Below are 72,089 nucleotides of genomic sequence, written 5' to 3'. Positions count from 1 at the left end.
ATGAATGAAAAGGTAGAAAGACCTCAGATGATCATGGAAACAAAGAGAAAGATCCCCAAGAGGGAAATTCAGAAAATTCATTACACTCACTCAAATTTTAATTTTTGTCATTCACTTAAATTTTTATAATTGGAAAATATAATACACAAAGATGAATAGAAGTCCATAAAAAATACATTTGCTGTAAATGGTAATTATAAAGCCATTTAAGTCATGAACAAGAAGGTAGTTGGCACCCTAGAGACCCACCCCTGTGTGCCCTTCCCCATTACCACCCCTCTTATCTCACCATGTACCTTGCAGTTGAGGCAGCATGGGTTTCATGGGTGTAAGACCTGAGCAATCCACAGAGCCCCATACTCAAATGGGTCTCAGGGTTGGAATCTAAGGCTCTGCTCTTACCATCTTTAAATTCTTAGTAACTTTTTAAACTTGTGTTTTATAAGTAGAGTCCAATGGCATTTATGCATGACAGAGGAGATACATGCAAGAAAAGAAAAACCTGTACATTTGAGTATCTTTAATGATACTTTTCTCTTTCTTTTTTTGACAAAGGGTCCTATAATATTCATTTTGCATTGGGCACCATAAATTATGTGGCTGTCTTAGACTGTAAGAATACTGCACACCTTAAAAGGAAAAAGAGAAAAAGAGAGAAATAAAATAAAATAAAAATAATTTAAATAGCAAATAAAATAAAAATAATTTTAATAAAATAATAAAATAATAAAATAATTTAAATAGCAAAATTAATTTAAATAGCAAATAAATAAATAAATAAATAATTTAAAACGAAATAAATATTATTTATTTTAATAAATATAAATAATTTATTATAATAAAAATATAAAAATAAAATAATTTAAATAGCAAAATTAAATTAAATTTAAAAAAACAAAGAAATACCAAAAATTGAAAGAAAGAAAGAAAGAAAGAAAGAAAGAAAGAAAGAAAGAACAAATTTAAAAAGCTAACTGGCAATTCTTGGCACAAAACCTCTAGGTATTTTCTATGTGACCCAGCTGGAGGTCAGCCTGTAGCTGTTCTCACAGTAAAGGAAGGAATACAGCACATCACTCAGTAACTGGCCTTGTTCACTGAACAAACACTGAGAGCCAACCATATGAAAAGCACTGTGACAGACTAATGAAACCTGACTCCTACTCTCAAGGAATCTAGAGTTTCCTGGGCCAAATGAAACACATGCTCCTCCTTGACTCTAGTATTGCTTGACTCCAATCATTTATCTTCACTGTAGCAAGGGTAATCCTTCTAAAACGTAGATTTGAATATGACACTTGTCTCCTTAAAATCCTTCAGTGGCTTCCTGCTACCCTCAGAATAAAATTTAAACTCACTGGACTTGGTGATTCACTTTATACCCTTCCTGCAGTAATGATTAAACAATATGACTCAGAAGTGGCCAACAATAAGAAAATGTACTATCATATAACCGGAAGTCCCGGGCAGGGAAGCTTTGGACCTCTGGTTAATTCATCAGCCCACTGATCTCACCATGAATGCAGATCTCTCCATCGGGATAGTCTTGTCTTTCCAGCATATTGATTTGTCTTCTGGAGTTGGTTTTCCTTTTGAACTAGGATATATCCACAGGGTAAAAGAGGGAGTTACATTTGCCTCTAAGCGCCTCTCTCAATGAGCATTCTTTCCCGTCTTGTCAGCAAGAACTGCAGTCTTGACAATGTTAAACCAACCCTTGGAAAGCTAATGGGATTATCATGATTAGCCTAGACCTCAGTCTATGGAGGGACTTTCAGTTCTCTCAATCACATGCCGCCTAGTAGCTCACAACGTAGAGATGCCCATAGCAAAGAAGGATGGCTTCAGAAGGAAGGCAATCAGCAGTGCCCACCCACCAGGCCTGTGAGGCTCTTCATCATCTGGCCCTGCTTATGTATCTGGCCTTCTCTATTACCACATCTCTCTCACATTCTATTCTTTAGCTACACTAAATTTCTCAACCTAGCAGAGTGATTCTGTTTTGGGTAGCCACTCGTGCTGTTCCTTTTAACTGGAACCCTCTTTTCACAGAAGCAGCTGCCTCCTGCCCCCCAACACGCACATAGGCGCACACGCGCATACACACACACACACACACACACACACACACAGATTTTCACCTGGTTAACTCTTGCTCATTCTGTTGAGCAGTGATGGTTTAGGCCAGGAGTGGAAAGCTGGTGGCACCTGGTCTATTAACATATTTTGTTTGTTTCCCTTAGTATTTTTATATTTTTGGATTCAGTCTAGACATTGAAAAATAAAAATCCAGCTTTTTCCCTTCCCTTAAAAATTGGGAAGAGAGGGGCACCTGCGTGGCTCAGTGGGTTAAAGCCTCTGCCTTCAGCTCAGGTCATAATCCCAGGGTCCTGGGATCAAGCCCCGCATCAGGCTCTCTGCTCAACAGGGAGCCTGCTTCCTCCTCTCTCTCTGCCTGTCTCTCTGCCTACTTGTGGTCTCTATCAAATAAATAAATAAAATCTTTAAGAAAAAAATTGGGAAGAGACTCTAGCACCACATAGCTCCAGAACTCCATTCACTCACGCTGAGGGCAGTGGCACATTGTAAATGGGGCACGTTCCCTCAAGTTCACGTAGCTCCCACCTGGCTGGATTAACTCATCTCTATAGCCTGCCTGGCCCTGTAGGCATTGAAGGTGGCCAAACCTGGTTTAGACTTCCCCTGATGGCCAGCTCCCAATTTGGATTGGGTTTCTCCTTGGCTATTTACAAAGCACCCTTCCCTCCCCTACTCAAAACACTTATCACATTATCGTAGCCACCCCTTTTCCGGTCAGCTCCCTCAATACTCCCTTAGATTATAAAGTCCTTGAGGGTTATAAGTCTTGTTCATGAATCTGTCCCTATCACCTAGCCCAGGGCCTGGCATGTAGCAGGTACTTAGTGCATGTACAGACGAAAGTGAAAAGTACAATGTGTGTTGTTCGTCTCAGAAGAGCATTTAGGCTCTATTTGTTTAACCTACAATTACATGTTCATTGAAGCAATATCAATTAACTGCCCATTATAGGCCTGATAGAGAGCTAGATGTTGAGGGGAAAAGGCAAATAAGTCAGGCTTAGCTCTCAGTGAGGCCATCGTCTAATGGGGAGACCAAAAAAAAAAAAACCAACAAAAAAGGCAATGTTTACAGTGGAGGTGATCAATAGGATCAGAGAAGAATGTGGAGAGGCATGGAGGATAGGTGACTGATTTATCTTGGGTGGTAAAGAGAACCTATGTCTGGGTCCCAGCAGGAAACAGAATTCATTCCAGATGGCTCAAGCAAAGAGTTTGGGGAAGGGACCAGACACAGAGTTGTGGGCAAGTTAAGGAACCAGGAAGGGCTGTTGTAGTTACACTGGGAAGCCATTCCCTCTCTTGGGGATAGAGGACTAGAAGAAGAAATGATGCTGTTGGAGCCTATAAGAGCTGGAATTGGGGGACCTGGCCAAAATTAGAGACCTGGTACCAATGTATGAGGTAAACAAGGAAAGAACTGCCCCAACCTCTCTCTCTTTCTCTCTTTCTGCCTTCCCATTTCCTACCAGTCTCTCCCATTGGCTCAAACCAACTAGAAACCCACCAAGTAGGGTGTCAGAGTGATTTATTGTATAGAGGTCAGCCTCCTGGGGCACAAAACAGGGTAGAGGAGGGGAAAGATGGGACCTGGAGGATGGCAGGTAAACAGAGGACAGCTAATGCAAGAGTCTTTCTAAGGAAAGGTCATGCTGGAGCTGAGGCTGAAGTTGGGAGGAAAAAATACTGCTTTCAAGATTTTTTGTTTCACTTAATTTAGGGTTTTTTTTGTTGTTGTTGGTGGTGGTTTGGATTATCTGTTGGTTATTTTATATATATATAACAACAGTTGTGTACTATTCTGCCTCCCCCTCAGAAATCCAGGGGGTGGGTTCCCAGCCATGGCTAGACCAGTAGTCACACCTGGTGACCACATCAAAAGGGCTCAGGGTGTTGCTTTTTACACTTAACGTTCAGTGAGAAGACAAAGGCATTTAAAGATCTTGAAGGTAGTAGGAAAGGTACGTTTTAAAAGGCTTTAATGGGAGCTTATGCTAAAGTGTTCTGACCTGGCAAACTGATTGATTTCCAATTTTCTGTTGGTTTGTGCTGTCAATACCAGACAGTCGCATGGAGGATAGTCTCTGTATTTTGTCATCTTTACATTTATGGAGATTTTTAAAAAATTAGTTTTTTAATCCTTTGCCAGGTACATTTCAAAAGGATATTCTTAAAATCACTCCAATGGGATACCTATGTCCCTGTAGTCAGGGTGGGGCCGTGGAAAATCCATCAGAAAAGGCGAGAGTAACCTGTGCTCTACCAAAAGGCTTTTGACCCTGGGCAAATGGTTGAGTCTCTTTGTGGCCTGACTGCTCAGTTAATAAATGAAGATAAACATCTCTGCCTCACTTGCTTCATCTGGAGCCAACGGGGAAAGAATGAGAACGTACGTGTTCAGGTGCTTAAAGAAGCACAGAGCATCACCCTAGGGAACAGGACCATTCATCTGCCTGTTTGCCAGGCATACAGTGGTATAATGTGATTTGGTTCCTGGGGAGGAGGGCAGTGGGATGGGGCTGTTGTTGCAAGGAGCATCTGCTGCAAGTACCACACAGCCTGTTAGATTGGGAGAGGGAGGTGAGCTGCTGGCATACTCTCCAGCTAGTGATATCATAATCTTCTGGGTCTGAGACACTCTGAACTCTGCTTATCCACAAAATACAGCACATGTGAGGAGACCTCTGGACTACAGACAACCCGAGCTGTAGTGCTTTCCTTCCATTCCAATTTTGGTGCCCTGAGGTAGAAATATATGGGTGGAGCTCTCAAACTCCAGCAACCTGAGGGTATTGTCAAGGGGCTGTGGGTCTGCTGAACCCCTAGCCTATTATTTCCTCTTCTTTCCCCCAACACACATGCAAAGTCTTTCTAGATTCTTGGCTGGGTTCTGCGGTTCCTCATATGTGTGTCTTTTGGAAACTTTCACCTCTGGAGTCCGTTTTCTCAGCCCATTTCCCTGGTCACTTTTCCCAATCCCATCCCTCTGCCTGCTGTGGGGCCAGCAACATGGTGTGGCCCTTGCTCAGCTTTGAATTTTGTCATGACTTGGCCTTCCTTGTTAATGAATCCCATGTAGTCACACCTCTGATTGCCAATGTGCACACACCTCCTTTATTCTACATGATCCTGGCCATACCACTGGGTAAGGCAAGGGCTCTCCATCTAATTGTGACTAATTAAACAAAATTAATCCTTAAATAAAAAGACTTAGAGCTTTAAGGGATCCTTGTGCTACAGCTCTCCTTCATCTTCCATTGCAATACAGTTATTTCCCTTCCCCTGCCACTTGAGACTTCCTTTTAAATCTTTAGGGGCCAGGGGCGCCTGGGTGGCTCAGTGGGTTAAAGCCTCTGCTTTCGGCTAGGGTCATGATCCCAGGGTCCTGGGATCGAGCCCTGCATCGGGCTCTCCGCTCAGCGGGGAACCTGCTTCCTCCTCTCTCTCTGCCTGCTTCTCTGCCTGCTTGTGATCTCTGTGTGTCAAATAAATAAATAAAAAAAATTTTTATTTAAAAAAAAAAAAAAATTCTTTAGGGGCCAAGTTCAAAATCATCCTCTCCCAGTTATGCTGACTGGATATCAAAATTGGGAGTTCTCAGGCCCTCAGTGGGTACTTTGTCCCCAACCTGTCTGCTCCCAGGAAAGCCCTTTCCTTCCCACCCCATATGTGTTCAAGGATCTCAGTTCTGGGGTTGCCATGACACCCAGACCCCTATAAACCTCTCATTCCACTTGGGGAGCCTTGAGACATTGCATTGGACAAATACACTGTTCTTTAAACTTACCCTGTAGATTTAACCCCAAACCAAGAAAAATATGGAGTTTTGAGCTCAAACGTATTAAAGGGATTTATGCATGACTAAAAATAGAGAAAAATTCATTACATTCTTTTCTTATAAGAAGCTGGATTTACTTTGCCAAATGTGTCTCAGAAAGTGCATGATTGTTTTTTGGTTTTGTTTTTGGGTTTTGTGTGTGTGTGTGTGTGTGTGTGTGTGTGCCAATAGTTGTATTTGCTGCCATTCCCAGCAGGGCAGACTGTCCATTAAATAATCACAATATAAGGGCATCCTCAATAAAATACAATTTTAGCTCAGGAGGACATGGGATGCCTTGCTTTAAAGAATAGAGATGCTCCTCAAAGTGACTTTTTGGTAAAGCAACTAAGAAATACCAGAAATGCACCAGAAGGGAAATAAAAAATGTGGCTCAGACTCCAGACAAGGAGGGAATGGGGGGGGGGGTGCTGGCGGAAGGCAGGAGCAGCAGCCTGGGGGATGGGCACAGCTTGGCCTCAGCCTGGCTGTGGAAGGAAGTCTGCTACTCTGTCGCTGGAACTGTCTGTGGCCCCAGGAAGCCAGAGACCACACCTGCCCAAGGGGGTCACTGCCAGCGAGGCCAGGAGCTATTGGCTCCTTTCCCGTCCTCCCTCTCTGTCTGCTTTGCACCATTATCAGCCCAAGGCAGAAACAGTGAGAGATGGGAGTACGCCCTGCAGATGATCCTAGAGCCAATCGGAAAACAGCCTTTGCTTCATGGACAATTTACGGCAGCTGTCTGAAGCACAGTTGCTTCTGTGATGCAAGGTACAATGGGTACAACTCTGAGGAAGGCATTTTATGTACTAGAGACATTCTGTGCCTAGTTTGAAAAGCACACAAATTGCTTATATAACCCAGATGTCAGCTGGGGCCTCGCTAACCTTGGAGTTGAGGTAACCTTAGCTTCCCAAATCCTCAGCAGCCTGCTGCTGACTTCTGAACACCCCCAGATTTCCTCTCAGTCTGGATCTTAAATGCCTCATCTCTTACGTTCTCAGTCTTCATGTGGGGTCAGATGGGAGCTCCCTGTGGGTCCCCCACTAGAATCCACTTACGCAGAAACAGCACGAGCTGCCGAGAGGGCCTGACTGGAGGTGGAGGTTGGGATACAGTTGGGGAGCTCTATCATACACTTCACTGCTCACAATTTCAAAACCTCCCCTCACAAGATGTCCTTTGGAGGTAATGAAAATGTTTTGGAACCAGATACAGGCAATGGTTGCACAACACTGTGTACTAAATGCTACTTTAAAGCAGTTCATGGTATGTTCTGTGAATGTCATCCTACTGTAAAGCAAAAACCCAACACCTCCCCTCCGGGCCTCCCCTCCAGTACAGTCCAGACTCCCTCGCCTCAGTCCTCTGCCCTCTCCCAGGCTGGCCACCGTGCCCCTACACCCAGGTCTGGGGTGCCCACACTTGCTTACACAAAAGCCTCCAGGGTTCCAACTTTATGGGGCCTGGCCAGAAACTGATCCACCTTCTGCAAAGGTCAGTCAGAGGAAAAGTGTGATATTTCTCTCTGTTCCAGGGACTCAGGTGAGGAGGGATAGGGAGTAAGGGACATGTATAGGGAAGTTACGATTTTAAGGAGCCAGTGGAAACTGTGTCATCCTATCCCCTGTATAACTGGGCCCCCATGAATAGGTAGGTTTCCCCGGCCCTCCATCACTCAAGTTTTTAGAGAGTAGACATAGATCATCTACAGCCCAGTGGTCAGGTACGGGGGCTCTGGAACTGGACCATACTGATCAGTAAACCACTTTGCCTCTTCCTTGCTCCATGGCCTTGGCTGACCTCTCAGCCTCTGTGTACTTTAGTCCCTTCACCTCTAAATGGGGATCATAACAATATTTGCTTCATCCGGCCATTGAAAGTGCTAGGTCATGAGAAGGGGCTAGCCTGCAGTGAGTGACAATGACAGTAAATGTTCGAGATCACGGTTCATGCCACCTCAGAGTATGGCCAGCAGACTTAGCTGTGTGGCGCTTTGGCTTGGTGTTCCTATAGTATTCCAAGCATATCCACATTTACTCTTAGCATTCCAGGGAACCTACCTATTGTGGGCTTAGAAATCAGAGTTTCTGGGGCTGTAAAGATGCCTGGAGAATAGGTGGCTTGAGGTCTCCGTGCCTAGGCAAAAGTGTGTCACAACTTGACTGGAATTTGCAATCTTATATTTATATTAATTACAGTTTACAAAACACTTCCACAATAATTTTCTCACTTGTTTTCACAACCATCACAGGAAGCAGATTTCATCCCCATCTTTAGAGATGAGAAAGCTGAGACTGGAAGAGGTTAGGTGACTTGCCTATTGTCACACAATGAAGAATAGAGCCAAGAGTCAAAAGCAGGGGTTATGATTCCTCTGTGATCTCCCAGACAGGAACTCTGTCCACAATAACACGGTCTTCCTCAGCCGAGCACTGCAGCATGGGCAGCACTGGGCTGATGGCTGGTGGGGATAAAAGAAAGAGGCACATATATCCTACCCCCAGGAGCTTAGTTTATAGGGGGACCATCAAAGTGCTACAGTTCCCTGCCCAAATGGCCACCAACATGTATTCCTGAAATCTCCCTGTCATTTTCTAATGAATTATTTTGTTTTCTTCAAAGGCCTGTTGTGATGCTAAGCTGTGCCCTCTGGTGAGCACAAACATGTCTGCAGTGAGAAAGAGGCCATGGCTGACACTCAGTGGGATGACAGAGGGAGCCCAGTGGAGAGGACCCTCCGTCCTTGGCAGAGTCAGGAGACCAGTCTCTCTGAGCTTCAGCTCAGTTTCCTCATCTGTCAAATGGGGATCATCAGGGTACCTACCTCATGGAGTTATTTTGAAAGTTAAATGAGAAGGTCTATGAAAGATACTTGGCGTGGTGACCAGAATTATCACCATCCCCTCAAGCAAGCTCTGTTCCACATTGACCACCGTCAGTAATAGGAAATTCGACATAAAGTGATCCTATGTGTTTTGTGCAATGGTTGCATCCTCGGGATTAACTGCTCAGACCTGGACGTCCTTTATTTTTTCATATGCATCTGCACACAAACTAGAAACCTACAGAGCACTAAAAACACCATCATAATGAATAGCAGATAAAAAAATTATACTGAGAGTGTTTTTCAACCTTAGCTACAGAAGAAATTTGGGTGAGAAGAATTCAATCCTAAGACTCTTTTTTTTTTTTTTTTTTTACAACTATTCTTTTACATAAATGTCAGATTAGGGAATAGACTTTAATTGTACTTTTTTTTCCCTTTGGAATTATAGTTTTTAATAAGTCTGCTTGACCTCTGTTTCACATACATGTATAGGAAGTTTTATAAAAGCTACTGAAATACAATAAAATGATTAAGAAAGTAGAATAGCATACCTCTTTTAAGAAAGATTTTGAAGAATACCTAAGGAACGACAATCTCCCACGCTCATCATTTTGTTTATTACCCATACATGTTTTCTGAAAAACAACAACAAAGAAAAACAAAAAACACAAAAAACACCTGAAATAAGAAGATAGCCATTAGTGGGTGCCCCTCAAACTCTGCAGGTAAACGATGTTTACATGCAGTGGTGAGTTAGATCCGCCACCATTTTCAATAAAACTGATTAACGACTAAGTGTGAGCAAAATAGGGAAGTGAGTAATCAGGTGGAATTTATGTTATTCTAAAGCTGGAATAAAAGTCTATGGCATGGAAAAAAAAAGCCTTTGGGGGCTTGGCCAAGTCCCTAAATAATCAGGAGGCTGAGCAGAGTGGTTGCTCTCAGGCCTCAGCGTCCAGTCGCACAGACAGAGTCTATTAAAAATTAACAAAATAGTTTGAGATTACTATTTTAAGCATTATGATTTGGTAATTGGCAAATACCTAGCAGAACAGATGACTGGTTTGAATTCTTAATAGCCAGTTGTAAAGGAAATGGACCACGACAGGCTCTCAGACACAGACGTGGCAGTCAGTGCAAAGACCGAGGACTGGGGTCCATGTAAGTGTAAGGATCAGCAATTCCCCAGGGAGCAAACAGGAAAAGCCAAGTATTACTTCTCATCAATTGTTGAGCATTTTCTAGCGAATTAAGGATAAGTCTGGATGGAACTGGGGGGTGGGGATGGGGGTGTCCGCATTGGAGTGGGTCTTAGGAATGGCGGAAGCCCGCTAATAGGAGGAGGCTCACTGTTTTAGGTATTATTCAATAGTTTGATGATGGGAGGGAGGGCGTTTAGACCACTGTATTTTTTTCAAAGGTTTTATTTATTTGACAGAGAAAGAGAGCCCAAGTAGGCAGAGCGGCAGACAGAGGGAGAAGGAGAAGCAGGCTCCCTGCTGAGCAGAGAGACCAATGAGGAGCTCTATCCCAGGACCCTGGAATCATGACCTGAGCCAAAGGCAGAACGATACTTAACCAACTGAGCCACCCAGGCACCCCTAGACCACTGTATTAATCATGGTTGGTTTGTTTATTTGTTTTCTGTATATCCTGATGCTTTGATTCCTTGGGACCTGAATGAGTCTGGAGAGAACACCCTTCCTCAGGGTGAGACAATTCGGGGGCCTGTGAGCAAGCCTTTCATTTGAAAACTAACATACACAGAGCCCTCGCCCCAACCACCTCCTCTTATAGGCTCTTACATGCAGGACCACTGTTCCCTCGCCCAAAGAATAATTCTTGGGCCAAGTACCAGACAACTAGGGTACAGCCCCTATGGTCAAGAACCCCTTGAAATTATTCAGACAACGAATCCAAAACTTGCTTATGGTGTTTACCCTGCCTCACTTGTTCCTTCCTACAGGAACAACAATAAAGTCTCTTGCTCACCTGCATTTGTCCCTCACTCTCTCTTCCTCCTGACTCACATGGGCTTTCCCATGTGACCTTGCATAGCATGGCATGCCCCCCCTCCTCTCAGGAACACTAATGAACTATCTTTTCAGATAACATATTGGCCTCACCATACTTGAATAATAATAAAATCTACATTTTAGAACAGTCCTGTCAAATATTTCTGGCATCAAAGGAGCCCCACAAAATGTCACACACCCAGAAAAGGCAAGGCTCAGAAAGTGAGTTTGAGCTCCATGAGGTAGGGCCTTCACATGCCTGCAAGAGCAATGATTCCATGGGCAGTGGGGAACCTCAGCCAACTCCTGAGTGAAGGGGAATGATCGCAGCTATAGCTGAGAGAGCTCCATCTGGCCTCAGACTGTAGGAGGCACTGTGGAGGCAGGGGGACAGGTGAGGACGCTGGAGCCACTGGCTAGGCAAGAGGGCTGGGCCCAGAGCCACTGGGGAGGGAAAAAAAGGCACCACATGTCAAAAAAGGCAAGACTAGCCAACCAATGAAACACGGTGAGTAGAAGAAGAACAAATGACCCAGAGCTTCCAAATGCTGGGCTCTCAAAAGACAGAGAGGTAACAAAAGCAGAAGGAGGAGTGATGAAAAGATGTGAAGTTTGGAAGTAGGAGATAACTGACTTTTTAAAAGATTTTATTCATTCACTTATTTGAGAGAGAGAGTGAGTGGAGGAGCAGGGGGAGAAGTAGAGGGGCAAAAGAAGGAGGGGAGAAGAATCTCAAGCAGACTCCATGCTGAGCACGGAGCTTGACGCGGGGCTCCACGCGGGCCTCGAGGTCACTACCCTGAGATCAGGACCTGAGCCGAAATCAAGAGTCAGATGCTGAATGGACTGAGCCACCCAGGGTGCCTAGATAATTGGCTTCTTCACTCCTGATTTTCAAACAGGGTGCTAGTAATCATCATGGGAGCCTTCATTCAAAAAGTATATATTTGCTGTGCGCCTCCCCACCCTGTCCTAATTGCTGAGAAGTAAGGAGCGGACAAACAGGGTGGGCACAGAGCTTATACTCAAGCAGGGAACACGTTTCAAATCACATCATTTTTTCTTTAAAGAGCATCATAACTCAGGCCTTGCAAGCCAAAGACTCTCCCACAAACCCTTCTCCAGGCACTTGCTGTTCATTTCATCCCTGAAGACAAAAGCATTTCCATCGTCCATGTCATTCTCTCAGAAATGAAGATGGCTTCAGGGCTTTTAGCAGAGGAGTGGGAGTCAGTTAGGACTAACTTAGAAATCTGTATTTATTTATTTTTCCTTTCGGTTAATCAAGTAAGTGTTAAGAAAAAGAGAGGGAGTCACGTGGGTACCAGGTGCATGTAAGGGAGTATCCTCAGAGGGAGAGCAAGTCCTCTGCTGTCCCTTCCTAGCCTGGGGCCATCTCACCTGACCGGAGGACCTCCCTCTTTCACATGGTACACACTGTTGCTTTTGTTTTCCTTCTGCCTATGGAATAATCATTTTGTTTCTGATTCCTTCTCTGACCCAGAGCCTAGTAGTCATAGATCAACCACAGCAATACCGCAGGTCAGGAACAAAGAGAAGTGCACCAATGGGCAAAACCACACAAAACACACTGACAATAGCAGGAGAGCTCTTCCAACTGTCCATCTCACCTCTGTCTTCTGACTCCTTCTATCGCCTGCAGATAAAAACTGCTGTACTCCCGTCTGTCTTAGTTAGCATGGGCGGCTATAACTAACAGCAGCTTAAACAACAGACATTTATTTCTCACAGTTTGGGAAGCTCGCAAGTCCAAGATCAAAGTGGCCTGCCGGCCAGTTTGCTTCCTGCTGAAAACCCATTTCCTGGCTTGCAGATGGCTGCCTTCTGGTTGTGTCCTCACAGGGGGGGAGAAGGAGATCACCTCTCTGCTTTGTCATCTTATAAAGCACTAATCTCATCAAGAGGGCTTCACTCTCATGACCTACTCACCTTCCAAAGGTCTGACCTCCTAATATCATCCCAGAGGAGATGAGGGCTTTGACATGAATTTTGGAAAGACATAAACATTCAGTCCATAGCACCTTCGCTGGCCAAAATGACATAAATGGGTCTTCCAGGTTCTCTCATTAGAAATGAATTTGGGTAGATTAGAGATGAAAAAAAAAAAAAAAAGCCAAGGAGAACGTAAAAGGTTTTCATCACCTAATAATGCCAATTTTATCATCACTTAGCATAACTCCTTTCTGACAATTTTATCATCACTTACAATAACTTCCATTAGGGTAATAAGGCATTAAGTAGATGTTGATTGCAAGTAATCTGGTTACATTCACTAATTATATGGAGACTGATTTTTTCCCCCCTGTTTAAAATGTAATTTTATAACATCACTATTTCCTAAAAACAAGACATATCAAAGTAAGGAGACACACAGGCTGTAGTGATAGAAAATGAGATTTTTGTGTATTTGGCAAATGCCTGATGATAGGATGAACAGAAATGAAGGGTTCCTCTTTGGAAAAAAAAAAAAATATAAATGGCTCGCTCTAGTTTACTCTCACCTTCTTTCCCTTGGGGTCAAATTAATACATTCACTATGGATAAGCCGTTTTATACAGCTGAACATGTTGACGCTCAAATGCCATTTCATGGAGTGGGGATCTTCCCTGAACACAGAATCTTTATAGAGATTAAGAATAAATTGCCAGACTCTGAATTTTATGAGTCTTCCATAGCTGTGGAGTGCTAGTTTAAGTAAGAGGTAGAGAGGCTTTGGATATGTTGTATTATTATTTAGGACTGCTATAAAGTTTTGTAAGGCTGTCCATTATAACTCTGGCTTTCAGTGGGCTATCCTAACTCAACAGAAATACTGATGCTACTATTACTTCTACTGCTACTGCTACTCCTACTCCTGCTACAACTACTAGCCAATTGCTACTTCAATATTGGCATGTATGAACTAGATTAAATTGTTTCCAATCGATAAGGCATTCTTTGGTTATTTTCAGGTTTATAACATTAATGTCCTGAGCATCCTAATAAGAGCAGAATTGTCAGAGCCATGCTTTGGTTCTTCTGGAACTGAACATGATTTTCTTCACAGACATTGTTTTTAACTTAATTTTCAATAATATGTTCAGGTCTTTTTAGCTTAGAGTAAGAAATAACTCAGATTTCAATTAAAAATGGCAATGATAGTTTACACTGTGCAGTGTTTTCAACTATTTAAAAACAATTTCATTTTCTTACTCTCTCTTTAGGACATCAGGAGACCATGTGCTATTAGGCTTTGTAGATTAGACAGCTATTTGTCCTATTTCACAGATAAAAAAGTGAGGGTTAGAGAGACCATACGGCTTGTTCAAGGTCATGCAATGTCTGCAATAAGATTAGAACGATCCAGGTGTCCTAAGCAACAACGTTTCAACCGTAGCATGAAATGACTCTGATGCAAAGTGTACATCATTCTATTCACTAACTTTTAAAAAATATATACACTTTCATCACAATGTCTCTGAGAACCAGTCTCACATAAGCACACAACTTTTAGTGCTAGATCTGGTCAGTCCGGGCCCATGCAAAGGTCCCAGCTCATTGTACAGTGCCTATTTTTTTACACAGTTAGCATCTGATGAAGGTGAAAACATGTCTCAGACAGGCGAACTGCACTCCCCAATGTCCAGGGAGTGGGACTGTACCCCCACCCTCCCAGGGTCTTGAAGGCCATTTACTCACTGAGTCTGAGCTAAGAGGCACTTTTCGAGGAGTTCAGTCACTCTGGTTTTCTTCCCTAAAAGCAGTTAAAGGTGGGCATAAGTTCTGTCTCTCAGAAGGTTCCCAAAAAGCAAGTAAAAAATTCAGAATAATTCAAAATCTAAAGTACACTAAGATCTGAGCTCATGTATTCTGATTACGAACTGCTACCCCAACAACATATTCATTCCCACCAACATGCTGTTCATACACTTGATATTTTATTTGGGGAAGAAAAGGTCAAGAAAATTTAGGTCGAAAAAGTTCTAGTCCAAGAAACAAAATATAAGAGTTTTTCTTGTATTGCAGTCTCTCCCATCTACATACACACCTTACAATTAGAATCATAGAATCCTAAGTTCCCAGCCAGATCCAGAGCCAAAGGAAACAAAATTTCTTTATATATTGCTGGGAAGAATGCTCTCAAGCTGAATTTTAAGATGCTTTCTGTCATAATATTCTCCTCCTTTAGACTATAATTCTCATTTCTTAAACTATAGACAGGAACTGCTTGGCTTCCTTAAAGGGCAAAATCACTGAGATTATTTATTTATTTATTTATTTAGCCACATGTTGTCTTTGGTGGTTTAAAAGTTGTGGCCCCCACCATCACCCCATCCTATTTACTGTCTGTCTTTTCCAAGGGTTCTAATGAACTGATACGGACCCTGCAGTCCTAACACCGACAATCTTCACCTCAGCAAGAACATGGGTCTAATTATTCCAAATTCTGCTAAAATAAAGCCCAAATATTCAATTTCCCATGTGTTCCTCTTAATTAAAAATGAAATGAAAGAGAAAAAGAAACCATCAAAATTATATAAATAAAAGCAGATGGAATGCTGTATTGGAAGCTCTCTTCTATAATAACATTCCCTTTAATAAAACTCATTGGTTAATTTGGTTGATAAAAGCAGCATTAAAATTAAATAAGAATTAACATACACTCGGGTAAATATTTGTAGTTTCCTTCATGTGTTACCATGATAAAGGTAATTTAGCTTAAAAGCAGTCATCATCTTTCTTCATAACTGATAAAGCATTACTAATTGTGTGTGTTAATATGGTACAATATGGAATTGAATAGAGATTTTATCTTAATAACATCTCCATTAAATTAAAGACAGTGTTGTATGACAGGAAAGATAAGTCTGTTTATTCTGAACTAGCACATCAAAAGAACAACTGTGGGGAGCTGTGCGGTAGCTCACATTTTCTATACAATTCAAGCTGGCAATGTTACATTTATAGTCACTGTTATAAACATGGCTTTTTGTGTTTTGTTTTGTTTTGTGAGGAATAATCTATAGATAATGTTTCATTGAGAAGAGTGATACATTAATTATGGTGCAAAACATACCGATCTTTCCCTCCCTGTGTCTGATAGGATATTTCTATAAACAAGATGCTGGATGGAAAATGATCCAACTCCAGTGCAATGAAATAATCATCCTTTTCGGCTATTGCTCCAATCCTCAGCCTCTGTCAGCATGACATGAGTGGCCAGGGTTTGCCATGAAGAGAACTGTCAAGCTCGTAAGGAGTGGATAATAATGAATTAACTTTAAGAATGCTGGTGTTCTTGGTTCCAGTTCTTTCCTCCAGACCCTGAGAGGGCTGTCACTGATATGGCTGGAAGGCGCAGGACTGCACCCCTGCCCCAAGGTATGCTCAGCTGTACCCCTGCCAGGCTGGAAGGGCAGGCTGCCCTGGAGAGCACTAGCCAGCTAGAGGTACCAGGCCGGAGAGGCCCAGCATCCTTTTCCACATGGGCCTGGGCAGCTTCGCCCTGATAAACACATCCTTGCCACATCACTGGCTGCCGTGGAAGGCCAGCGGACATTTTGAATGTCGATTGTTTTGTCTGTTAATGTGTTTGTCTTCCAAAGTACCTGCCACAGACTGCCTGCTCAGAGGCTATGAATTTGCGTGAGACACTGCACTGTGCTGTGTGGACACGCTCCCATGTCACCTTGTTGCTTCCAGCCCCCAACACCTGTGCAGAGCCTTGGAAGACACAGCTCTGTGCTGCTGACTCTGAGCACACACACGTCATACAGACAAGTCGGCATGAGTGTGAACAGTATCAAGTACTGGCTAAGAAAGTAAGCAGTTTGGGCATAATTACAAACCTCTTCCAAAATATGTTGTTCAAAAAATCAGTCTGCAAAGTAGATGCCAACTCTATTTTTATACCAACCAGGCTGCATTCTTAAAGCCCAGCAAAAAAGAAAATCATAATTTAACATAAAGTGGAAGATGTAATAAATAATGAACTGCACAAACAGCTTAGCATCATAAGGAGACAGATGGAAAACTTCTCTCCCGAGATCACTGCTTCCAAAATTAGAGAAAAGGGCTTCTGGACGTGTTCAGGGTGGATAGCTCAAGCCGGAATTTCAATGAGGTGAGGATACTTCTTAGTATAAATGCAAGATTTTCATATCTCCCTTTCAGAAAACACACAAATTATGGCATTCATCTACTTCTCCCAGAACATGAAAGGCAAAACAGTGAATCTCAGGCTTTTCCAGAATGTTGGATTCAATTAAACACGGGAAGATGCTGCTGGGCTTTGTTTCCTACAGAAGTGTTACGATGCCATCATCTGTCCAGGAAAAGAAAGGAACACCCATCCATGTGTAAAAGTTATCAGAAAACTGGAGCATTGGGAATAAAGGAATTATTTCCATGAGAAAAGCACAGCCAGCCATTGGCTCATAATGGGCTAAAAGGCCAATGACCCCTTCTCAGACACTCCTGAGCCCTGGTGTCCAGGACCCACAGCTGCGCCTGAGTCAGCATGGTGCGGATCAAAGAGCAGGGGTGAGGCTGGGGCAATGATGACCAGCTATTTCTGCTCTGCCTCACCTGCAAGTGCCACAAATGCCTTTCGTTTTCATTGCCTTCCTAGGGACCATGCACATATGGACCCACCAATGCATAGGTAATCTTGGGGAAGCTCATTTACCACAGATCCTGTTCTATCTAGCTCTCCTGAGCCCCTCCTACCCTAGATACCATCTTCACTGAAGTTATGTGATGCTTCTTCTTTTTGAAAAGTGCTTAAGTGCCTATGGCATTCTGTCTACTGATCAGGAAACCCCACAGCTGGGCTCAGCTCCCTTTGTCCTGATTTCAATGACCAGGGGGATTCTTCTTTACTTTCCCTTCTCAGCTGTCTCAAATGACCTCAGCTGGTATCATCACCATCTTGCCAGGAAGGCTTTCCTATTAGAATGGTTCTAAGAAGTCTTCAGGAGCAAAATTTGCATAAATAGTGTGAACAAAAATACTCTGATTGGCGTTTGAGGGTCATCCATAGCAAGTCTGGCAGAGGATGGCTTTCCCTGGGCGACCTGAACCAGTAGGTGGCCTGAACCTTCCCCACAATTACAGACCACTGCATTAAAAAGCCCAATTCCGTAAAACCCAACTGACTCTTCACAAAAATCATGCCTTTAAAAAAAATGAACGCATGCTCTCTTCTCCTTGAAACACTGAAAATAATGGGGTGTTCAAGTTTCACCACAATGCCTCAGATGAACTTTTCAACCTATGACCCTTAAACACAAATGAATAGTAGCATGGACAGTCAAGGTGAACTCAAGTTCAAAATGTTAGCAAACAGGAAATCAGGATAAGATTAATTTACCTCCTAATTACAGGAAAGGATAGGAAATGATGAAATCAAAGGCCTGTTTTTCAAAATCACAGCAGCTTGCTTCTTCAAAACCAGCAAGAGAGTGAGAAACTCCAGTAAGATGGGGCTACGGTCCTATGTAATGCAACCATCTAATGATGGACATGTAATCTCGTACCTCCAGTCACTTTTGTCATAAGCCAGTGGTTAGAAATAGGTCATAGGTCCTGCTCAGTCTCAAGGGGAGAGGATCATACAAGACAATAACATAAGAAGTAAGGATCATGGGGGGCACCTTATGTGTCTGTCTGCCATAACATACCATTAACAAATTCAGGACATTTAACATTGATACTATCCTTCTCCATGTATCAGCACCTGCTATCAGTTTGTCCCATTAGCAGTGATATGAATTCTGATCATTTGGTGAAGAAAGTATCTACTAGATTTCTCATCTGTAGTAAGTTTACCAATGTTCCCTCTGTAATTATTAAGTCATAGGCTGCTATTCATCAAGTTTTCACCCAATAATTTTAACAAAATTGATTCTTTGCCTGCATCAATAATTACCATGATTTTTGCAAAATGGTGGTTTTGTAAATTCCATCATTTTTTCCACTTTTATTAGCTGGCATTATTCTGCTGTAGGAAAGGACTTCCCCTCTTCCTGTATGTATGTGGATATATATGTACATTTGTATGTGGGTATGTGTATCAGGTATGGACTCATGGATTCCAATTATTTTATTGGTTTAAAATTTATTACTGTCCTTATTTATTCTGATGCTCAAACTGTCCCACATTTCATCAGCAGGAACACTTTCAAGATGGCTCCTGTCTCCTGAGTCCTTTTAACATATCCCCTTACTTGTTGGCACAAAAAGATGATCCAGGTCCATGTGTACCTCCCTGCCTCAGCCCTGGAATCAGTCATTTTTCCAAGGATCTCTGGTTCTTTGGATCAGAGAATGACATTTAGGAACCAAGATCAGTGTGCCTGAGAGGGTTTCAAGCGAAGATGTAGGCAACAGAACGTGGAAAGGCCCCTGCAGTGGATGGGACAATGGATAGCAGCTCTACCATAGCTTCTTTAGAGGCTGAGAGGCCAGCTGTGGGCAGTATTTCTCCAGGATGCCCAAAGTGTTTAATACCAACTAGGCCCTTAATAGTTCCTCTATAAGTACCTACTTGGTTGATTCATTTCATTCACTGACATATTTATTGTTCAATAATAAACCAAAGTTAGCCTATTAGATGCCTTTTCATGAGCTTTTCAAATAGGTAAAATAAAATGCATGAGCAGCTTGGAGATCATACAAGCCACTCCTCCATTTGATTAATGACATCCCTTGGACCTCAGTGAGGGGCATGCCATCTCAAGGTCACTGACACACTTGGCCAGCAGCAGAGGCAGGCCTGGATTCCAGCCCTCCCGGCTCAGAGTCCTCCACATCATATACCTTTCACCAGGACCATTTGTAATAAGATACCAAAAAGATTAACAGAAGAGGTTTTCCAAAGCCTTCTCTGGTGTGGCTTGGCCTGGGCGCCATATGTTCTGCCCAGGCTCACACTGGCATGCTCCCCCAGTACCATGGCTCACAGATTTTACTACAAGCCTTTTGGCTCTGTGTTGCCAGATGGGGCTCTAGGTTAGCAGTCATACCCTGCTATAGGCTCCACAAGTTCTGAGCATGCACACTGCTGACTCTAAGCCAATCTGTAAAAGTTTCGTGATCATTACGCCTATCTGCAGGGCACTAGGTTCTTGAGGCTGCCTTGATTCACTGAGGGGCAAAATCCCCATCTTTGCCCTGAAGTCCTCAGTGTCTATTTCACAGTAAGGTAAGCAGGCTTACTCCTTGCTAATTAAAAAAATAATAAATACAATTTCCTAAAGAGCTATTTGCAAATATAGCTGGGGGTTACTGAGACCTTGCTCTGTGCCCAGTCTCTTGCATACTTCCTCTATAACCCTGCAAAGAAGGTAAAATCATCTTCCATTTTTCAGTGGAAAAACATGGGGCAAAAGGGAGAAGCAGTCTCACCTAAAATCTCACTCAGGGTGTGGAAGCGAGAGAGCTGAGAGCTGCCCCCTGACCCACAGTCTCTGAAGCCGGAATCTCCTCTGCAGTGAGGCAAAGGACCCTTACAGACCAAAAAGCTGAGGGGAGGGGCGTTGTGCCCTGTGTTCTCAGGGCAGGGACATTCTCCTGGCCCTGGACCTGGCCCTGCCCCACTTGTCCTTTCACAGGCCTCTCTCCTCCACCACCAGCCAGTGCTGGGAGGGCTCCTCAGGCAGGGCCCTGAGCTCCCTGCTGGCCAACAGAGGCGTCTTCACTGGCTTCTTGCCTCCCTAAAAGGACTTCGTTCCAGTTCTCAGCTTTTAAATCCCAGAAAATCTTCTGGCAGAGCTAGCTCATAAATGTCCCTAACTTGGCTGGAGGCAACAGCCAGCCACACTAGAGGTTTGCCCCTGCACACTTTGCTTTGGAGTTCTGCCTGGGGCGGCTTTCTCAGGGAGGGCTTTAGAGTGTAGACATGAGCTGTGCACTGTAGCAGATGTTTTCTGGCATCTTTCCTGGGAAGTACCTCTGGGATGGTACTTAGGGGGAAAATAGAAATTACAACTCAGGACTCAACTCAGGGACGTTCATCTGAAACACTGTGAAAGAACAATAATTTCTACTTGTGGCACCAACATTCAAATAAGAATATTTCAGTGATTCAAAATAGAGCAAACACTACTGTTTCCAATAGTAGTGATGAGATTCTGAAGTTAGACCTGGATTCCAATGCCAGTTCTACTCATTACTAGAGCTAGGACCTTGGGCAGTTATTTAACCCAATGAGAAACTAAATGCATGTTATCCCCTCCCAAGGGTTAGTCTATTCTAAATTAGTGAGGCTTAAGATTTTTGCAGTTGTAATTTTGCATCATTGGCTTGAGAGGGCATCCTCAAACTGCGTAAGGTCCAAAGATGTGGATTCATTTGTTCTTTTCTATGGACTAATTACCTGTTGGAAGGGACAGTCCTTCCTCCCTAAGGAATAAGTGCTAATAGTGGAATTGAAAGCATTCAGGAGGAAGGAGCCCAAGGCAGAGCCCCAGACTCTTTAGAATGGAAACACCACTGACCTACTGGCCTTCAGGCCTTTGCTCCAGCTCCTCTCTTTCTGTCCACCTGTCTGGGTCTCTTGAAACCATGTAGGTGAGAATGCTTGGAATGGGAAAGTGCTGTTCAAATGTCAGAGGTAAATAAATCCTGCCTTTTCCAGACCTTGTTCTTTAGCACAGCAGATTCCCACCTGGCACACACTGGAATCAAGGGAGAGATTTAAAGAAATACAAATATCTGGGCTCTGCCCCAGGCCAATTAAATCAGGGTTCCTGGGAGTGAGGCTCAGGCACTGGCACTCTTTTTAGTTTCCTCAGATGATACTGCTGTAGGAACCACTGCCCTAGAAAGCCATCCTGGGCCTCCAAGGTCTTGTGCTTCTAGAATATTAATCCTGAAATACTAATCTTTGCAATTCATTCAATGCTAATTGCTTTCCCATACAGTCTTTTGGCATTTTGTTTCTCCCTCCCAGGGTAGGTGGTGAATACCCTATCTACCCCCAACAGTACTCCTCTGGCTCTGGAGATTTAAGCCAATTGTGTGCAGCAGCAGGTAGCTAACTGCGTACTGTGCACCCAGGTACAGCTAATCCCACTGGAAGATAGAAAAATAGTAGTCACTTGTTCAGCCCTTTATGTGCTAGCAACTTCCATGTCAGGAGCCCCATAAGAAATCTGTCAGGGAAAGAGTTTTTTTGTTTTTGTTTTTGTTTTTTTTTAAAGATTTTATTTATTTGACAGACAAATCACAAGTAGGCAGAGAGGCAGGCAGAGGGAGAGGAAGGGAAGCAGGCTCCCTGCTGAGCAGAGAGCCCGACGCGGGGCTCGATCCCAGGACCCTGAGATCATGACCTGAGCCAAAGGCAGAGGCTTTAACCCACTGAGCCACCCAGGCGCCCCAGGGAAAGAGTTTTTAAGCCCCCTTTTTACTGGCAAGGGTGGGGGTGAGACTCAGAGAGGGACAGCATCTTGCCCGAGGTCACAGAGCTACCCAGTGCTGGACCCAGATGCCTACACTGGTCTGTGTGCCCCAAAGCACGTGCTTTTCTCTGAGCATGCTGCCCTGACTATGGTCTTGTTGAAGTAAGGACTGATGAGAGAGAAGATGTTTGGGTGCAAGGCTGCAAGCCAGCTCATGAAGCGACTAAGAGAACTGTAAAACTGACATTTGAATTTTTCACTGCTCGAGTTCCTGATATGATTCATACTCATTTTGTGTGGCCAGGCTCAGACCTGAATGACTAGCTCAGCTATAAAATTTGGGTGCTTTCCTGAGTTCCTGCTGAAATAAATTAATAATAAGGTGACCTATAAATATTTAATAGTCGATTAGAGGTTTTTCCTTTTTTGGATCGGAATCAACATCCTCTGATAATTGCATTTGAATGTTGCAAATAATCTTTGACCCTCATGCTTTTCAATATAACCTGTGTAAATTACCTCTTCAGAAAAATCTATGTGGAGTAAAAGGCCTGGCAGGAAATATGAACAGCAGAACTATTCAAACCTGGAGGTCATTTCATTCCGATGATGTGAGGACATCCTGCTGGGCCGAAAAGAGGTAAGCTGTGGGTGCTGACATTCTTTTAAATGAGGGTTGAATCTGTGAAAGATTTATGTCCAGTCTGGTCCCTGTCATTTTTCTTTATGCCCAGAAAGGCAAACGCCAAATCCCACACTGCCCTTAGTCCTACACTCAGAACTTTTTGCCTTTTTGTACCTGTTGCTGAAGCCAACAACACAAGGTCCACTTTCTCAAGCAGTTGTTCTCCCTCAATGGCTGGAAGGATAATCCAAATCCAATCCACTAAAGTTCTCATGACCTCCAGCTCTCATCCCCTTCCATAATTCTTCACAACTAAATAGTATAACCTCTTCCATGTGCAAGGGACCATTCAGCTGGGGAAACATCTAGCCCTTCCTCCAAGGTCATATTCTGCCACTGAAGGTGCATAGATGTCCCAGTTGATCCCTGTCATTTTCCTTTATGCCCACAAAGCAAGCTCCAAATTCCACCCTGGCCTCAGTCATTTGTACCTGGTGCTGGAGCCAAGACCCCAAAGGCCACCATTAAGGTCCTCCCATGTAATGGTCATGCAGATGTTTGAAGGCAGTGACTTTCTACAGACTCAAAGCTACAATGTGCCAGATGTTGTCTTGTGGGCTTCTCTAAGGTCGCTGTTATGACTATTAGTCACTGAAAAAATTTCTATATACCAGCCCCTCTACTTAGAAAGTTCCTGTGTATTTCACCCTCACAACATACCCATGAAGTAGAATCTACAAAATCTTTATTCCCATTTTACAGATAAAGAGATTTAGAGATGCTCAGAGAAATGAAGCAAGTTGCCCCATGTCCCTATGCAACTGGTAGTTGAGGCTGAATGAAAACTCAGGCCAATCTGACCTGCTGCTCACCAGAGTTAGAAGAGCTCACTATGAAAGCTGGGTCTTGGGTCCCATCTACAAAAGGGAGACCAGGTGCAGAGAACTAAACACTCTTTCTGGAGCTGGCATTAGAGGAACCCTGTCTCAGCCATCCAGGGTGTCACACAGGCTGCTAACATGCAGAGTCCTCTCCATAATTTTATGTACTGCCTCAGTGTAAGGGCTTGGCCATCATCCCCCTGACATCTTTACACTCCAGGCTTTCCTAAGCAGAAGAAGGTCTTCAGGGAATCCCCCAGATATTACACCAGCTGGTCTAAATCTTCCTCATTTTACTAATGAAGAAATTGAGGAAATGAAGTCACATAGCCAAGGTTACTTTACATGATTTGTTCTTTTCCACTCCTTGGAAGTCTAACTCTTTTAAGGTGTACGTTTTTAAAACAAACAAACAAAACACCCAGGGGCGCCTGGGTGGCTCAGTGGGTTAAAGCCTCTGCCTTCAGCTCAGGTCATGATCCCAGGGTTCTGGGATCGAGCCCGGCTTTGGGCTCTCTGTGCAGCGGGGAGCCTGCTTTCCCCTCTCTCTGCCTGCTCCTCTGCCTACTTGTGATCTCTGTCTGTCAAATAAATAAATAAAATCTTAAAAAAAAAAAGAAAAAAACCACCCAGATGCTTCAATAAAAACACAATGCCACACACATCCCTTTGTTTTCCAGAATGGCTTTTCTCTAACTTGAATGTTTTAATAAAGGCAGACAGGAAACCCCAAGATCACAGAAAACCTAATTAGCAGGCATGGAGGTGACATCCTTCCCCTCCTCCATCTGGTGTTGTCATCACCTGAGTCCTAACTAGGGTGGTGGAAGATTCCAGGTTTCACCTCGAAGCTCCAATGTACAGAGGAGCAGAGATTCCAAACTGCATTGCTAAATGACCACAGTGCCCAGATCATCCCTTAATAGCACCCCTAAATTCAATGCACTCCTCTCTAGGTTCAATGGCCCCCTTGAGGCCCCCTAAGGAGCCCTCTTGCCAGCCAAAGGAATAGGATGGAGATGACCAGGGACTCTTGCGATGAGGGTATGGTTTGTAGTTGCTCACGAAGGGTTGGGAGGTTCTGTTTTATCTGAGTGCCCTACACTAGGGACTGTGTGTCTCTCAGGGCTGCTGCTTATCAGGAGGAGGACCTGGGACCGGCATGCACTTCCTTCTCTTATTTCTCCCATCCTAATTCACTGCACCCCACTCCCTATAACAAATGCATCCTCTTGCTCAGCCACCAAACCCCGGTGTAGCAGAAGCACACACAATTCTGATTCTAGCAGCTTCAATATCAACTGAGCCCTTAGGTAGGCAATGACCTACATAGTGTTTAATATGGAAATATAAGAAAGTTTATCTTAAAAAAATCCCTGACCCACTTTCAGGCCACCAACACAGGTACTCCTGGGTAAGGCAGATTCCTGTTGACTCTGAACAGCACAAAATGCTAGTATCATTAACATTTCTCCTTGGGCTGATAGTAATTCAATCAAAGCCCCTCCCAGCAAAGGCCGCTTCTGAAACACACCTTAATTCACTTGTCAGAACATGGCTGCTGCATCTAGGTCCTGAATTAACAAATTCCAAACACAGGCTCATGGCACAACAATTTTATACATCCTCTACAGGATGTGGCCTTTTGGGGCAAAAAATGGCTGAAACATTCTAGTGATGAATTTATAAAAGGAGTGCTGTCATTTTTCTTCCCTTCATTTTCCAGTCAATCTAAGAAACTCCCTTAAAATTATTATTAAAGAATTATTAAATTGTATTAAAGAGTACTAGCTATAATTTAATCTTTAGGGGAAATGTAAACAGAGTAGATTCTTTCCACATCAGTGTAGTTGCAAGAGCACATGATCTCAAGTTCAGAGACCTGGGCTTAAGTCCTGACTCTGCCATTTAGTGGCAGGGTGGCATTGGGTGGCCATTACATTTTATGTTCTACTTTCCTCCCCTGTAAGTGGGAATCACATTCATGCTTACTTCACTGACTTATTTATAAAGACCAAATAAGATCATGCACATACTTTATCAACCATAAAACTTTATCTAAGGATAAGGGATCTTCCTTTATTTTTTATTCACTAGTAGAAAGGTCAAAATCAACACTGAGAATCAAGTTTATTTTTATCCTTCTTTTCTTCCCAGTTTATCTTTTGGTCCTCAGAGATAACCAATCTCTTCCCATTTTCATCTCTGCATACAGCATAAAGTGAATCATAAATTCATTCATACTAAGGTATAAACGTCTTTTGCAAAAACATTTTTCTTAGTCACAGGAACCAAGACTTTATAGTGCTAAAATTCTCTGAGAGACTGGGGCGAGGGGGTAGGGAGGCATACTGGATTCCCCAAATTCTATCAATAGGTAACTACCTGCTTATGGATATTTTAAGGACATCCCTATGGGTCATAAGGGTATGATCTGAAAATTTTTCACAAGAACACAGAGTAACTTTCACCAACCTTTGAACCAGTTCCACCTCACAAGTGCTGAGAATATCACCTTACTGGGACTACTCGCAGCTGTGGTCTTGACTGAGGCTCCTTACCCTAACGTCAACATCCAAATTCTGAGAAAACAGTGGGAAACTTTTCTTTTTGATGTTACCACAAACAGAATTATTTTTGGAATTTTAGTTTTAGGTTGTCTATCACAAGTGTATAGAAATAACAACTAATTTTTACAGATTGATCTTTTATCCTGCAACCTTACTCATTATATTACGTCTCATGGTCTTTTAGTGGACTCCTTATACAAGATCATATCACCTACAAAGAGACATGTTTTACTTCTTTCTTTCCAATCTGACGCCTTTTATTTCTTTTTCTTGACCAACTACCTTGACTAGAACCTCTAGGACAATGTTGAATAGAAGTAGTATAAGTGGGCATCCTTTTCTTTCTTCCTGATTTTATGGGGGAAATCATTCAGTCTTTTACCATCAAGTATGAGGGGGTTTCTCATGGATGCCCTTCATCAAGTTGAAAAAATTCCCCTCTTATTCTAATTTGTCAATTGTTTGTACAATAAAAGGGTGTTGAATTTTGTCCAATTTATTCCTCACCTCCACTGATCTATCATGTGGTTTTTGTCATTTATTTTATTAATACAGTGTCTGACATGATCAAATTTCAGATGGTAAATCAACCTTGGATTCCTGTGACAAGCCATGGTATATAATTCTTTTTATATGTTGCCTGATTTGATCAGCTAGTGTTCTGTTGAAGATTTTTGCATCTGTATTCATTAGACATACTGATCTGTAATTTTCTTGTGATACTTCAGTCTGTTTAATGTTAAGATTATAAAGAACTCATAAAATGAACTGGAAAGTGTTCCTCTTCTGCTTTTTGAAAGAGTTTATTAAGAATTGGCATTAATTTGGGGTGCCTGGGTGGCTCAGTGAGTTAAGCCTCTGCCTTTGGCTCAGGTCCTGGGATCAAGCCCCACATCGGGCTTTCTGCTCAGCAGGGAGAGAGTTTACTTTACCCTCTCTCTCTGCTTGCCCCTCTGCCTACTTGCAATCTTTCTCTGTCAAATAAATAAATAAAATCTTAAAAAAAAAAAAAAAGAATTGGCATTAATTCTTCTTCAAATGTTTGGTAGAATTTACCAGGGAAGCCATCTGGGCATGAGCCATTCTCAGTGGGTAGCTTTCTCTTTACTAATTCAATCCTTCTACTTTTATAGGTCTGAATATTCAGATTTTCCTGGTTTTTTGGTTTTTTTTTTTTTTTGGTTTTTTTTCTGGTAATTGGGGAGCTCTTTTAAAAAATCAAGTCACCCCTCAGAGACCCCACAGAGTTGATTCTTAAAACTGAGTCCTCTTCCTTCTTCAAAGTAACTAGATTGTAGTCTCCTTGACCTTTTTCTAAGACTTGCCTCAGGGCCTTTGCATTTGTTGTACCCTCTGCCCAGAATACTTTCTTCCAGACATCTGCCTGGCTGTTCCCCGACTTCTTTCTGTCTCATTAGTCAGACATTCTCTAAACACTCTGTAAAACAGCATAGATTCCACCTACCCAACCGCTCCCCCTAAATTCCCCTTACACTGTTTACTTGTCTTCATAGTACTTTGGCCCTGCTGACTTTGATCCTGCTGACATATCACATGCTTATCTTCGAGTCTCTCTTAGCTACCTGCAGGGAAATGTAAGCTCCTTGAAAGTAATCCCTTTGCCTGACTGGTATACTGCTATAAAAACGGCGACTAACACATAGAAGACACCCTTTTAACATCTTCTGTATGAATAAAATAATTAATTTATAATAGAATTCATTAAAAAAAAACTTGTGTCCAACAGCAGAAAAATGATTAAGTAAATTACAGTTTCACTTCTCAATGGAATTTTAGATAATCAATAAAATTGATGGAATCACTCATAGGTATTACTCAAAGACATGAACAATTTTCAGAAAGACTCCAAATTGTTAACAGACACACAGGGGAAAAGTATCACCCACCTTGCAAGCAAGGAAAAGTAATTTAAAAGAACTACGGGATACCATTTTCCCGTTACTAAATTAACACATGTTTCTCTTTAAACGAACACCACCAGACTCTGGAAAGGCTTTCTGGTGCTGCGCTCTCTTCTAGGGAATATAAATTTAAAGAACACCTTTGGGGAAAAAAATTGCACAAAAAAATGTGTACTATTACATCAAGATGTTCATTCTTTTTCATCTGGTAATTCTGCTGGGAATATCACATAAGAACATGATAAATATTATGGAAATGTATGTATTTACCAGATAATATACATCAGCTAATATGTCAGATAATATATCAGATATATATGTATCAGATAATCTGCATGTCTCATAGTTAGGAAAATGATGATGTATCTACTCTATTGAACATTATAAAGCTGCTAAAATTAAGCTTGTTAAAGGTTTTATTGACTTGGAGAAATGTTGACAAAATCATATGGTACTAAATTTTAAAATGTCAGCCCTGGAGAAGACACTAGATTATCTAGATAAGGAGTAAAATCATCCACAAAGATCCTATAGGAGCCTGGAGAATTTCTACTTTTGCTCAAAATTATTGATGTGTTTTCTATTTGTGCCTTTTCTATTTGTGCCTATTTCTATTTGATGTTTTCTATTTGTGCCTCCAAAAGTTTAATTGTGTATTCACACAATGTTTTGGCTGAGCTCTTTTCAGTTACAAATAAAAGATAAAGATTCCACTATGCACTCCCTACTGCTATCCTTCTTCATTAGTACTACATATAATTATTTAAGTTAATCATGTCAGAGGTTTTATGTTTAATTTTTAAACTATAAAGTATTATTAGCATTTTAGTAAGTAATATTTCACATCTATAAATGAATTTTAAAATATATAAACTGATTTTTTTTATAATGCATCCATTCTTCTCATTAAAGCAAACAACCACAGAAAAGTATTACCTATAGGAAAAGCCTCACTTAGAACAAGTTCTGTCTTCTTAGGGTTGGTAATGATTCCTGTGTGTATGGATTGTTGGAATCAATGGTATTTGGAAGAGGAGAAGTGACAAAGACAGGTTTCATCATATGTTCTCATTTCCTACCACTTAAAATCCAGTAGGAATTGAAGGGACAAGAGAGTTTCCAGGTAGCCAGAAGGAATCCCAAAATCATAAATACTAAACATGAGGCTTTGTTCTCTGTTGCACACATGTGCACCTATACACAGATCCCAGCTTCAGTTCACCTAAAAAACTGAATGGTTCACTGATTTTTAAAAAATAATTTTAAAATTTTGACATAATTTTAGATTTACATTTAGAATACCACAGAGACACAAAAAGATGGAAAAACATTCCATGCTCATGGATCAGAAGAATAAACATTGTTAAAATGTCTATGCTGCCCAGAGCAATCTATACTTTCAATGCCATCCCAATCAAAGTCCTAATGATATTTTTCAAAGTGCTGGAACAAATAATCTTAAAATTTGTATGGAACCAGGAAAGACCCTGAATCACCAAGGAAATGTTGAAAAAGAAAAACAAAGCTGGGGGCATCACGTTGCCTGATTTCAAGCTATATTACAATGCTGTGATCACCAAAATAGCATGGTACTGGCACAAAAACAGACATACAGATCAATGGAACAGAATAGAGGGCCCAGATATGGACTCTCAACTCTATGGTCAACTAATCTTCGACAAAACAGGAAAAGATATCCAATGGAAAAAAGACAGTCTCTTCAATAAATGGTCCTGGGAAAATTGGACAGCTATATATGGAAGAATGAAACTCAACCATTCTCTTAGACCATACAAAAAGATAAACTCAAAATGGATGAAAGACCTCAATGTGAGACAGGAATCCATCAAAATCCTGAAGGAGAACATAAGCAGTACTCTTTTGGACATCAGCCACAGCAACTTCTTCCAAGACAAGTCTCCAAAGGCAGGAGAAACAAAAGCAAAAAATGAACTTTTGGAACTTCATCAAGAAAAAAGCTTTTGCACAGCAAAGGAAACAGTCAGCCAAACAAAGGGGCAACCCACAGAATAGGATATTTGCAAATGACACTACAGACAAAGGGCTGATATCCAAGTTCTATAAAGAACTTCTCAAACTCAACACCCAAAAAATCAAGTCAAAAAATGGGCAGAAGACATGAACAGACACTTCTCCAAAGAAGATATACAAATGGCTAACAGACATGAAAAAATGTTCAACATCATTTCCCATCAGTGAAATTCAAATCAAAACCACATTGAGATACCACCTTACACCAGTTAGAATGGCAAAAATTGACAAGGCAAGAAACAACAAATGTTGGAAAAGTTGTGGAGAAAGGGGAACCCTCTTACGCTATTGGTGGGAATGCAAGTTGGTGCAGCTACTTTGGAAAACAGTGCAGAGGTTCCTCAAAAAATTAAAAATCAAACTACCCTATGACCCAGCAATTGCACTACTGGGTATTTACCCCAAAGATACAGATGTAGTAAAAAGAAGGGCCATATGCACCCCAATGTTCATAGCAGCAATGGCCACAATGGCCAATCTGTGGAAAGAGCCAAGATGCCCTTCAACAGATGAATGGAGAAAGAATGGTCCATATACACAGTGGAATATTACTCAGCCATCAGAAAGGATGAATACCCAACTTTTGCATCAACATGGATGGGACTGGAGGAGATTATGTTAAGTTAAATAAGTCAGGCAGAGAAAGTCAATTATCATATTCACTTATTTGTGGAAGATAAGGAATAGCATGGAGGAGATTAGGAGAAGGAAGGGGAAAATGAAGGGAGAGAAATCAGAGTAGGAGATGAACCATGAAAGACTGTGGACTCCAGGAAACAAACTGAGGGTTTTAGAAGGGAAGGGGTTGGGAGGATGGGTGAGCCTTATGATGGGTATCAAGAAGGGCACAGATTGCATGGAGCACTGGGAGTTATATGCAAACAATAAATCATGAAACACTACATCAAAAACTAATGATGTACTGTATAGTAACTAACATAACATAAATAAGTAACTAGAATAACACAGAGAGATGCCTTTGTGGAGTTTCCTCCAGTGATAACACTCTGCAATACTACAGTACAATGCCACAATCAGGATATTGATGATGATACACTCTGATCTTATTCAGATTGCTGTTTTACATGTACTCGTGTGTGTGTGTGTGTGTGTGTGTGTGTGTGTGTGTGTGTGTGTTTCTACCCAATTTTATCAAATGTGTAGGTTCATATTTCCACCACCATACTCAAGACACAGAATAGCTCCCTCACCACAAGGATCCCATTATTGACCTTTTATAGACACATCCACTTCCTTCGCCTGATCCAACTGTCCTTAACCTCTAACAACCACTAGTCTGTTTTCCATTTCTAATTTTTTTCACTTCAACAAGATTATCTAAATGGAATTATATAATGTGTAACATTTTGAGATTTACTTTTCTCACTCAGATCCAAGGGATTCACCTAAATTGTTGCATATATCAATATTTGGTTCCTATTTATTGCTGAGTAATATTTTATGGCATGGATGTGCCATAGTTTGTTTAACCACTCATCCACTAAAGGACATTGTGTTATTTCCAGTTCTTGGCTATTATAAGGAAAGCTACTACAAACATCCAGGAGAAGGATCCTCTATGAGCACAAATTTTCATTTTGTTGGGATAAATGTCTGAATGCAGTTGCTAGGTCATATGGTAACTACATGTTCAGTTTTATAAGAAACTACCAAATTATCTTCTAGAATAGCTGCACCATTTTATATTCCCACCAGCAATGTATGAGTGACCCAGTCTATCCACATCATTACCAGTATTTGGTGGTGTCACTATTTTTTATTTTAGCCATTTGGATAGGTTTGTAGTGGTTTTAACTTGTGTCTTCCTGGAAGTCAATGATGTTGAACATCCTTGCATAGGTTTATTTGTGTGCATATGTATATTTATTTATCAGTATACCTTTTGGTGAAATGTCTTTCAGGTCTTTTACTCATTTTATGATTGAATTTATTTATTTATTACTATTCAGGGCCTTTTAACTAGATTTTATTTTTTTAGAGCAGTTTTAGATTCATAGAAAATTTGAGCAGAAAGTACAGAGTTCCCATATACTTCTGTCCCTACACACTCACAGTCTCTCCCATTATCAAAACCCTCCACTGGAGTGATACATTTGTTATAATCCATGAACCTACCTGACACTTCATCATCCAAAGTCCATGGCTTACATTAGGGTTCACTTTTGGTGCTGTACACTCAATGGATTTGAATAAATGCATACTGACCTGTGTCTACCACTATAATATCACACAGAAAAGTTTCACTCTCCTAAAAATCTTCTGAGCTCTATTAATCCCTCATCTCCCTTAACTTCTGGCAACTACTGATCTTTCTACTATCTCCATAGTTATACTTTTTTTAGAATGTCATATAGTTTTTCTAAATTGGCTTCTTTCACTTAGTAATATGCATCTAGAGTTTCCTCCATGTCTTCATAATTTGATAGCTCATTTCTTTTTAGTGCTGAATACTATTCCATTGTCAGGTTGTGCTGCAGTTTATTTATCTATTCACCTACTAAGGAACAATTTGGTTGCTTCCAAGTTTTGGCAATTGTGAATAAAGCTGCTCTAAACATCCGTGTGCAAGTTTTTGCATGGACATAAGTTTACAATTCATTTGGGTAAATACCAAGGAGCAAGATTGCTGGAACATATGGTAAGAGTATGTTTAGTTTTCTAAGAAGTTGCCAAACTGTCTTCCAAGGTGGCTATACCATTTTTGCATTCCCACCAACAATGAATGATCGTTCTGTCATTCTACCTCCTCACTAGCATTTTGTTGTCAATGATTTAGATATCGACCATTCTATAGGTGTGTGATAATATCTCATTGTTGTTTTAATTTGCAATTCCCTGATGACTTATGATGTAGAGCATCTTTTCATATGCTTACTTGCCATCTGTATATTTTCTCTGGTGAGGTGTCTGTTCAGGTCTTTGCCCATTTTTTAAAATTCAGGTTGCTTCTTGTCTTATTGCTAGGTTTAAATAGTTCTTTGTATATTTTGGATAATGGTCATTTATCAAATGTGACTTTTGCAAATATTTTATCCCACTCTGTGACTTGTCTTCTCAGTCTCTTGATACAACTGAATTTTGAAATACTACTGCTTCATTGGATAGGGGTTTGGAAATATTTTCTCCAAGTCTATAGTTTGTTTTATCATCCTCTTCACATGGTCTTTCATTGAACAAAAGTTACATCTTCTCTTTAATGTCAGAGGTAACCAAAGAAGAGCATGGAAAAAAGAAAGGTAAACTGAAAGGTAGAAAGAGATAAACTGATTAGAGACTTAGAACTGAAAGAACAACAGGCTATATGGTTTTTTTTTTCCCCCACAACCTACCACCCACCAGGGGAAAGTGACTCAGGTCCCTGTTTCAGGTCCCAACTCTACAACAGAAAATGGCCCACGTAGCTCACTCTTCCCTTGGATGGAAGAAGAGACCCACCCAAGTGGGCTGAACGGGATGGGTCAGGAGCCTTGCTGACAAAAAGTGGGGAAAAGAAGTGTTTTTTTCCCCCCCTATAGGCTTGAAAGTCACCAGGAGCTTAACAATACTGGCAAGGGAGATCTTGCTATAGGAAGTCTGAGTCAGGAAGTCTGTCTCCAAGGTCTGAGACTTCTTTCTCCCACCCGGAAACACCAGATGGCAGGGCGGCATCAGCAAGGGGGATCCTGCCCAGGAAGCACTCTTTATTTCCAGGGTTTGAAGGGCCTGTCTCTTAGCTAGAGGTACAAGCCTAGTGAAAATTTCCCCATGACAGCACCAGGAGGGTCCACTGGGAGCTCCACCAGCACCAGAGAAACCAAGCAGATCAAAATAACACCACGAAGCCTGAAGAAATTAAATTATCTTTGTAACCATAGACCACAATAAGTAGTCTGGATGCTAAACCTAAAATGATAGTCTGCTAATAATACCTAAAAAGTCCAGGATACAATAAAAAAAAATTACCAGGCATACCATAAGCCAAGAAAATCACAACTTGAATGAAAAGAGGCAATCAACTGATGTCAATACTAAGATATATCATACGCTGGAATTTTTAGACAAGGATTTTAAAGCAGTCATTATAAAAATGCTTCAATAATCAATTACAAATTCTGTTGACACAAATGAAAAAATAAAAATATCTCAGTAAAGAAACAGAACTTATGAAAAAGAGCCAATGGGAAGTTACAGCACTTCCAATATTTAATTATATATTCATTTAATATTAATAATATTATTAATATTAATATATTAATAACAATGGTTTATTAATTTAATATTAATAAATACATCCAATACTTAATCTAAATATATATAAATAAATATAAATCTAAAATTTTAAAAAAGTATTAGGCTTAATAGTGGAGATGCAAGAGGATATAATTCATAAACTTGAGGAAATATTAATAGATTTTACCCAATCTGAACAAAAGAGAGAAAATAAGTAGAAAAAGAAAGAACAAATGAACAAAGCTTCAAAGAACTGTACGACAATAACAAAAGATTCAAAAATTTATAACATCAGAGTTCCAGAGAAGAGGAGAAAGACCATGGCTGAAAGATAATTCAAAGAAATAATGGACGAAAACTTCCCAAATTTGGCAAAGGACATCAACCTACAAATTCAAGACGCTAAGTGAATTTCCAAACAGAAGAAATAAAAAAAAAATCCACGCTAAGACATATTATAATTAAACTTTTGAAAAATAGCGATAAAAAAAAGAAAACACTTGAAAGCAGCCAGAGAAATGACATATTACCTACAGAGGAACCCCCATTTGTATGACAAATTGTGAATTTGTCTTCATCTGAAACCATAATGTCAGAAGGAAGTGGCATATTTTTCAAGGCTGAAAAAAATTAAATTACCAACCACAAATTCTATATCTGGCAAAATATCCTTCAGGAATACAGAGGAAATAAACAAAATGTCAGACACTAGAACACAAAAAAGTATTTGCAGTTAGCATACCTACCCTTAAAGAATGGTTTAAGCAGGGCACCTGGGTGGCTCAGTCTGCCAAGTGTTCAACTCTTAATTTTGGCTCAGGTCATGATCTCAGGGTAGTGAGATCAAGTCCTATATCGTGCTCCATGTGGAACCTGCTTGGGATTTTCTCTCTTCTTCTTCCCTCTCCCCAGCTTGCATGTATTCTCTCTATCTCACTCTAAAATAAATACATCTTTTAAAATAAATCTTGTAAAAAATAGCTGAAGCAATTTCTTCAAACAGAAAGGTAATAATAAAAGAAAGAATCTTGGAATATCAGGGAGGAAGAAAAAGCAATGGAAAGAGAACATATAAGGGTACATAAAATAGGCATCCTTCTCCATATGAGTTTCATAAATCATATTTGATTACAGAAAGGAAAATGACACCATTTGATACTTAAGTCAGTGGTGGGGGCATTAAGGGACCTCTATGGAAGTAGTGTTTCTACATCGCACTTTAAGTGGCAAAATGTTGATAATAGTACACTGTGAAAAGTCACATATGCATATATAGCGCTCTCTGCAAAATTAAAAATTTAAAATCACTTCAAATGCAATGATATAGGTACACTGAAAGCAAAACTATGGAAATATATATAGAATATAAACAGTATTATGGAGACAGATGTAGCTATATTAATATCTTATTTTTAAAAAATATTTCAGAGCAAAGAAAATCACCAGAAGCAAAGAGGGACATTACACTACAATAAAAAGATCAATCTGCTGAGAAAAAAAAATGGTCCTAAAGAGTGTACACACACCAAATAACAGAGACTAAAAATCCATGAAGCAAAACTAACAGAGCTGAAAGGAAAAATAAACAAAGCCACAGCAACAGTTGGAAACCTCAACTCTTTCCTCTCAGCAACTGATGAAATTTCTAGAATGCAAATCAGCAAGAATAGAGAAGAGCTAAACCATGCAGTCAACCAATACAACATAACTGTCACATATAGAATACTACATTCCATGATGGCAGAATATCCTTTTTTTTTTTTCCCTCAAGCACTCACAGAACGTTCACTAAGAACTAACTACCATATCCTGGACCATAAAACCAATCTTAAAAAATCTAAGGGCATTAAAATCATACACATTATGTTCTCTGACCATAATGGAATCAAATTAGAACTCAATAAGATAAAGAAAATGGGAAAAATATCTAAACAGTTGGAAATTAAACAATACACTTTTAAGCAATTTGTTGGTCAAAAAGGAAACCTCACAGGATATTTTAAAATATACACAGAATGGCATGAACATGCTCACCAACTTTAAAATCACCTCTTGAAAATAAAATGTTTTTATGATGTAGAGTTATAATTTCAATATATTTTATTATGTAATTTAAATACTAGATTGTCAATATATACCCATCATCTTTTTAAATCAAAATTGTAGAATACTGCCTTGATGCACACACTTTTAAGAGGTTCCGGGATGGTTTTGCAACATATCTCTTCACCAAAAAAATAGGATAACTGTTTGATAAGAGAGCCTATCTCCTATTTCACATATCCCTTAACCTGTTAGTAGGGGCCAGGAAGCATGTGGTTGGAGCAAAAAGCAAGAAGTTCCTCCTCTTCTACTCAGTTTCTAAAAGGTAATGTATCTTCTTACAAGGCCTTTCTCTTCTCCATCCATATTCTCTCACCAAGTGACCTCAACCAGTTCCATGACTATAAATATTACCCCTGTATCAGTAAGTCTTAATTAGGCAACTCAAGGCTCTAGACTCCAGACTTATTCATCAAACTGCAATCCTGTCATGTTCACCTGGATGTCTGATTGTCACATTGCCCATCTCCAATAGGACTCTTGATTTTACCTCAAATCTGCTTCTCAATCTTCTCCTGAAATTGGCACCCTCATTCACCCAGTTATTCAAGCCAGAATCCTAGCACCCAATATGGGCTGCTCCTTTTGCCTCACATCCATAATACATCCATGAAACACATGATAAGCTCCACAGACCCAACTACCTAAACAATCCTCTCCTTTCCATCTCTGCCACCATCTTGCTCATCTAGATGACTGTAATCTGCTCTCCTTGTTTCTGGTCCACAGACCCAACTACCTAAACAATCCTCTCCTTTCCATCTCTGCCACCATCTTGCTCATCTAGATGAATGTAATCTGCTCTCCTTGTTTCTGGTCTTCTCTAACTACGATCCATTCCCCACATGGAAGGACATCATTTTAAAAAATATAAATCAGATTATGCTACTACTCCCTGCTCACAAATTTTTAGTGACATAGCATCACCCTTCACATTTGCTTGCTCATCTACTACATCTTCTTCAAATAGATTATGTATTTTATGAGAGAGAAAAATCTTTATGTCTTGTTCACTCCAGTATTCTCAAGACCTGGCTGGCCCTTAACAAGGGACTCCATAAATACCTATCGAATGAACAAATAAATGAACAGGGTTTGAGGAGGGCAACCACAGCCATAATCATGAAACAAATTGTCTTGGCAATCTAGATCAGAGTACACTGACATGACTCTGTTATACATGCATATTATCTGATCACAACAATGTAAAAAGTATGTGTGTACATAAGGACTAGATGGAAATAAAGAAAATGTTAAAATCTAATATTTATATGGTGGCTCATGGATATGTTTCTTCTTCCTTCTTTCTAAATTCTCTTCTCTAAAATTAGCATGAATAATTATATAGTGAAGAGAACTTAAATGAGTTTTATTGGTTTAAGTCACTCATTGGGGCCTTTCTTCCTCAGGCTGAATTATTCAGTGTCTCGCCATTTTATCTCCTTATCCCTCGATCATTTTTTAGGTTCTTTGCAACACAATCTCTCCTCACCAAGAATAACCCTCAACAAGTTCTCATTCATATTATCATCCACAATATTTTTCTGTAGGCATGAAAATTTAAGGAGAGAAATTTTTCCTTTCTTAGAAGGTGTCATAGAGCAAGTGTGCTCAAAAATGTTAATAAAGTCCTCATTTTAGGAATGGCTTCTAAAGAGAGTTGGAACGGTTCTAATGGGGTATAAAATCTGGCAATTAATTCCTGAAAGAATGCCTGAGAAACTCTAATGAGCTTTGCATATGTTTCCTCTTTTTATAAGTGGGATTGAATGAGTTATGTTATTCACACCTTTCAAGTGTGAATCTTAGCTAAAGTAGGTTTAATTATGCTTAGGCCATGTACTATGAAAGCAACATGGAACTTAAAAACTAATCTTCAGAAATTAAAGAAATATATGTGGTGATACAAATGTGAACATTTTTCTTTTTTAAAAAATCAGATATAGTTGCAGGTACATGAGTATATACAGTTTTGTCTTCCATCAGGCAGTGACCCCAACGAGGGTGGTGACATGCTAATTTCAGGAATATGTGTCTGAGACGAGAAACACAGAATGTGTCTTATAAAAATTTCACTTGGGGGCAGAGGTCCAAGCTGGCTTTGGGGGTGGTCTTGTGGCCATGTGGACCAGTCAGGTTTCTTGCCATTTCTGGAAGTGGCTCATTTCCAGGCCTCATTAAATGAGGTTAAATTAGAGCCAGTGAGAGGAAAGGCAGGTCAAACTGTCTGGAGAATCTGGACAGAGTGGGACCCCGTGTACATCAGAGCCCTCAGATCCAAAGTAGAATTAGAACTCATCCACCCCACAACTTCTCTTCACCACTGGCACACACAATAGGTGAGGTGTGCTGGGGTTGGGTAGGTGCTGAATGAAGATAGGAGCTGGCTCTGCCCTCAAGAATTTTAGTTGTCTCAGGGAGGTAAGACCCACAGCTGTCAAAGGAAACAATGAGCGAGCACATGCCTGTGCTGAGCTGAGAAGTCATTCCACAGGTCAGAGGTGGGAAAGAGACTGGAAAGGTCACGTGGCAGCAGTCTAGCGGGGCTGAGTCTCTATGGCTATGCTCCTCCCCCCACCAGTCTGACTTGATATGGGACATCACATTCTGAATGGTTATTTGAATGGCCGCCTGAATGGCTGGAGAAAAGACACCTTTGTATGAAACAGAACCATCTTTAGTGCTCCCATCCCTTCTACTGTCACTCACATTTGCGTCAAGGCACCACCAGAAAGGGTCTCAGTGATGAGCTATAAAGATGGTTTCCTATTTCTTAGCTGGGCTAACAGAAGCAACACGTGGTACCTCTAGTCTGAGAGTCACTTAATCTCTGCTTTGGACTGTAAGGACGAATTTGTGTTTTTATTTTTTGTTTTTTATTATGTTCAGTTAGCCAACATATAGTACCATCATTAGTTTTTGATGTAGTGTTCAATGATTCATTAGTTGCATATAATACCCAGTGCTCATCACAACATGTGCCCTCCTTAATACCCATCACCTGGTTACCTCACCCCCCACCCCCCTCCCTTCCGTAACTGTCAGTTTGTTTTCCGGAGTCCAGAGTCTCTCATGGTTTATCTTTCTCTCTCTGATTTCTTCCCATTCAGTTTTCCCTCCCTTCCCCTGTGGTTCTAATGCTATTCCTTATGTTCTACATATGAGTGAAACTCTATGATAATTGTCTTTCTCTGCTTGACTTATTTCACTTTGCATAATCCCCTCCAGTTCCATCCATGTCGATGCAAATGGTAGGTATTCATCCTTTTGATGGCTGAGTAAGATTCCATTGCACATATTATTCCTGGCATGCAAGGGTGGTTCAACATTTGGAAATCAATCAACGTGATAGAACACATTAATTTAAAAAAAAGCTAAGAACCACATGATCCTCTCAACTGATACCGAAAATGCATTTGACAAAAGACAGCATCCTCTACTGATTAAAAATCTTCAAAGTATAGGGATAGAGAGAACATACCTCAATACCATAAAAGCAACGTATGAAAAACCCACAGTGAATATCATTCTCAATGGGGGAAAAGTCAGGAACATGACAGGGATGCCCATTCTCACCATTATTGTTCAACATAGTATTAGAAGCCCTCAGCAATCAGACAACAAAAAGATAAAAAGCATTCAAAGTGGCAAAGAAGATGTCAAACTCTTTTTCTTTTGCAGATGACATGAGAGTTCATGCGGAAAACCCGAAAGACTCTACTCCCAAATTCCTAGAACTCTACAGCAATTCAGCAATGGCAGGATACAAAATCAATGCCCAGAAATCAGTTGCATCTCTGTACACTAGCAATGTGACTGAAGAAAGAGGAATTAAGGAAACGATTCCATTTACTATAACACCAAACACCAGAAGATACTTAGAAATAAACCTAACCCAAGAGGTAAAGGATCCGTACCCTAAAAACTACAGAACACTTATGAAAGAAATTGAGGAAGACATAAAGAGATGGAAAAACATTCCATGCTCATGAATTGAAAGAATAAACATTGTTAAAATGCCTATACTGCCCAGAGCAATCTATACATTCAATGCAATCCCTATCAAAATACCATTGACATTTTTCACAGAGCTAGAACAAACAATCCTAAAACTTGTATGGAATCAGAAAAGATCCCAATTTGCCAGGGGAATATTGAAAAAGAAAATCAAAGCTGGGGGCATCACGATGCCTGACTTCAAGCTACATTACAAAGTTGTGATCGTCAAGACAGCATGGAATTGGCATAAAAACAGACACATAGATAAACAGAACAGAATACAGAGCCCAGATATGGATCCTCAACTCTATGGTCAACTAGTCTTCAACAAAGCAGGAAAGAATATCCAGTGGAAAAAAGACAGTCTCTTCAATAAATGGGAGAAATTGGACAGCCACATGCATAAGAATGAACCTGAACCATTCTCTTACACCATACACAAAGATAAACTCAAAATGGATGAAAGGCCTCACTGTAAGGCAGGAATCCATCAAAATTCTAGAGGTGAACAAGGCTGTAGGGTATGAATTTGAATCAGATTTGCCTTTCTGATTAGGCTTCTATTAAAATTTGAGGCTTTATTGCTGAGGCTTCTATTAAAAACTCATAGGCAATTGTGTAAAACTGATAAATTATAGACCTGTGCCCCTGAAACAAATAATACATTATAGATTAATAAAAAATAAAGAGCAATCTGAAAAAAAATTCACAGGCACTTCCTGTATATGTTTCCAATGTTCACATACATGTTAAGGGACAAGAAAAGAGTCAAGAAGCAGGTACTGTCCAGGAGGAAGAAATCACCCCTTGCCCACTAAGCCCCAGCCACAGTTTTCCTGAGGAGATAGTCAAGATATGCAAATTAAACTACAATGACCTATCATTTCATTTATCAGATTGGCACAGCTAAATATGGGCTGAAGAAGTTCAGCAATGGTGAGGGGGTAGGAAATAAATGGGTGCTCTGGGTCCTTTGGTGGTACAAGTGTACAAGTATAAATCCATACACATTTTTGTGACTTAGCAGTATCTACTGAAATGTTAAAAGTTGATACCTTTTCAACCTGTTTTTGTCCTTTTAAGATTTATGCCTCCAAAACCCTCTATAAGTGCTCGAAGACTGAAGCTTTGTTCCTTGTGGCTTTGTTTAAAAACTTAAAAGTATTGGGGCACCTGGGTGGCTCAGTGGGTTAAGCCTCTGCCTTCAGCTCAGGTTATGGTCTCACGGTCCTGGGATCGAGCCCTGCATCAGGCTCTCTACTCAGCAGGGAGCCTGCTTTCCCCTTTCTCTCTGTCTATCTGTCTGACTACTTGTGATCTCTCTGTGTCAAATAGATAAAATCTTTAAAAAATTTTTTTTAAAAACTTAAAAGTATTATAAACATATAATTAACCCAGATGAACTCTGAAGATTAAATAAATGTTGGGATGTCCACACAGTGGAATACTATACATGACTTAATGCAGTAGACTTTTTTGTATTAATGTGGACTGCAAGCTCAGGACTGCATTAATGCTATGAGTTCATATCCAAAATAATCAACAGCAAGAGTTAATATCAGTGTAAAAAAAGGATGGAGAATTTTGCACCAATTTTTGGCAGCGTGTCTCTCGAAGTGAGATTACGTACATTCTTGCACAGTTTGGAATTTTACATAAATGTGCACGATTTAATCAGAAAAAAAAAAAAGAGGTAAAGCCCATCTTAGGATAGTTCTGAAACACACTTCCATTGGATGAGTGTTTGCAAGACTTATTCATGACATTTGTAAACGTGGGCATATGACGTGACACTTCATAGAGGCTTTAAGACACTAATTTCTAGTATGACTAAATAAGGAGCCATATGGACAAGTCTATGTGACCAGGTTTATTTAGATCCCCACATCAAGAATTGCACTTGTTGTAGGTCTTTGAACATCTAATTTTTAAGTCTCTTGAAGTCTGTTTCCTTATCTGTAACTTGCAGATGGGCCTTCTAAGGTCTATTTGAAAGGGGCTCAGCAGACAGGTAAGTGGAGGGTGGGCAAATGATGCCTCCTAGCAATGGCGGCTGCATGCTGCTCGTGTCAGCTGGGACCAGTGCCACGAGAGCTCACAGCCCTCCTCTGAGTTAGCTAAACTCAGAGCTTTCTCAAATAACCTAGAAAAAGCCTTTCCCACTCCAGTACTTTCTCTCATTCATCCCAGGCCTTCTGCTTCCCCATCTATTCTGACTAAAGAAAACGGGAGAGACTAAGAAAGATACACACATACATATGCGTGCGTGTGCGCGCGCGCGTACTTTAAGAAAAAGAAAATATAAATGGAGAAGGGAACTGAGTCATTAGGAGGGAAGGCAGTTAAGATGAGTTACTAGAGGTGTAAATCACACAAACAGAAGTTTGTAAAACAAACCAAGGCCCAGTGAGGTGATGACTGACACGCAGCTCCAGAGCCCCACGTTCCAGGCCACCCTGGAGGGCCTACTCCACAACGTGGCCATTGATGCAGCCCAGGTGTGCACAGCCTTGGCCACTCTCATTTCCCCTTCCTGCCCATAGCCCCCCCGTTGCTCAGGAAGCTGTGTGGTCCTGGTCATGCATGCGGAACTGCAGAACTCCATGGCAGGTCAGAAGCCCTGGGAGCAGGCAGCTCCAGGCCCGCTTTCAAGGTAAGAACAGCTTTTGTAGCAAGGACAGTACACAGGCATTGAGGGAACCTGTGACAACCTTGCAAAGCTTATGCTTTTACTGCCACCAGGGCTGGGCCTGGAGAGAACGATGTGGTCAGTGACATCAGAGCCACTGTAGTGGACGTTGTGGACATTCTGGGCCAGCCTGACCCTCATCACAAGTCCATGAGGCAGGCATTACAACATGCACTGAATGGATGAGGAGGTCACGGCTGGTCAGGGAGGTCAGATGTCCAAAGTCATCCAGCCAGAAAGAAACTGGGTCATTGTTCAAACCCAGATTCGCCTGGTTCCCCTAGCTCTGATATTGCTGTCTTTGATTTTTGGCTCTTTCCAGGCATATCTCCCATTCCTTCCTGGGCCCCACAACACTGTCTTACACTTGTGAGCCAACCACTAGGAAAGCTGGACATGCCAAAAGCAGGCTTTCTCCATATATCTCTGTTTGTGATGTCCTTTTGCACATACTAGAAGGTTAATCTTAATCGATATTCAAAAAATCAATTAGAAACCTCTACAGTAATTACAAAGCTATCACTCCTACTATGTCACATGTTTCTCAGAACCTAAAAGAGCAACTCGGGTCATTTCAGCTTTAGACCCACATCCCTGTGTGAGTGGGACCATCCACACTCCAAGCTCCCACCATCTACACGGAGGAAGTAGAACGTGCCTAACCCTATCTCCCACCTCTCAGCTTTTACTCACTGCACATTATGCCGGCTCTCACCACTGCTCACAGGCCCACCAACACAATACTCCTTTTGAGAGCCAGCAGGGTGATAGAACAAACACATACTTTTATAAAAATCTACACACTGGGCGTGCCTGGTTGGCTCAGTCAGTTAAGCATCTGCCTTCACTCATGTCATGATCCCAGGTCCTGAGATTGAGCCCCACATTGGGCTCCCTGCTCAGCGGAGAGTCTTCTTCTCCCTCCCCCTCTTTCTCTCCCCCCCTGCTTCTGCTCTCTCCCTCTCTTGCTCACTCTATCTCCCTCAAATAAATAAATAAATATAATCTTTAAAAAAAAATCCACACACTGATCAGAATTTGGCAGTGAAGGTTTGAGGGACACAGTTTGAGAGCAAGTGTGCTAAAGAGTTAAATGCACACGACTTTTTCTACCTCTCCTGGGCATAACTACAATCTGAGTGAGATCCCTGAAGATGAAGTCATCTTCAAGATGCAAATGGACAGGTCTCTAAGAGTATTTCAGACACCTATGGGGAAAGATTCGAGAACAAGCAGGGAGAGGACATGGGGAAGAGCAGGTGAGTGTAGGGGCCTTCACAGTTACTTAAATTATGTAGCATCAGCAGACCTCTTCATAGCCTTTACAAGTTGAAGTGTGCCTCCCCGTTCATGGTAAAGCCCCCAGCACCTAAGAACATGACCTTAATTGGAATTAGAGTCTTTACTGACATAATTACTTAAGATGAAGTCATATTAGAATACAGTGGGCCTTAATCCAATATGAATGATGTCCCTATTTTAAAAAGGCGGGGGCAATTTGGACACAGACACAGATTACAAGGAGAATGTCATGTGAGCATGGAGACAACCACCTACAAGCCAAGTAGAGGCCTGGAGTAGATCCTTCCCTCCATAACCTCAGAAGGTAACAACCCTGAAGACATCTATATTTCAGACTTCCAGCCTCTAGAACTGTGATAGAATACGTGTCACATTTGAGCAGTCCAGTTTAAGGTACTTTGTTATGGCAGCCCTAGCAAACTAAAATACAACAGCCCAATTTCAAACTTCTGCTAAGTGAAACCTAGACAGTTTTCAGGTATAAAGCTACACATTAAAATACAGCAAAGGCTGGGCACCTGGGTGGCTCAGTCTGTTAAGTGCCCCACTCTTGATTTTGGCTCAGGCCATGATCTCAGGGTTGTGGACAGAGTCCCATATTGGGGTCTGTGCTCAGTGGAGAGTCTGCTTGATATTCTCTTTCTCCCTCTCCCTCAGCCCTTCCCCCTGCTCACGCTTTCTCTCTCTCTCCCTCTCTCTCTCAAATAAATAAATCTTTAAAATACAGTAAAGGTAGAGTTATGTGTTTTCAACCCAAAGTAGGACCATGGGCCTTCCATGACATTTCCCTCACTTCTTAGGAAGGCTTCCAAGAACTGTCTCTCCATTGAGGGCAGCATTGTGTCACCTAAGGGAGAGATTTGAGTCTTAAGTGGCAAATTATTAATAAAAACAAAAAGACAGGGAGCTGATACCTGAAGCATACAGTCCCAAATATTAAATTAGATTCAATGCATATTGGTTGCATTTAGCCATGTTTCAGCCCTCTCTGAAGCGCCCTCTGAAACCATGTTTCAGAACACCCAAAGCATTTCCATAACTGTCAACTGAAAAGCTATACATCTGGCAAAATGATCTAATTTTTCCACTTACAATTCTTACATTTATATACCATACTGAAGAAATAATTCTGTAGAATACAGGCTTCAAAACAAATGGAATCAAACCAAGATGTTCTTTGTTTTAGGAATGTATCCTGAATTAGGGCCATGAGAACATTCACAATTTTGAGGCAATTTTGCAAAATAGGATTTACCTTGATGACTTCATAAAACTTTGTCCTGTAATTTTACCCCCAGACATTTTAATTCTTCTGCAATCTGATATGCATGTTGCTGGCTGAAAGGATAAACATGAATTCCTTTTTGTATTTTTTCCATCACTGGTACATGTTATCCAACACCTGACAGGCTGTCAGGACACGAGCTCACTAAAAGGTGAGGCTAGTGTTTAATTTGTGTTGTGAAGCACAAGCATGGCACAGAGCCACACACATGGACACCGCATATTTCATTCATTCATTCAACACACACACACATTGCTCCCTGTGACCATGCTGGGCGCTCCATATGGGAAAAACCCTGCAGGACAGAATAAACAAACCCAAGCAGTAAAGCGAGGCAGAGCTATTTTTCTATCTATGCAGATGTCATCCATGTATGTGTAGATTCACCACCTCCTTTAAGATTCTTTGGGGGCAGTTTTCTTTTTGTTCTTTGAGGGCCCTGGAAGGTCTGGTATGGTGGGCATGGTACACAATCAGGTCTTGTTGACTCTTTCATCAGGCTCCTGACCTCAGGACAGAGAGAACTCTCATACAGAATGTCTTTCCTAGTTTACTGCTTTTGACTAAAATAATAACATTTGCTCTGACATAATGACTGCACCAATTAGACTTAGGCAACGAAAAAACTCAGATGGAATAAATTTAGATGTGGGAATGGAAACCTCTCCAGAGGTCCCCACAGCAATTATCTGTCTTCTTCCAGGGACTGGGAGACAGGTCTGGTACAGGCCTGAAGTCCACAGGGAGGCCCCAGCTTCACAGAGGAGAGGGCCTCCAAACTCCTCCCTGGGCACTCCACCTCCCTTCCCCTGTTGCACCCACAGCACAACCTGCTGGGGAGCAGGGGTTAACAGGGGCTCCTGAACACTAGGACCTGGGCAGCAAGAAGTGCTCAAACGATCTTCAGGCTGAAGCTTCCAGACTCTTGCCTTGAATGGAAGCCCTGAGGGCAGAGCCCAATCCACTAGGTATGCACACAGCAAACACATGCTGCATAGAAGAGTGGCTAGATCTAATATCATGGACATTAAAATAAAACCATTCTTACCAGAGCTCTGGTCCTTTCTCCAGGTTTTTGTACACAGTGGAGTTTCCTCCAGTGCAGGACCCTTTGTCTATGAGACCTAGGGTATGGTACAGGGCTGTTGTCACAGTCTCTGAGGGCACTGAGCTACAAATCAGTAGAGGGCAGGCATTTTCTGGGGTGACTTTAAAAGCAAACAAAATAAAATTGAGATTCCATGGAAAGTAATATAGAGTGATTGCTTAAAAATACAAATATCACTCCACTATGTCCAACAGAAACAAGTGTTTATTGTTTTGTTTTTCCAAATGAGACTGCCAGCCACACTGAAAAATTCGTTTTATCCCCGGCTGCTGCCTATGAGGACAAGCAAGGCAACTGTACATCCGTGGCAGACTCTTGGAAAACTGCAGCCCCTCCCTGGGGATGCTATTAGTGTCTGGGGCTCTTGTAAAGACAGGGAGACATGTGAATCTGATTACTATTCAGATCAGCAGCGAGGCCCAGGCTGTCTGGAACTGACATCTCCAGGTAAATAAAAGGGCATTCACTATAGACTGTGCGTGTTCTTATGTCCCGTCTTGGAAACAGTGTATGTCTGCACCCACAGACTCCATAGCCATCTTGTGGAAAATGTCTCTGGTTCCCAGGTGCAGGGGTACACTTTGTGCATAATGTGATTGATTATTTTATATCACTTAGCACTTCTTCTACCCCCAATACCATAGTCAAATACCTGGCCCATTTGGACTCTAGCATTAGGCGGGGGGTTGGTAACAACCGCGGGGTCTCTTTCTTGGTTTCCTGACTCATATCACCAGTATGTGACACTGTCCACTTGTCAAAAACAACCTGTATCAAACAATAGTAAAGCCATTGGCTCTGGAGCTTAAACGAGTTAATGACTTCATAATAAGAACTAGCATTTATTGACATCTTTCTCTTTGCCAGGGACTGTGCTTAACATTCATTATGTTACAACAACCTTGTGACATCATTCGCCTCATCTTCCGGGTAAGGAAACTAAACACAGGGCGGGTATGTCACCTACCCCAGGTCACACAGCCAGTAACTGAGGTAGCCAGGACTCCAGTCTGGCTCATTTCTGACTCCGAGCCCAGGCTTGTGTTTCGCAAGGGGGAGGACAAAGCATCTTAAATGGCAGGCTGTAGGTTGGGTTCTTTCATCTCTCGTCAACCCACCTACCCCCCCACCCCTGCCATAAGAGTTCACACAATCCTTCAAGTTGTATAAAGTGGCTTCTCAATCACACAGAAATTCAATTTTCCTTAAGTATCAATCCAACTTTATCTAAAAACCCATCTTAAAGTTAACTTGCAGGGAGCTGGGGGGCTGGGGGTGTTCAGGGCCTCTCTTGGGAATGTCTGTGGTAAGACTACACCCGCCATATAAATCTTGTCCAGGAAAAGAAAAGAAGCCGGGCTGTGTAGGGTAGAGTTACTCCAGCTGCCTGGACCCCCTGCTCACAGACTGGGGAGATCAGAGGGGAGCCAGGCCAATTTGATTCCAGGCCCAGAAAGCCGTGTTTGAAGCGAACCCTCTCAGGTTTCCAAGAAGGGAAGGTTTGCTGGGGAGCTGGGAGTGTGGACTGAAGGAGGAATTCCAGGCTCTGTGGTTCCTTAGAGAAGCTGAGTTCCGCAGACTGCATAAGGAACCAGACTCCTTTCTACCTCAGATAAGAGTGAGGCCTCTGTCTCTGAAGGTGTTATTAATACTCTTATTTGGTTCAAAAGGAGTTAGTACTGCTCTTTTCCTGCAGAGTGAGAGTCAGAAGAGACAGGGACTTCCCCAAGGCAGGATGACCCCAAGGTTATAAACCCAAGGAGGGAGGTCCCACCTGGGCCTCTGAGAGCTTGGTCCCTCTCCAGCTCCGTAGCAAGGCTGCTACAGCGGCTCTCCCTTCCTCGCTATGTAATCACATTTAATAAAACATGACTATTGTACAATAAAGACTGCATTTTCATAAATCTGTTTGTGAGATCAAGTGGTAGGCTTGAAAATATGAAATATGTATCAAAATCTATTACAGCCTCCTCTGGGCATTTTATGTAAATCTTTACCTGTGAGAACATTTCAGAGATAGAATCCAGACTTCACGGAACACCCAAAGCGTTTCCTCTGCTGCATTGCGATATCAGCATAACATTTTAAAAAATTCAAGTTAACCTTTGGGATTCACATGCCCCGCACCATCACCTTAAGAAACATGTTTCCATTCACATGAAAGATTACTGCAGTTGCCCTGCATCCCAAGTCCCGCTAACCCATCTGGCAGGCACCAGCCAAGCTCTCCCAGGTCCACAGCGCCCACTAGTACCAGCTCCTAGAGAGGGCTCCCCACTGCTTCCCTGCTTCCTTCTGAGAGGAGGGCCCATGTACACCACATACCTCTTCCCAGCCCTCACTCTTCCCACTGGGGGCCTTGGGTCTTAAAGTATACAGTAAACAATTATCTAGAACTAGTTAATTCCCCATGGACACTCTCCCTCTCATATGCCCATCCATACTTTCTGAACCTCTCCCTCCTCATTTTCTTGCAACTCGTTGGAGTTTCTGTATTAGACAAATCTCTGTCTTTCTAATCCTCTTTCCCTTCCATTTGGGAAAAAAATATTAACCAAAATTAGGGGTGAATGACATAAAAGTGGCGTTGATAATCCAAATGCGTCCAGGAAAGGGACATGCCTGCATTTGCCTTGGAGGTAAATGTGATGACACTCTAGGGCTGTTTCTGAAGCTCTCAGAAGTCCCCAGAAGCCCCTTTCCATCTCCAGTAGTCTTTAATGAGCTCATTCTATTTCACTAAGGAAACCTGCTTTCTTCAAACACTAGCATTCAAGATGAACTTTAAAAATATTATTTTACTCAGTGTGATTGTTTTTCTGTTGTCTTCCATACTAAAATCCTTGATGTTGTTACATTTCCCTGTGCAATCAGTTTATCCAGATTTCAGCTTGTTTGTGAGCTGGCCCACCAGGAAAGCTAGCCACCACTTATTTGTAATACTCTCTATGGAGAAGTGTGGTCTGAACACCAACCGATCACCCTACACTGCTTAGGCCTCTGCCTGTGAGGGGGCCACCTTTTGTCCGTCACCTCCCCTCCTGTCAGCCTCACCTTCTACAGCCACTGCTATAGAAAGCAAGTCCCTGCAGGTTGCAACCAACTTGCCACAGGAGTGAACTGCCAGCTTCTTCCCTCACCACACCTGTTTCAGTTCTTCTCACTGCTGCTGAGCTGTGGGCCCCTTGGGAACTACCTCACACACTTACCACCTACAAATGCAAAGAGGTAATGCCCTGTGAGGGGCCTTCTGACCTGTGAGGCATGAGAGGGGGAGGCAGTGGTCCTCCTTCATTGCTCAGGTGAACAGTTCTGAGTCTTACTCCAGAAGATTCTTCAGAGTTCCAAAGAGCAAGCATCTGGTGATCCTTTGTAGTGTCCCCCTCTTAATGACAAGCTGTTCCCCTGTCCTTCCCTCCTTCTCCCTGGGACCACATCCCTGCATATCAACCCTTGTTGTGGGATGTACTTTGGGGGAAAACAGGAAGAAAAAGGCTGTTTCTGAATGTTCCCTACTACACGTGTGGATTATCTGGAGAATCAGATAAGAATGTGGCTTCTTAAAGTGACATTCTATAAGCATGACTGTTGGCTCATTTTGCTCTTCTGGATACCCGAACCAAAAAATATATTTGTGACAAATCCCAGAAGAGCTTCAATGAACATGGGTTCCATAAGGACTCTAAAAGAACAGTTGCCCCTTGCTCTAGATTGAGGGCAAAAGATAGTTTATTACTTATGTATAATTACATAAAACTATCTCTAGGTAATATAAAAAAGATTCTAATATTAATTTTCAGTTCCTCACACATGAGAACCTCTTTAACCTTGTGTGGAGAAAATACTGTATTTGCTCTGGGCTGGTCCAGATTTCTTGGCTTTTTTTCATTGGGCAGTCCTGCATTTTCTCTCCTCTGGACTTTGCTTGTCCTACAAGTGCTAGGATGTCATTTATAGGATCAAGTTCAAAGCTGAGCCCCAGTGGTTTTATTGGCAGGACTGCAGAAAAGGCTTGGTTCCCTCCAGTACTCTCTGCAAAGTAAGTTTGGAGCTCCCCTGTTGGCACCCCCAGCAGCCTGTATAGTTCCAGGCTTGCCCTGGGTCTGATGATCTCTGGTCCCTGCTCTAGGTGCTGACCTGCTACTGAGACCAGAGGGGAGATCCATCCTTTGCCTCTGCAGAGGAGTGCCTCCTGACTGAATCTGAGCTGAAAAGGGGTTCATGGAACAGAAAAAGTGTCCTCTCTCTTCCTGAACTCAAAACACCCTTCCTTCAGGCAGCACTGTGGTTTCACTAACTACTTCCTGTCTGAAGCAGTGTGAGCTACAAGAAGGTGGAGGCAGCCATCCTGGCTGTGTGGTTGGGTGTTCAGAACTCTGGGAAGCAGGTGAATGTGACCTCTGGGAAGGATGGGAGGTGCTGATAGAAGGGAATAAAAAAGGGAGGAAGCTGGCAATCCCTCCTGGCTCTGGAAAGAGCCTTTTGCCCAGGAGTTAGAAAATGTGACAGGGTGGGAAAAGGAAAGCAAATACCAGACAGGCTTGGCCCTTTTATGAATGTTCTAGTTCTGCTGGCTAGAAAGAGTCTAAGATGTGAATTATTTTACTTCAGGAAGAGAAAACCCCAAGACAAAGCTTCAGTCGGGGATCCCGCCTGGAGAAAGCAGGATGCCTTTTTACCTTCCTCTCCCCCTCACTTCTGGAAAGCACTGCATGGAGTTTCTTAATTGCCACAGGACTGGCTTAGCCCCCAGGTTCTCTGGGAGATACTGTCTGAGGCCTGAGGGGGGGGGGTCACCAGGCTGTCGCTCCTATAGAAGCAGTAGGTGGCTACAGAGTGCCACCTAGAGGCAGAAGTGGCTAAATATTCTGAGGGACTCAGGCCAAAACAAGCACCGTAGCCAGATCACGTCCACTTTTCCCACCTTCATTTGTTTGCTTTAGTGAGGCCTAGGAGGCTCAGCCTCATGCCCTCAGCCCTCAGCCCCCAGCCCAGGACAGACTCAAGCATCGCCAAGGTCCCTTGCTCCCAAGGCCCCAAGTGCAAGCTGGACACAAGGAAAAGCCAGCAGAGCCGAGTTCTGACAGCTTCCTCTCGAATATTGTTTTTGTTCTTTTCTTCACATTTAGTCTTACCAAATGTATTTTAATCCTACAGACTTTTAGAACTCAAAGAGGGACTGTTTATTTTTATAAACTAAATCAACATAGAATAAGTGTAAAACACATACTTCCTGGCCTAAACGCTATTGCTTCTCTTGATTGTTCTTTTAAAGAACCTATTTTGTGTCCAGCTAGGAGTTTGTCTTATTAGTTCCCGCTGTAATTGTGGCTGGCTTAGAAAACACTGGTTTAGAAATCTAAAACACCACCCCTGTTCCTTAGAGTTCCCAGACTCCTTTTAAATCTGGGGGACCCTCTGCCCAGAAGAAATTAAGTGCCCCCATACCCAAGTTAATTTAGCCCTAGTCTCAAGGGATGTGTGAATCATTCCTCTCCCCAATCCATCCATGGATGGATTAAAAATCCCTCTGTAGGACAGCGTATGCCTGGGGACATACTGCAAACTGCAATTGGTCCTGTAGAGCTGGTTCTAATATGTTTTCAGATGCCTTATTCTCTACAGAAAGTCTAAGGGCACAGAATGTCCTTTGCCCATGTTATTCCTCTACCTGGAATGCTCTACCACCCCTAATATCCAGCTATCTATAGCTGCAAAACAAATCACCCCAAAACACAATGGGTTAAGTCAATAGCTTGTTACTATTTTTCATGATTCTGTGAGCTGACTGGGCTCATGTGGGCAGTTCTTACTCCGTTATAGTCAGATAAAGGCTGGGGCTGGAATGCTCAAAAGGCTTCTTTACTCCCATGTCTAGGGCTGCTGGGATGGGTAGAAAAGCCAGGGGCTGATTGAATATCTCTTTCCATGCTGCTCTTCTCTGAGGCTAGCTGGGCTTCCTCACAGCAGGGTGGTCTCAGAGGAATTGTGTTCCTTACATGGCATCTGCCTTCCCCCGGAAAAGTGTTCTAAAAGATCTGGGAAGAAGGTGGAGACTTATGGAGACTTAATCCAGAACATCACTTCTGCTACATTCTATCAGTCAGCCCAGATTCAAGGAGAGAAGAATTAGACTCCATATTTCAGTGGGAGGAGGAGCAAAGAATTTGTGACCATCTTTAAACCACACACCCTGTTTGTCTGGCCAAGCACTACTGGACGCTTTCAGTTTCATATTAATGCCATTTTCTTAGGGAAGCAAGGGTAATCGCCCCCTAGGCTACAGTAATCATATTTTTTGTACATGCTTGTATAGTGCTCTCATACTCTCTCTCACACACACACACTTTTCATATTTTCTTTTTTTTTTTTAAGATTTTATTTATTTATTTGACAGAGATCCCAAGTAGGCAGAGAGGCAGACAGAGAGGCAGGCAGAGAGAGAGGAAGGGAAGCAGGCTCCTCGCTGAGCAGAGAGCCCGATGCAGGGCTTGATCCCAGGACCCTGGGATCATGACCTGAGCTGAAGACAGAGGCTTTAACCCACTGAGCCACCCAGATGCCCCCACTTTTCATATTTTCATATTTGTTTAATATTTATCTTCCCCACAGACTAAATTCCTCAAGGATACAAGCCATGTCTTTTATTCACTATTGGTCCCAGGCACTCATACGTCTGGCATCATGTTCAACTTCAGAACTGAACTAAACTGATGTTGGATTTTCAGTTGATCAAGGGAGGGAACACGGAAAGATTTGTAGGAAGGTTGAAACTAATGTAGGTGTGTCTTTATGCAGCAACCTCTTCATGTGACCTTGCTTGTCATCAGTTTGATCGTGCCCTTCCCTGAGCTCTCTAAAAGAAAGGACTTCATGTTTCAGGAGCCCGCCAGGCATGTAGTTTGAATCCCCAGAACATGGAAGGACTCAGAACTTTAAGATGGGGCAGATCCTAGGGGTGGACCTGTGCCTAGAAAGAATCTGGTCTCCCCAGCAGCATGTGGCAGTTGCTGTGTGGGCACTGACAAGAGGTGGCCAATCATTCAGCCCAGCTGTCAGGTCAGCAGGCTCTGTGCAGTCACAGGTGTGCTGACAGCTGGGCAGAGCCCAAGAACAGGGAGTTCAGAGCAAACCCTCATCAGAAATTGCATCTCTGGTGGCCTTAGGGTCAGCAGATGGTGTGACCTCATCCCCCAGTTGCTGGGCCAGGTGGAGCTCTAAATAGGGCACTGAGACAGAGACAGGGGCACAGGATACAAGATAGGCAGCCATCTTCCACCAACAAGGTATGAGGTAGGGCTTGAGCATGAGGCAGATCCAGGTCCTCAGTCAATACCACAGGTCAGGAAGAACGACTTCGCTGTTAAGATCCCTCCTGCTAAGCTCTGGCTGCACGTTTGTGGTAGCCACTGCAGCATCTGCCAAATATTTTTGCTCTCCACCACCTTCTGAGGACATGGTAGGATTGTATTTCCTGTCCCCCTTGTGGTTGGATGGGGTCATGTGACTAGTCTGGCTAATGAGTCGTGAGAGCCAGTGGCAGGCATCCCCTCCGCCAGAGTCTGGAATTACTGGTCTAAGACCCTAGGAGATCTCCTTCAACACTGGAGACAGCTCCCCCAACCAGGCCGGGTCTCTGAGTCATTTATGATGAACAGCACGCCCTTGCCTCCCATAATACCTGTGTATCTGGAGGGGCATAAAAATCTAAAAATCTGTGTTTTAAGTATGTGACACTTTACAGTTCTTTGTTGCTATAACACAAACAGGCTTGAAGGTTCTCACTTTGGCTGCAAATCAAAAGCATTCAGGGGCTTTAAAAAGTCCTGCTGCCCACTCCTACACCAGAAACTCTAGGTTCATTGGTATTAGTATGCTGGGAATCAGGATTTTTTAAAACTGAATTTTTTTATTTAGAATACTTTAACATTTACAGGAAAGTTGAGAAAATAGTACAGAGAGTTCCCATATGCTCCTCACCATGTTTTCCCTACTCACCTACTATTGACCTCTCACATTACTATGTCACTACTGTTGAACCAATTTTGACACATTATTACTAACAAAGGTTCGTTCATTATACAGAGGCCCTTAGTTTTTAGCCTAGTGTCCTTTTGCTATCCCAGGGTACCGCCTAGGATGCCACATTACATTTAGTCATCATGTCTCCTTAGGCTTCTCTAGACTGTGACAGAGTCTCAGAATTCCCTTGTTTTGGATCACATTGACAGTTTCGAGGAGCACTAGTCTGGTGTCTCATAGACTATTCATCAACATGGGTCTGTTTGATGTTTTTCTCATGGCTAGACTGTGTTAATGGGTTTTGGGGAGGAAAACCCCACCAACCAAAGACACATGACTTATCACTGTTTATGTTGATTCTGAGCACCTGCCTGAGGTTCAGTTTGTCAGGTTTCTCCAAAGTAAAGTTACTCTTTTCCCCTGTTTTCATATTAGACTCTTTGGAAGTCATTATGCATAGCCCACACTTAGGAGGTGGAACACAACTCCTACCCCTTTGTAGGAGGAGGACCTACAAAAATTATTTGGAATTCTTCTGTAGGAGAGATTTGTCTACTCTGATTTATTCAATTATTTATTTGTATCGGTGTGGACTTACGGATATTTATTTTACACACTGCTTATGGTCCAATATCTCATTGCCCAAATTGTTCCAGCTCTGGCCACTGGGAGCTCTATCAGTTGGTTCCTGTGCCCCTTTGACATATCCCCATCATTGTAGTGAATACTTCCTTATTTTTTGGTACTACAAGATGCTCCAGGCTTACCTTGAATCTTTCCTGCCCCAACCCCATAATCAATGATTTATTCAACGAGCCATGGTTCGTTTATTGGAGGATATTAGAAACCCACATCCAGGTGCTTGGTTGGACATCAGGATTTGTCATTCTAATGTGCAATAAAGTCAGGGAGCTACAGGCTAAACTCACAATGGTTCTCAACCCTTACTACACATAATAAGCACTTTGAGTGTTGACTACAGCATGGCAGTTGGTTCCCCATAGGTCCATGAGGCTCCACAGCATGCAACACTTACCACATATCAAAAGTATTTACCACATAAGATACCCACGAATTCATTTGAAGGGTTTATTGTTGCTGTTTGTGCAGCAATTTGTAAATACTATTTATACCAATGTTTCCTGGAGTTTAAGTATCTTAGCAGAATTTACATCTGGTGCTGTGGCTAGAATTCTCTCTGCTCCACCCCCTTTCCTCCCCACAACGCCCCAAGAACTCAGTTCTTCTCTCAACACCCAAAGAATATGAAAGATGGAGAAATTACTCTCAAGGCACCAAGGTCAGCTCAGGATCTAATGCCAAGTCGTGGGTGATCCCAAGACACTGAGGTGACCGTTTCCTTTCCAGGACCAGGAAGAGAACTCTAATCTGATTTGAAGTGAATGTATGTGAGAAAGAGAGAGAATACATGAGTACCTGTGAGCATGAGAAATATGTGTGATTGTGTGTGAACTGTGAGTGTAAGTACAGGTGAATGTGTATGGCTGAGAGTAAGTGTGCAAGTATGTGTGACTATGGTATATAAACTTGAGATTGTGTGTGAGTGTAAATGAATGTGAGTGTGTGTGTGAGTGCACGTGAAACACTGAGCATGTGGGGTGCGGACAAGTCCCAGCGACAGAAGCCCCCAACCATCCTCATTCTTCACACAATCTTGTACTGCCAGCTAACTATCTCTGCTCCAAACTCACACTCACAGGAAATGGAGGGGATCAGGGTGCCATGCGTGGCACTGTGCCAAGCCTTGTCTTTCACCTCCTCCTGAGAACCTGGGTGCAGCACAAAACAGTCAAATATTTTCCTTTCTGTCATCACTAACTATAGCTCCACAAGTTCTCAGATCGCTGTGCTAGCTCATTGCCATAATTAGCAATTTTCTAATATCATACTAACACTAGTTAATTATTCCCTAGGAGACAAAGCAAATTCATGGGATGCCGAGGGTAAGTGGATAAATTCTGCTCCGGAGAGAAGCTCAAGCATTTGTTGTGTGTTAGTCACACCGCAGTGTGGTCTCAGAAAGGGCTCAGTGACGTGGAACGGAGCTATGGGTGAGGACTTGCAGGAAGGCCTCTGTCCTTACACTGGTGTCCACCAGCCCTGCTCCTCCTCCACCACAAAAACCCTGGAAAATTCAGGAATCCGTTCTCCTCCTGTCCTTCACTAATGCTGTGACTGAGCCCACCGCAGCCTGGCCTGGGGCCCCAGTGTGAGGAAGGAAGTTTGTCATCTCCACCCTCCTCCTCTCCACCCCAGTATCACCCACCCTTTTTCTGTTCCAGCAAAACTAACTTGTCCTCATCCTATCCTCAGGGCCCTGCTTTGGTCTTCTTCTCCCCTCAGGGACATACAAGTACTTAATAACCAGGTTGCCTGTGATCCCCTTCTGCAGGCAGGGCCTCCTGGAGGGGTGTTAGCTGCTGAGTGGGAACAAGAAGAGAGGGGCATAGGCACAGCTATGGCTTCTGGGACACAGGAGCAGTGCCACTTCTCCTCTTCAGAGACACTGAAAAAGAGAACTGAGAGTTCTTGGGGCACATCACTACGTGGGACACACCACAAACCTCTCAAAGGCCCGTTGAGTGAAAAGAAGTAAAGCAACCCACAAGGCTATTTTTACCTGTTATTCTATTGACTGAAGAAGACATTGGGGTTTTTTGCCTCTATTACTCAAATAACCACCCCAGTGGTGTCTTCCTTTCACAAGTGAGAAAGTCCCTTGTTGGTGGAAAGTTTTGGCTTGAGATCTTATACTTGGGCTTCCTCTCAATTCCCAAAGCACAGAGGGGCTGCAGGGTGTGGTTACAGTGTGACAAGGATGGTGAGGCTCATTCACTCCTCCCTGGCTTCCCCCCAGCAAAGGCCTTTTAAGACCCTTTTGTCAGCCACATCCAGTCTGGTTTGGACACCTTCCCCAGTGAGCCCTGCCACCCTGAAACTAAGCACACTGTCATGAGGGGTTGTGTTAGACTATGGTTCAGTATGTTCTATAGGCCCAGGCACCTGGATGCTCAGGGACAGCATGACTCTATGGCCTAGTTGCTGGGACAGTCTCCAATGACACCTCTTGTCCTGGAGTAATAACTCCACAGTCTTGATTTGGACAATAACTATGGTCACCCTACTTGGTAAGGAAGATTTGAGGGACAGCACCATTTCCTTGGCCTCTGAATTCTGGTCAGTCTAAGGCATCTCCACCCCTGTTGGAGAGAGGTAAGCATGCTTCCTGAAGCTCTGGAAAGTCAGGGTAAAATAAGTTAGCGTGAACAGATGCACTGGTGAGAGAACAAGCCACCCTGTCCATGTGCAGAGATGTAAAAGGCTCATGCTGCACACCCATGTCTGTTCAAATCCAGCCCTGCTCTTTAAATGCCACCAGCATCCCGAAGCCTTCCCGGATGGCTTCGACCAGAGCTATCCTCTCGTTTTGAACCCTCAAATCGACCCTGAGCATCTTTTCACCTCCTTTAGCATGTACCGTCTGAAATGTTGGAGAGGCAGCACAGAGCAACACTCAGGAGTATATTAGCCTCAGCTCAAGTCCCAGCTCTAACAGAGTAGCTCTGTGACCTTGGGCAAATCACTTCACTGCCATAAGCCTCAGTTTCCCCATCTTACCTTCCTTTCTAGATTTTAACCATTATTCCTTTAAAAAGCAAAATTCAAGGTGATTTGTTGAGTCATGGCTACATGCCAGGTGCTTTCACAACCACTGTCTCACCAATCCTGGAGCCAACTCTGAGAGCTAGGGTCACTGGAACCCTTTTATAGGTGGAGAATTAGAGGTTCAGAGAGGTTAATTAATTAGCCCAGGGCACACAGCTTAGTAATTAAAAGATCAGAGATGATTTAGAACACAGGTCCTTCCCCCAGATTGTCACACAACCTCCCTACCTCCCTCTATAAAAATCTCACGATGACAAATAAGCCTTTGTTCTGACATACACTGCAGTTTAGCTATAGGGGTTTGTAACACATGACATTTAAAATCAGTTGTGCTCTTCAAGAAAAATCAAATAGATTCCAGGCATCAATTTAAGGGAAGGACAATCATTTACACGGGCCAAGAAGCATTAAGAGCTTCAGCCAAAATCAATATGTTACTATTCCCTATACTCGGCCCTGAATATGTGCCAGAGTCTGCTCATGGCCTTGACTTCTGGATTGAGGAAAAGATGTTCAAACAACGTTTTCCATTTGCAGACAGAGCAAGTGAATGTTGTTTCCAGGTATAAGATTTATTTCTGAAAAGAGGAAATATCACCAGCCTCTCTTGGTGTATCACTTCCCCTCTTGTGCCCTCAACATTTCCTCTGTACAGTGGGACGGTATGGGGTCATCTCTAGGACCCCAACAGCTCTTACTTTGCAGGGGACCCTGAGTCACATATCTTAGATGCTTCAGGTTACATCTGCTTTCTAGAAGGTTTGCCTAAGCAAGTAGTATACTGGGTTGAATGGTCGCCCACAAAAAGATATATCCTCATCCTTATCCCCAGAACCTGTGAATGTGAACTTATTTTTTAAAAAACAAAACAGAACAAAAAAAGAGTCTTTACAGATGAGATTAATTTAAGGATCTTGAGATGAGATCATTCTGGATTACCGGAGTGGGTCCTAAATCTAATAACACAAATGTCTTTTAGAAGACACACAGAGGAGAGACATAGGCACATAGTGGAGAAGCCTATGTGAAGACAGAGGCAGAGACTGGACTGAAATGTGGCCACAAGGCAAGGAAGGCCAACAACCACCAGAAACTGGAAGAGACCAAGAAAAGATTCTTTCCTGTTGCCCCCAAAAGGAGCCCAGCCACAGAACCCCTAGAATTTTCACTCCTGGCATCCAGAACTATGAGAGAATAAATTCCTGTTGTTTTAAGCCACCCATTTTGTGGTAATTTGTTCTGGTAGCCATTCAGGAAACAAATATAAATAGTTTTATATGAACACATGCTCACTTTTAAAACACAAGTTGGCTTCATCTATAAATGTTTCTAAGAGGAACTATTCAGTGGAATTACCATGACTGAAATCAAGATTAGCCCCAGTCTATTAGAACACCTGAAAATTATTTCCAGTGAAAGGAAGAGGTGGCTGGGGAACTCACTGGACAAACCCCCTCACACCTTTATTGAAGGTACCTCAGGAGTACACACTGGTTTTAATGTTGCTCCAAACCAAACTGTCAACAGGCCTTTCAAAGCCTACCTGGTCCTTCTCTTATACAGTCTGGTTAGTTTTTCTCACTGTGCTCCCCAGAGGGTCTTTCTCTAGTCCCACAGCCTGCCTCACATCCAGCCACAACCACGCAAGTGGAGATAATGGAGGCCCAGGCTGAATGTCCTCAATTTCCCATCAGGGCTTCCACCAGGGCAGAGGAATGTTCCTCTCTCCAATCCAAGTCTAATCTTCCTCTCAGGTTCTGGGTCCCATCTGCTTCTGCCTCCTCAGGACCAATGTTTTACCCTTAGCCAGTCTCTATCATCTCTCCCTCTCTATAGTGCCTTCCTCTGGGATAGAAACATGATGGACGGACACTCTCTTACATGAAGAAACTATCCATACCAAGGGCATACGGGCAGTTCACAGAAGAAAGTAATATGATCAATAGCCCATGAAATGATCCTCAACCTCACCAGGAGTGGGGAAATGCAAATTAAAACCCTTGGGAGCCACCATTTCCGTCAAGTCAGGTCACCTGAAATTAAAAACAATGTCCAGTGCTGGTAAACGATGTTAACTGTAGCTTTGTTTAGTACAGTGAATAGAAAAAACCAACACGTACACCAGAGAGGATGGATTTATATATCGAGGCACAGGTGCACACCACGGATTCCCCACAAAGCTGAGCATGGCAACCTGTTGCAGAGGGAAAGGACAATGTGGAAGGTGGCCGAGGTTTGAAAACATGTACTTGGGTAAGGTTACTTTCTTCTGTTTTACTAAGGAACAGCAGACAAACAGTGCAAAGGCAGTACCCAAGTTTAAGCATAAAGCCAGTGGCTGAGATTCCTTTTTATCTGTTTGGTTCTTCAAAAGAGCCCCACCTTCAATGGTCTTGGTACTCTAAACAGAAGGAAGACTTGACCAGGCTAGAGAAAGAGAAGGTTGGATCCTAGCACTCACTGCCTAGAGGGGAGTGAGAGAGAGAGAGAGAGACAGTGCATGAGCACATGCCTGCGCACGGGGCCACACAGGTACACACCCTCGTGCCCCCACAAGGCTTTGGAGAGAAGATACACTAGCACTTAAACACCTATTATCATTTTTCATTTCTTAAAAATAAATACAAATCAAATATAGGAAACCTATTAGAATCTGATTGAGCTGATAATGGAGCCAATGGTGTGGTATATATTTTCAGCACTTTTCTGTATTATACAATATTTTACTTAAAAAAATCTGTCCTTAGGGCCTGTCAATCTGTCACCTCTCCATTTGTTAACCCAAAGAGAAGTTAACCCTGTCTCCTATTGCAGGGATTACCAAAGCAGTTTTCCATCAGAGGAGCCCTGTCTATATGCTTTGGGGTCAGAAGAAAGGAAAGAGTGCCAGAATGCCCCTACTGGCTCTGCAAGCAGGCTTGGAGAAGACGACCACTCCCAGAGGTGGGGGAGGGAAACTGAATCCCCCAGACCTGCCGTGACAGAGAAAGGAAAGAGAGAGGCACAGAGACACCTATGCCCACCCTATACCCACCCCAGCCGGGGAGCCATGCTAGAATTAAAGCAGTGGAAACTCCTCAGTTTCCTCAGCATTTCGTGACAGAACAAGCCATGGCCCTGTGTTCTTCTTCATGGCTAGTGTCCTGAAACTATCTGTTCCTCCTGGCCAACTATTCACCCAGTTCAGGCTCCAGTCCAGTCCAGTCAGTCTCTGTCCACCACCTCATGAAGGCTGCTCTGACTCAAGCCCTTCAGTGACCTTCTGTGGCAAGAGTCCACGGACCCTCTCTAGTCCTGCCTGGCCTGAGTTCTCTTGATACAGTTGACCCCTCTCCATTCCTGACACCCTCCCGAGGTTATAAGGACGCAACCCTGCTCAGGTTCTCTGCTTGCCCTTCTTCAATATCCTTTCTAGTTTCTCTCTCTCTCCTCTTCTCCCAGCATGGTCCTCTCAGGACTGCCCAGCCTCAGACTCACCCGGCGTAGTATGATGGTGAGTTAAGTGTGTTAACCTGACTAGGACACAGGGTGTCCAGACATTTGGTAAAACGTTATTCTCAGTGTAGGTGTGAGGTGTTTCTGGATGAAATTAGAACTTGACTCCATAGACTGAGTAAAGCAGATGGCCATCCCCAGTGTGGGTGGGCATGATCCAAACATTTGAAGGTCTGTATAAAAACAGAAAGCAGAGGAAGGGAGAATTTGTACCTACTCTAAGAGACTGCATGAGCTGAGACATCAGTCTTCTGCTCTTGAACTGAGACATACACCATCAACTCCCCTGGTTCTCAGGTCTTTGAACTTAGAATGCATCATCCCACCAGCTATCTTGGGCCTCCAGCTTGTGGACAGAAGATTGGGGGATTTCTCAGCCTCTATAATCCAATTCCTTACAACAAATATTTTTATATATACATATTTCTCTGGAGAACACTAACTGATACAGGTAGTCAGTAAAATGTGGATTCTTCAGCCCTGTTCCAGACTTAATGCATCAGAATTTTTGGAGTATCCCACAAATCTGCACCTTATGGTCACCATGGTGGGGGTGGGGATGGTGGGTCTTGTTTGGTTCTTCTCTGTGATTTGTGGCCATCAGAGAGCTTTCATGGATTTGTAGTATCTTCCCTTTTTGCCTAGCAGGATCACAAGTCCCCCATTGCCTCTTCTTCCCCAGACCGAGTGAAACGAGAGCCTTCAGAAAAACAGCCTCTGAGTTTGGTCTGGGCAAGGCAGCCCTCAGTGTGGGTCTGTGGAGCAGGCTCTACATTCAAGTGAAAGGTAACAGATGGCTTATCTCTAAAATAAAGTACTGCAGCAGCTCCCAGAAAGATTGCTTTCTTATTGTTTAATAGAATTTGTAGTAATTAAAATCAGTCTTCCAGGAATGCTCAACCAAGTAGTAACATACCAAGATGTGAGGGATATCCTTCCATCCTTCCATGTTGGTTCTTAGTGTTTGTTTACCAAAGGGAAATGCTGTCACTTCTCCTGAAGGATTTCACATGCTCACAGGTGAGACCACCACCCACTATTTATGACACCCACATCCAGACCAACAGGCCAGGTTTTCCTCCTAATGTCCAGGCCATATTTAAAATGTCTCCTAGACACTCTCCACCTGGATGCCTTCCACTCAGCATATCCAAAACCACTTCAACACTCCCTACCCACTTCCTCTACTTACCTCCTCTTCCCTACTCCTTACCTTGGTTAATGCAACAGTGCTCACCTAGCTGTTCAAGTTAAAAATTCTGCTGTCATCCTCCCTCCTCCTCTCTCTTACTTCCCACAGCCAGTTGGTTATGGATTTTGTCTGAGGCTATTTCCTCTTTATTGCTTCCGTCCTCCCTATGCCCTCATCACAGCCTGCCTTGGTTCAGGCCCCAACACTTTCTGCCTGGACTTCTATAAGGAGAGGTCTTTCAGAGGTTGTAGGGAACTTCAGGGTTCTAGAGTCAGACTAATCTACATTCAAATCTCAGCTCTGCCATTTACTACCTAAGTGATTACGGGTAAGTTATTCATCTGCTCTAAATCACAACAATTTCCTTGTGTGCAAAAAGGACTAACAAAAATGTCTATCTCAGGGTTCTAATGAGGATCAAATGAAATCATCCTTAGCACAGTGACTGGTACAGTGTACTCTTTCAGTGAATATTAGCTTTCAATTACTATCAATTCTGGTGGGTAGACAAGGCCTTCCAGGTGCTGGACACAGTCTTTCACGCTCTATCTGTGCCCCATACATTTTCTCATGCCTTTCTCTCTGCCTGGAACGCACCCCCTCCTCTGTCCATCAAGTTAACCCAAGCTTATACTTAAAAAGTCAGATTAGATGTCACTTCCTTGTGACATGTCAATATCTTGAAATCAACCATGATGGGAGTATTTACACCGAGGAAATTGGCAAATAATGTGAACCAAGTGTTGGTATATTATTCTGATGGTTGTCTAGACTTGAAAAAGTGATGGGGAAAAAGTTGTGTAGTTGTACCTGTACCTATTACAACTGCAAAATTGTTCCTCTAGTATTTGAAAACTATTATCCAATTTAGCAAAGAATTTGATCATATGGACAAGTGAGTGAATTTCCAATATCCATCTTTGTTGTTTCACCTTCTTATTAATATAAACAAAAATAGGGGCACCTGGGTGGCTAAGTAGGTGAAGCATCTGACTCTTGATTTCAGCTCAGGTCATGATCTCAGGGTCGTGAGATCAAGCCCTGAGTCAGGCTACATGCTCTCTCTATCACTCTGCTCCTTCCCCTTCTCCTGGCTCCCCCACTCACACTTGCTCTCTCTCGCTTAAAAAAAACAAAAAACAAAAAACAAAAAAAAAAACTTAATAAAACAAAAATATCAGTCAACATTTCCAGTGAAACTACACTTGTTTACAATGACATAAGTGACTACTGTGCCAAATCAGATAGTATCAAGCATCTATTTGTAGTCTGATTTTCTTACACTATTATAGTAGCAGATTTTACAAGAAATAGCAAGTTACACTGAAGTTATATACATAAACTGGAAAATCGTATCATTTCTAAACTTTAATAACAATATTACTGATAGAAAAATGTTTGCTAACCCTCAAGGAGTGTGAATTTCACTGTAAATGTAAAATTCTTTTCCAGAGCCTGACCCCTAAAATACCAAAATGAAGAGTAATCTGTTAAAGTTTCAAAATATAAGGTGAAAACAGGTATAGAAAATAAAAACAAACATCACAGGAGGTACCAAACAATTCCATTTGTCAACTCACGGTTGAAATGCAATCACAGGATGGCTGAGGATACAGGGTTCAAGAAAGAGGGTTAAGTCTGTGAGAATCAATTAGCTACATAGAATTTATAAAAAAAGATTATGTTTTATAATTATTTGTAAGTTGTGTGCTCTATGTCCTTTATATCAGTAAAATTTATAATCAACTTATTTATATGTATTTATGTACACATATTTCAGAGAGTCAGTAACCGATCATTTACCAGCACACCACTAATACCAAGCCTCTAAACTGCCTGCCCTTTAGGATCTAACGGTACAGAATGGAAGATGCAGAGAAATAACTCTTAACAGGAGGGAAACCAATAGGTTCCATAGACATGAAGAGATTGTTTGCTTCTAGAATTCAAATGAGTGAGACAGCATTTCAGCTGTGTGCAGCTGTCTGCCTTTGTTCATAGTGGTACAACTCCCCCACATGGCTTTTGTAAATTGAGGGAAAACTCAGTAACAGTGGGGTACATCAAGTTCACCGATCTTAAGCTTATGCCTGAACGCCTCTGTCTATTCATAGGGCGGAATATGGAGGAGCAACAGGAATAGGAATGCACCTTCAGTACAAGGACCCCACAGTGGAATCTCACAGAGTGTAACAAAACAGGGAAGAGTGGATCCTCTGTGACTCTTTGATCTTAGGATAATTTGAACCTTACCTGCCTCTTCTAAGGGTTCTCACTGAAGAGTAGAAAGCCCTCTCTGGGGTGCAGGGTGGCAGGCTGTTTGCAGTGGCTTCCAGGGCTGTCTTGAGGGTCCATCCCCACAGGTGAGGACAAAGGGGACCAGAGAGTAACAGGGAGGAGGAGGGGAGGGGAGTAGGGGAGAGGGAAGAGAGGAGGGGAGGGGAAGGGGGGATAAAAGGGGAGGAGGGGAGGAAGGAAGGAAGGGAGGGGGCCAGGGGGGAGAGGTAGAAAGAATCCACTGAGGGGGGCTAAGCGGGCGCTCAGTCTTCATTCCTCCGCTCAGTCTTCATTCCTCCGCCCACAGCGGCCACGTGGTGAGGACAAGCTTCCTGGCCCCTCAAAGTGCGATGTCCAGGGGCCCCTACCTCCTTTTGGAAGGAGATTCTCAGGCCAGGTCAGGGTTCATGGGGCCCCCACCACAGCCAGGAAAATGGCCACGGAAGCGCACCCGGGCCCTCCCTTTACATGGCTTTTCAGGGTGGGACGGCAGAGGACTGCAGGGACGAGGCATCACGGGCGACCCTGGACTGTCTCTTGGGAGCCCTCAGGGTGGTCCCGCCCAGGCCGTGAGGCTTGGGGGCCGCGGACCGGGCGCTCCACGAGGTCAGGTCTTTCCTCCAGCCACAAACAAAGCTTGCTTCTTCCTCTGGCCCGGAGGAGGGCTGAGGTCACGCACACAGTGTGGCGGCTCCGCGGCCATGTTGGGGACGCGTGGCTCTTCCTTGCGGAACCGCAGATCCCAGGACCCGTTCCCATGCTTTCCCGGGGCTGACCTCGAGACCGGTTCCTCTACCAAAGCCAAGCGGTGTAGGCTTTGAAGAGCTGTGCCACCAAAGAAACAGGAAAGCGGGAAGCAGTGGTGAGGAGCCGAGCAGCGGGTCACCCACCTTGACCCTTGACCCGCCTCCCGACTTTCACTTCCACCCCCTCGGCTGCACGTGGAATCACGCCTTGTGATTAACGCGTGGCAGGTGAAGAGTGGCCTTGGAACTAAGACAGGTGCTGAGTTTAAACCCCACACCAGGTTTCCGGGAGGAAAAAAAAGAACCCCCATTAATCATCTCCTATGGATTATATATTGAATGAACATACTAAGTTAAATAAAATATATTGTTAACTTTTATATCTCAGCTGTTTCTTTTTCATTTTTGAAAAAAGACAACTAGAGTGCCCTTGTGACTTACATATGTGGCTAACATGCTTCAGTTGTTTTAAGGGAATATTCACCTATATATTCCAAGAGAATCCAAGCTTTAAATAAGTAACAAGTATCACAACCACTAAACCAAACACTTGGCTTCCATGACCCAGATACTCCAAGGGTTTTGTACCAAGGGTGGTAGGACTGGCTGCCCTGGTGTGGCCAATTAGGGATGTAATGTCTGTAGGGAATTCAAAAACAATAATAAAACTCAACCAAAGGTCAGTCTGCTTTCTATTATCACAATCAGGTTGCCACTATAAGCAACTTCAGGGCTGAATAGCTCTTTCCTGCCTGGGTGAATGTCTCCTATAGCCCCCCACTCCTCAGATGAACACTGACTCTCCCACTTGAGTTTCTCACTGACTTCTCCTGACCCCACGTGCCTACTGACCCTCCAAAATGGCGTTGTTGCCCCCATCATGGGCTTGGTGCTACACTAAGCACCCTGGAGCTATAAAAAGCATAGAATTCAGGAAAGTCTCCTGTATTAGGGTTCTCCAGAAAAACAGAATCAACAAGATGTGTATGAATAGAAAAGGATTTATTATAAGGAATTGGCTCATGCAATTATGGGGTCTGGCAAGTCCCAAATCTGTAGACCCAATGTCCCTGTTCAAGTCCAAAGTCCAGAAGCTGTGTAGAACCAGGAAGAGCCAATATCCCATTTCTTTTTCTTTTTCTTTTTCTTTTTCTTTTTATTTATTTATTTGACAGAGAAATAGAGCCAGAGAGCACAAGTGGAGGGAATGGCAGAGGGAGAGGAAGAAGCAGGCTCTGCGCCGAGCAGGGAGCCTGACACAGGGCCCCATCCCAGGACCCTGGGATCATGACTCAAGCTGAAGGCAGCCGCTTAACCATCTGAAGGATTCCTTTTCCTTGGAGGTTCAGTCTTTCCTTCTATTCAGCCTGCAACTGACTGGTTGAGGCCCACCCACATTATGGAGGTAGACTCAAAGTCTACCAATTCAAATGCTAATCTCATCCAAAACACTCACTGACTCACCCAAAATAATGTTTGGCCAAATATCTGGGCACCAGGACCCAGCCAATTTGACACATAGAATGAACCCTCACAGCACCTCACAGGCCAGTGCCAGGGAAGAGAAAAGAAAAGGATGAGCCTACTGTATGGGCTCAAATTCTTAGCTGCACCACAGCCTGCTGCACAATCCTGAGCAGATCATGTGGCCTCACTGTGCCCACGTCCCCTTCAATACAGCGGGGACCGTGATCCTATCCATCCACAGGCCACACATGTAAAGTGCTCAGGACCATCCCCGGCGTCCTGGGTGCTACCATTGTTAGTTTTATAGTGTGGCTGGGCGGGAGATTCTGATTAAACTCATGATTACTTCCTGTGGCTTTGCAGCTTCATTCATTGCATTTTAACTTTTGGGTCCGGGGCCTTTTGAAGGCAGATTTTCATCAGATTGCAAAACTGTGTCCCAAACCTGCTTTTTCCTGGATTAGGTACACAGGTGTGGTTCAGATACCCAGGAGGCCTAGAACCACTTCCTCAGCAAGGCACAGGCATTCGCTATGCTCCTGCACCTCCTGAGACCCAGGTTCTTCCGAACCCTGCCTTTATGTCCAGGAGGCTGAACTTGGCTTACCCCCCCTTCCCCACCCCGCTCTCTAATTGAACTCTTCCTAGCTGAGTGTCTGAAGTGATTCAATAGTGCTGCTGTGTGGGAGAACTGAAGCTAAAAATAGGCACCTTTTCATGGCAGGAGGAAGCAGAGTCCTCAGTAACAAGGACTGCAGGAAAAACTGAAGGAGTGACCCAGACTCCAGGGGTCTTGTGTAGGTGAACTGTCATGGGTCCAATATGTATTTACTGAGCACCTACTGCACACAGGATAGGGGGTGGGGGTTTCTCTCCTTTCTCATGGCTCGAGAGGAAGGAATCTCCCATCCTCTCTCGCACCAGGGAGGGGGGCCCCCGTCATTTGACTGGTGAGAACTTAACATCTGTTGGGCGCCATGCACCGGTGGGCACCCTGCTCCCTTCCCAACTTTTACTCTTGGTTCCATGCTCATTGTGCTCTCAGGGGCCCAGGGCCAGTTTTCCCTGCAGAGGAGAGGAGCTGGTACTTCCTTCCTAGCTGTCCTTCCACCCACGTGACAGTGTGGTCCAGGAAACAGGGTGGGCAAATGGGATGGCTTCCATGCAGATGTGGAGCCAACCCCCTCTTTCTTGCTTCTTGCCTTGGCCTTTCTCTGGCATTGGGGTGTTTCTGACTTTAGGCACCCACCAACATTGTGTTGAAACACCACTCTGGGGTTTGGATCTGAAAAAGACAGATTCAGAGGGGCCCAGGAGAGACCCAAGTCCTCCACTCCAGCGTGGGTGACTACAAGAAAATCAGTGCTTTATTCCCAGAGTGGCTGTTGAGACTTGGCATTTATGTCTTCTAGTCGGAGCTCTAGAGGTCAGGCACAGTTGATTCTAGCCCAAGACACTGTGCTAAGCACTCCTAGGGAGCAAAGAGTGACCTAGACAGGAGCCCCCTCAGCAATGCATGGGCCTGGCTTGGGAACCTCGCCTAGCAGCTTGGACTCATTTTATGAGGAGGTGGCAAGGGCCATGAGGCAGATGTGAAATGTATGCTTGGGGCTGGATTGTATGCAGAGGATACTGAAAAACATTCATCTCCCCATTCACTGCACTGAGCTCCATCTGGAGGAGGATGGGGAGAGTGATAGCCAAGATGTTCAGGTAGTCCCACAGGCTGTGGAGCTCCGCAGGGTTGAGGGGGTGGGTGGTGGTGTACACATGTTCCTTAGCACCTAGTTCCAGACAGGTACTTCTCTGGGGTCTGGCAGACCCCTCACTGTAGCTGGAGTGCTAGCAGGGCAGGCCCTGGGCAGTGGGTGTGGGGGCTGTGGGAGGAAATGGGAAGGAGGAAGGGGCCCTGGGACAGGCACCCAGATTTAGATTTAACGGACGAGTCAAATTTCAGAAATATCTGGGGAGATAGTCCTAGGATTGCTAACTTTTTAATTTCACCGAGTGAGGATGTTAGAAAACTACCATTGGGGGCGCCTGGGTAGCTCAGTGGGTTAAAACCTTTGCTTTAGGCTCAGATCATGATCCCAGGGATCTGGGATTAAGCCCTACATCGGGCTCTCTGCTCAGCGGGGAGCCTGCTTCCTCCTCTCTCTCTGCCTACTTGTGATCTCTGTCTGTCAAATAAATAAATAAAATCTTAAAAAAAGAAAGAAAGAAAGAAAACTACCATCGATTTTCAGCAATACTTCATGAGAGAAAGGACATTTGCAGCACCGAAGAGTAGTAAGGAGTTCCTAAAATAGAATAATAGGGCTAGCTTTCCTTTGAAAGGGAGGGGGACGGCGCCTGGGTGATGCAGTCTTTTGGGCTCAGGACATGATCTCGGGGTCCTGTGATTGAACCCCTCATCGGTCTCTGTGCTCAGCGGGGGGCCTGCTTTAGATTCTCTCCCTCACCCTCCGCCGCTCTCCCCAGTCAGGCTCTTGTTCTTTCTAAAAAAAAGAGAGAGAGAGAGATAAAGTGTGTGTGTATTTACATATAGATACATATAGCTAATATAATTATATATATTATTTAATATTTATTATGTTTTATTTAAAACATTTTTCTTTATCTTTCTTATTACTCTTTTCCATGCATATATCATTGTATCTATTTTTTCTTGTTTATTCATTCTGCACTAAACCCCCTCCCGGTGTTTGGAAAACTCACCAGAACACTTGGTAGTGCTGGGACATGTTTTTCACTTCGTTTCTAGAACCATGGTTTGCATGAACTGCTGTATCATTTATCTGAGTAGACATACGTTCAGTTATGTTGAGGAATATTCCACTTGTAAACTCCCATCAGACTGTGCTTGACATTATTTATCTAGAACACCTGAGATGGTTACCAATACCCGCCCCTGGTCAGTCCCACCCATCCCTGTGGGCGTGTCTGCCTGGCTTCTATCAGTCCCACCAGTGGAGGGCCAGGGCCCTGCTCCACACGGCCGCACCCCAGCAGGTGTGTTCGTAGTGATCACAGCCATGTTCAAAATGCAGGGACTCATCCAGCTTTTCCGGGTCGCTCTGCAAGCTACCTCGATGAATTGAAAAGTGAACCACCCAAGTCAGGGACTGGTATGAAACCCTAGCGCGGTACCCAAGCCTGAAAAGCAGGTGATGAGATGAGGAATTTGGGATCAGATTTTGCAAAAGGACAAGGCTAGATGCTGAGGAGCAGTTGGACGTCCCCTGCAAGGTTACCAGGTCACTGTTGTGGCTGGGATTCCACACCAGAGGCTGCAAATCCTTTGAAGACTCCAGACATCACTGAGTTTCACGACTCTCTCCCTGGATGGCTTGGTGGATACAATAAAGCTGTAAATGGAAGACACATGCAGTTGGAAGAGCAAGCGAGCAAATAAAGAGAAACACCTGACACCTAGAAAATGCCCACAAGGGACGGGTGGGTCTCCCCAAGGTCTGGGGTCTCCCCAAGGCCTGGGGTAAAGCCATGGGCATCAGGGCCCACCCTGCACAGAACAAGTGCGCTCAACTCACCCCCACCTTTGGTTCTGTGAGTCAGGCCATCTCTGCCCTCCCCCTTTATCCTGGCTTCCCTGCCCCGAGCTCCCAAGGTATGAAGCCAGAATGGTGGCTGTCTACAGACAAGAGCAGGGGCTCTGGAAGGGCTCTGCTCTCAGGACTGCTGGTGGTCGGCAACATTGACACGGGACAATGAGCTCAGGGAATGGAGGAGGCTCTTTCCTCTCTTCTGCTCAACGACAAGGACCCCTGGGGTCTGATGAGACACCAAGCTTCTGTCTGGCACCAGGCTGCTCAGGAAGGACTGATAGTCTGGTTGGCTGGTTGCCCATAGTAACAACTAGATGCCTGGTTCTGTGCTGAATGCTTCACGGATGCTCCCCACCTAGAAAAGCAGGTGCCATTCTCATCCCTATTTTACAGGGGGAACCTGAGTACAGGGAGAAGCTGACCCGAGTGTGCCTCCCAAGTGTAACAGTTGTGCCTGTGCTTTGATTCGCCATCTTCGCTGCCTCCCGAACGACATGGGAATCCGGAACCCACAAAGTCTCCTTCCTCGATATGAGAAGGTGGGGAGGATGTTCAGTTGACAGGAGTATCTGGATAACTTAAGAGGTGTAGACCTGATCAGTCCTGGTAAGTTGTCCTACAATCACTGTCCCCTCAGAGATCTCCATGCAGCCCCATGGGCAGAGCGCTGGGATGGGGGGAATCAGTGTGGGGTAGGGGTCACCCGAG

General features: G+C 43.1%; 1 long non-coding RNA gene across 2 annotated transcripts; it reads left to right on the top strand.

The window, feature by feature from the left end:
• Positions 1-22,696: 22,696 nt before the first annotated feature.
• Positions 22,697-59,864, top strand: LOC111155940. 2 transcript variants are annotated; one of them, XR_002641169.1, is made up of 4 exons: positions 22,697-22,803; positions 43,089-43,198; positions 47,797-47,859; positions 59,618-59,864. It is a non-coding gene; the product is annotated as an uncharacterized LOC111155940 (long non-coding RNA). The 2 variants fall into 2 exon arrangements; XR_002641170.1 differs by having other exon boundaries at positions 56,886-59,864.
• The last annotated feature ends 12,225 nt before the right edge of the window (positions 59,865-72,089 follow it).

The sequence above is a fragment of the Enhydra lutris genome, unplaced genomic scaffold (assembly GCF_002288905.1).
Source record: "Enhydra lutris kenyoni isolate GAN:26980312 unplaced genomic scaffold, ASM228890v2 scaffoldscaffold44, whole genome shotgun sequence".
Taxonomy (NCBI): domain Eukaryota; kingdom Metazoa; phylum Chordata; class Mammalia; order Carnivora; family Mustelidae; genus Enhydra; species Enhydra lutris.
Note: the sequence above shows the minus strand (reverse complement) of the source record. Positions and strands in the feature narration are given on the sequence as shown.